Source organism: Theropithecus gelada, chromosome 16 (genome assembly GCF_003255815.1).
Source record: "Theropithecus gelada isolate Dixy chromosome 16, Tgel_1.0, whole genome shotgun sequence".
NCBI lineage: Eukaryota > Metazoa > Chordata > Mammalia > Primates > Cercopithecidae > Theropithecus > Theropithecus gelada.
This window is the reverse complement of record NC_037684.1, coordinates 27,138,741-27,200,285: the sequence shown is the minus strand read 5'-3', so window position 1 is coordinate 27,200,285 and position 61,545 is coordinate 27,138,741. Positions and strand designations below refer to the sequence as shown.

General features: G+C 54.1%; 3 protein-coding genes across 8 annotated transcripts; 2 read left to right on the top strand and 1 right to left on the bottom strand.

Annotated features, from left to right (window-relative positions):
• Positions 1 to 1,081: 1,081 nt before the first annotated feature.
• STAC2 (SH3 and cysteine rich domain 2) lies at positions 1,082 to 16,595 on the top strand. Its single transcript, XM_025363661.1, has 11 exons — positions 1,082 to 1,636; positions 8,472 to 8,778; positions 9,470 to 9,567; positions 9,743 to 9,833; positions 11,915 to 12,027; positions 12,121 to 12,193; positions 12,283 to 12,353; positions 12,813 to 12,910; positions 13,579 to 13,630; positions 14,005 to 14,142; positions 14,732 to 16,595. The coding sequence occupies exons 1-11, from the start codon at positions 1,547 to 1,549 to the stop codon at positions 14,834 to 14,836; spliced, it is 1,236 nt and encodes a 411-aa protein (XP_025219446.1). The 5' UTR covers positions 1,082 to 1,546; the 3' UTR covers positions 14,837 to 16,595.
• A 5,741-nt stretch (positions 16,596 to 22,336) lies between these two features.
• Positions 22,337 to 26,823, bottom strand: RPL19 (ribosomal protein L19). Of its 6 annotated transcripts, none has more exons than XM_025363670.1 (6): positions 26,758 to 26,823; positions 25,791 to 25,897; positions 24,672 to 24,800; positions 23,980 to 24,100; positions 22,877 to 22,987; positions 22,337 to 22,540 (listed from the first exon to the last, which is right to left on the bottom strand). In XM_025363670.1, the coding sequence occupies exons 1-6, from the start codon at positions 26,760 to 26,762 to the stop codon at positions 22,417 to 22,419; spliced, it is 597 nt and encodes a 198-aa protein (XP_025219455.1). In that variant the 5' UTR covers positions 26,763 to 26,823; the 3' UTR covers positions 22,337 to 22,416. The 6 variants fall into 6 exon arrangements, with proteins under 6 accessions (XP_025219455.1, XP_025219456.1, XP_025219453.1 ...); XM_025363671.1 differs by having other exon boundaries at positions 24,678 to 24,800; XM_025363668.1 differs by adding an exon at positions 22,755 to 22,756 and having other exon boundaries at positions 24,678 to 24,800; positions 25,791 to 26,817.
• Positions 26,824 to 29,604: 2,781 nt separating this feature from the next.
• Positions 29,605 to 54,811, top strand: CACNB1 (calcium voltage-gated channel auxiliary subunit beta 1). Its single transcript, XM_025363653.1, is given in 15 exon segments — positions 29,605 to 30,151; positions 32,614 to 32,700; positions 35,930 to 36,049; positions 40,175 to 40,297; positions 40,850 to 40,986; positions 41,194 to 41,270; positions 42,589 to 42,608; positions 42,872 to 42,952; positions 43,355 to 43,413; positions 43,592 to 43,701; positions 43,860 to 44,011; positions 50,574 to 50,669; positions 51,120 to 51,305; positions 52,964 to 53,251; positions 53,253 to 54,811. Coding segments are annotated over 15 exon segments (1,797 nt in total). The 5' UTR covers positions 29,605 to 30,067; the 3' UTR covers positions 53,430 to 54,811.
• The last annotated feature ends 6,734 nt before the right edge of the window (positions 54,812 to 61,545 follow it).

The following is a 61,545-nucleotide window of genomic DNA, read 5'->3' as shown; positions in this document are numbered from 1 at the left end:
AAAAAAAAAAAAAAAAAAAAAAAAAAAAAAAAAAAGAAGGAGAAAAGGAGAAGGAGGAGAAGAAGAAATATTGAAATATCTTGAATGGGTGCAGTGGCTCATGCCTGTAATCCCAACACGTTGGGAGGTCAAAGTGGGAAGATCACTTGAGCCCAGGAGTTGGAGATCATCCTGTGTAACTCTGTCTCTACCAAAAAAATTTAAAAATTAGCCAGACATGGTGGCTTATGCCTATGGTCCCAGCAACTAAAGAGGCTGAGGTGGGAGGATTTCTTGAGCCCAGGAGTTTGAGACTGCAGTGAGTTATGATTACACCACTGCACTCCAGCCTGGGTAAAAGAGTGAGACCTTGTCTCTAAATAAAAGATTAAAAAAAAAAAGAGAGAGAAGGTTATTGTCAGACCAGGTGAAGAGAGGGGCATCTTGGAGGGTGAGGACCTCTTCCCCCACCTCTCCGTATTATCCCCTGATCTAACTCCAGTTGTGGTAGGATCTTTAGGAGGGGAACGTGTCTTAGAGAAGTTTGGGGACTTTGGGTGTGAGGACTGAGGCCCCATCTCTGCTGAAGTTCAGACACCAAGACTGGAAGGAGATAGAGCCATCCTGCTTTCCATCACAAGGAGGAATTGTCCGGCCTGGCCTTTGACACATACACCATAGTTCAGGTGTGTATATTTGGAGAGAGCCTTTTCAGGGTATAGAGGCATCTAATTAATGGCACAGATGGGTCCCCATTCTTTCTTCACCAACCTCTGGCATCTATCAATCTTCGCTCTCAGGAAGTCCTAACTTCGATCTCACGCTCAGCTATCTTGCTGCGGCCCCAACCTATTTCTAATCCCTGCAACCCATCCAGACTCTACTATGATCTCCCCAAGCTTCCCTCAATCTGGTCACGCCCCTCCATACCGGGTTTTTCAGTGTGAAACTCCCTCCTCCGCTTCTTTCCCCACCAAGCCCCGCCCCTTCGTGTCGAGCCCCCCAAGACTCCGCCTAGCTCGCCCTCCTGGCCACCGCGGCAGCCAATAGCTGAGAGCCTGATTTGCAGGGCGGCGCGGGGGAGCGGCGGAGGGCAGGGGGCGGGACCAGGCGACCTCCTAAATCAAAGTTGGGCGGCGAGGACTGGGCGGAGGGGCCGCCGGGTGCCGGGCTGGGTCCGGCGGGGGAGGGGAGGGGATGGGGGGCGGGCGCAGAGGACGGCGGAACCGGCCGGACACGGACAGCTCCTTGGCTCCCTCCCTCGGCTCATCCCCGCCACCCCACTTCCCTCCTCCCCGCGCTGCGAGCAGCATCCTCTGCAGACCCTCGGTCCTCGCGCCCGGGGTCGTCCCGCTCCTGCGGCTCGGCGTGGTCGCCTCGCCTCGCCCGCCACCCCGGCAACTTTCTCCGCCTGAGCCCGCGGGTTGGGGGCTGCGGTGCCCGAGGCTAACTGGGGGCAGCCTCTGGAGAAGGGCTTCGGAGTCCCGGAAACGCCCGCCACCCGCAGCCTGCCCGCGGCGGGCCTGCCGTCGGATCTCGGCACCCTCTCCTCCCCTCTCCCCGAACCATGACCGAGATGAGCGAGAAGGAGAACGAACCGGATGACGCGGCCACTCACAGTCCCCCAGGGACCGTCTCCGCCCTCCAGGAAACCAAGGTAACTTGGGGGGCGCGAGGCCTGTCCCCGCCCCGTGCGCCCCGGACCCGGGCGCCCTCTTCCTGGCGGGGTCCTCCTGTGGGCCCGGGCGTCCGAGGGTCGCGGTCGCGAGGCCGGCATGACCACTGAGACTCTGCGCCGCTCCCGGGGGGAGGAGTGGGTTGGCGACGAAGGGCCACGAAGACCCCCCAATCACACCAGCACCGCACGCCCGCGCGCGCCATCGCGACCTTCCGGGGAGGCGGCCACTGGTCTTCGTTGGAGAGATGGGCGCAGCGAGGCCGGAGGGCGCGCGTGGAGCGGTGCGGGCGGGGTACGCGCCCGGCTGTGCGTGCGAGGCGCACCCTCCAGCAGCCGCCGGGTCCCAGTCCCGGGCTCAGTCTGCGCCTCTGTCCTCGCTGGTGTCTCTGAATTTGTCTCTACAACCTGCGTGTCTGTGTCTTGGTGTCTCTGTGTGCGTCTCTCCCCGTTCTCCCGGCGCCTCCTGGTGTTTATCTCCGCGTCTCAGCGTGTCCCTCCCTGCCCCTCCGCAGTCCTGCATTCCCCGCTCCTAGCCCAGTTGGGCTCGGGGAAGCGAGGCCGCGGCCGGGGGTGCGCAGCTGCGGAGTCCGCGCGGGGGCCTGCGGCAGCGCCAGCGCCAGCCGTCGGTCACCGGCGGGGACGGGGGCCTGCGGTTGTGGCTCCGGACCAGAAAGACAGGCAGCCCCACTCCCCACCACGGGAGCGGGACCAGGGGAGGGGGAGCGGGTAGAAGCAGAAAGAGAAGTAATTGTAATTAATGAATGTCATCATTAACCCTAATTATGGATGATTGTTACTCCTGCGGGAGTCACCGTGAATAAATTACTCCCCGCGAAGGCGGGCGGAGCCCAGACTCCTGGCGCTGAAAGTAGGGGGGGGGGGAGGCCGCCGCTCACACTCAGCACTCCCCCCACCTCTAATCCGTCTGCTCCCTTCCCAAGTTCTAGGTGCTGGCGACTGGCCCGCGAGAAGTTCTGTTTCTGCGGGAGTAACCTGAGCGGGTCTGGGGATGGGGCAGAAAGGGCTGTGCCAAGGGCGCGCCCTGTCCCCTCCCAGACTTCAGGCCAAGACCTCTTCCCTCCCCCTTTCCCCGGTATTTTGTTCCCATCCTGCTCCTGTTCTCCAGAGGCGAAAGGGGACAGTGAGGACCAGAAATGATGGGAGCCTGGGCTCTGGAGGCATGGCTCGCTCTCTGGGCTTCTTCCCACTGTCCCCCTTCCTCCTTCTTCCATCTTGACCATCCCGCAGGAGCTGAGGTTAATTCAAGGTCAAGGTCATCAAGGGAGTGATCGGGAGGAGGAGGCCGTAGGGTCAGGGTGGACTCTGGCAGAGGCACCCCAGGGAGCCCCCATCCTACACCAGGGGACCCAGCGGGTCTCCATGTTCAAGTCTTCACATGCACACCTGACCCTCTCTTGCCACCTTCTAAAAATGAGACTTTGGTCTGTCAGGCCACAGCTGTCTCCCCTTTAGAGAGCCGAGTCTCAGTCTCTCCTGGGAAAGGACTAAGATGTTTGGGTGGGAGGATATTGCTTGGAATATTTGTGACAACTTCTGTCAAGCAGAGGGTCTGGGAGCTGAACCTCACCTAAGTCCAATGCCCCGACCTCGGTTGCCCTCTAGTCACCCTGGGAAGACATACACAGTCCCCCTGCTTGCCTCCAGGGCACCGAGGGCCTTCCCAGGCCCTGCCCTGTTCCCCACACGGAGGCCTGTCCTCTCCAGCCCCCTCTGTGGGAACTCTGGAAGGTGGGCAGGAGTGCGGGGTGGTGCTGCCTCAGTACTCCAGGAAGCCGCCTGCTCAGCTGTGTGGGGAGGGGCGGTCAAGGCCTGCAGATCGGCACCTCTCTGTCTTCCCAGGTCAGGACCCTCCAATGTTGTCACCTCTGGGTCTGAGCTTGGAGATCCAAGGACAAGGGGAGGGAAGAGGTTACACCTCTGATCGGGCCCCTCTGTGCCAGGCCAGCTGGAGCCCTGGCCCTCCGCCCCTCCCGTATACATCACCCTTGTGAAGGATTCTGCACTAACACAGACTGGGCTGTGGGTCAGGTTGGGGGTATTCAGCAGGGCAGAGGTGGGCAGAGAGAGAACTCAGGACCCCTGCTAGCCTTCTTCCATCCCACACCTCAGCCTGGCCCAAAGAAGCTCCTGTCTCCAGACTGTGTGGGTGGAGGAGATGGAAGACAGTGCGGTTGGGTGCTGCCCAGCCAGCTCAGTGTGAGGCAGGTACAACAGAGGGGGCCAGTGCCCATTAGGCAGTGATGCCAACATTCCAGCCGCATTCATCAATGTTGTTGCCCCCTGGGAATCACTGGCCAGCCTCCTGCTTGCCCCCAGGCTGAATCAGCCCTGCACCCAAGCCACTCAACAACCCTCCTAGTGAGTCCTCCTCTCTTGGTCTCCATCCCTTCTTACCACATAGGGCCTGCCCATCACCCTTTGTTGCCACCCCTGGGAGGACCACCCCATGCCATCTCTGCTCTGAGTCAGCTTGCACCACGTCCGCCACCACCCACTGCCAGATGCCTCATGCCCTTTCAGGAGATGCTGTGGGGAATTGAGGAAATAAGGGGCCGTCCAGAGTATGGGGAGGTGGGGAGGAAACAGGCAGGCCCGCCCCTGTCTCTGGGAGGGGGTTCAGAAGAACAGACTCGGTGGTCCAGGCTCCAAGCTGGACAAACTCTGGGTGCATTGGGAGGGAAGAGTGACCAGGCAGGCCCACTTGCCAAGGTACATGTCAGCTTCTCCCCATGCCAGAGAATGGGTCCCAGGGAAGTGAGGGCACCAAAAATATAGTGGGGGGAAGAGGTGGGAAAAGGTCCTCTCCAGGAATGAGGAGGCCCAGGAACAGGAATACCTGGCCTGGCTAAGCCAAAATGTGGTTTGGGTAGCCAAGCCAGACGTCTCTGGAGTGGGCAGGCATCAAGTCATTTGGCAGAGATGCCCCAACCCAGACCTGGAGCCACAGTCTGCCATTTGCCAGCCACCCCAGGTGGCATGTCATTCCTTCCCGCTTCTCCACCGCCCCCCCGCCCCCGGGATCTGGGGCTCACAGCCAAGCCAGGGAATCGGCCGGCAGAGTCGGGGCTGCCCTGGTACCCTGGAACATTCTGTTCCAGAGGCCTCTGGTACCCAGCAGAGGTGGCTCTTGGCACTGAGACCAGGGGGCACCAGGAAAGGATACAGCCTCAAGGGTAGGGAGACTTGGAACCTCCTCCAATGATGATTACTATGGAAACAAGGGCCTGGGGATGGGGGGGAACATGATAGATGATGTCTTCAAATATTTGAAGGGCTGAAGTGTATGAGAGGGAGTAGCCCTTTCTGGAGCCAAGGGAGGAACAGGGCTGATAGGCGAAAATCCCCGGGAGGCAGGTTTCAGCTCTATATAGGGAAGCACTTTCCAGCGATTGGAGCTGCCCAAAGATGGAATGACTGTCCCAAGAGAATACTTGCTTCCCATCACAAGAGGTGACCAACTCTTGAGAGGGGACGTGGCCAGGGCATCTCAGGGTGATAAGTTGCGGTCTGCTCTAGGTGACCAGTCTTCCAGGTCCCTTCTCACCCTAAACTCTGATTGACCTGATGGACAAGCTCCTGGCACAGCTGAGAGGCGAGGGTGAGGGCCCAGGCAGGGCCCAGTGCAGCAGGATGCTCCTGGTGCTTTGGGCTCAGCAGCCGGAGCTGCCGGTTCAAGTCCTGGCTCTGCTGTTTACCAGCTGAGGACTCCTGGGTAGGTAATTTAACCCTTATGAGCCTCAGTTCCTCATCTGAAAAGTGGGACAGTAATTATCACTACCTCCAAGGGCAGCATCAGGATTAATGAGATGCTGCATATAAAGTGCTAGCTCAATTCCAGTGTTCTGACCACAACAGCCCCTCAGAGTTGTAAGTTTCTGGGGATATTTGGACCTAGAGCCTTGTATTGCTTAGAGAGTGTCTCATCTTGGCCGGCGCAGTGGCTCATGCCTGTAATCCCAGCACTTTGGGAGGCCGAGGTGGGTGGATCACGAGGTCAGGAGTTCGAGACCAGCCTGGCCAATATGGTGAAACCCCATCTCTACTAATAAAAATACAAAAAATTAGCCGGGTATGGTGACAGGTGCCTGTAATCCCAGTTACTTGGGAGGCTGAGGCAGGAGAATCGCTTGAACCTGGGAAGTGGAGGTTACAGTGAGCCGAAACTGCGCCACTGCACTCCAGTGTAGGCAACAGAGCGAGACTCCATCTCAAAAAAATAAAAAAAATAGAGTATCTAGTCTTCCCAGTCTGGCACAGTGGCTCACGCCTGTAATCCCAGCACTTTGGGAGGCCAAGGTGGGCAGATCACGTGAGGTCAGGAGTTTGAGACCAGCCTGGCCAACATGGTGAAACCCCATCTCTACTAAAAATAAAAAATTAGTTGGGTGTGGCAGCACGCGCCTGTAGTCCCAACTACTGGGGAGGCTGAGGCAAGAGAATGGCTTGAACCCGGGAGGCGGAGTTTGCAGTGAGCGGAGATCATACCATTGCACTGCAGCCTGGGTGACAGAGTGAGACTCCATCCAAAAAAAAAAAGAGTATCTAGTCTTCCCTCTTGGAGGTGGGGAAACTGAGGCTCAGAGAGAAGAAGTGAGGTGATTTTCCTTCAGGTAGCAGGTTTAGTTTTGCCCCCAGCCCCAGCACATCCTCCAGTGACCCGGTGTGCTCCGTGCCTGAGGTCCCTGGACAGAACAGTGGATGGTTCACCTGCCTCTGGGGGCCCATCTGAGCCCCCAGAGCCACACTCAGTCCTGGCTGGCCCAGAGCCTGACCTGGGCTGGGTTTTGTGTTCTCATTAATTGTCTCTCCAGCCTTCCACCTCTGCTCCAAGGCCCAGGCATCTGGGGCCTGGAGCCTTGCTTCTCATAGATACACAAAGAAGCCCACAGTGCTATCCAGGAAGCTGGGTTTGGAAGGCATTGAGCACTTCAGTGTGCCAGACACCCCAGGGCTTTGGCCTCCCAGCTGGCACACCAGAGCCTGCCTTGTGCCCAAACATCCCCTCTGCTTCCCCCTCTGTCTTGCTGCCTGCTGGCCTCCCGGAGGCTGGAGGGGCCACCACTTCCATCCCCTTGGCAGGGTGGCCAGGCAGGCAGCCATGGCACACAGGCTGCCCAGCGTGCCAGCTGGGAACCCTGGCCAAGTCCCTCTGCCTGGAGCCAGGCTGCTGGCCCCTGTTTCTGTCTCTGGTAGAAAGGAGTGGGCAGGCGTAAGGCGGCCCTCAACGGGAAGGGAGACAGACGGCCAAGGCTCTGGGTCAAGAGGTTTCCAGACCTCTCTCTGGGAAGACTCAGTAGGGTGTGTTTGAGTGAGAGGTGGAGATAGCTCTGGCCTCACTGCAGAATCGACCCTGCCCTCCAGAACGTAGGGTCCATGGAGAGTCCAGCGGCTGCCTTATGTATTCACCAAAGGCCGCTGACTGAGCACCTACTATGTGCTGAGAGCCTGCGTGGGGATTTGAAGCCAGCAACTGTGCCCATCCTCAAGGGGCTCACAATCTCCTGGGGGAGTGAGAAAAATAACAAGCATCACCTGAGCGGAGGCTGTGGTGGACGTTGGGCCGGATGCAGCGGACAACAGCGGAGGGAGTGGGTCATGAGACAGAATTCCTGCAGAAGACAGTTTCCCGGAGGAGGAAGGGCCAGTGGAAGCACATTGGCAGGATAAAGAGGGTATGGACTGAGTGAGGCAGAGAAGAGGACAAACATGTCAAAAGCTCAGAGGCATAAAAGCATGGATGAGTTCGAGAATCCTCATTTCTGAGCTGTAAAGGCACAGGTTGGAAGGATAGGTTTGGCTAAGTTGCAAGGAGAGCCTCACGGCTGGGGTGAGAGCCTTGGACGCTGTCCTGAGGAGCCAGGAAGGCATCACCCCGCAACAGCTGTATGGAGGGCAGGTGGAAGCAGGGGGCGGGAGGGGAGGCTGTGGCCTTGAAGCAGGCTGGGGCATAAGGGCCTGAACTAAGGGCTGTGAGGTGATGAATCAATGGGAGGGGAGGGCTAGAGAGACGTTCTGGGGGGAGAATCAGTCCCAAGGATGAGGGTCTGGGACGACCACTCCTCACCCCCCACCAGCCTGTTCGAGAACACAGGTGGATACTACGTTGCCCAGGCTGGTCTCCAACTCCTTGGCTCAAGTGATTCCCTCCGGCCTCAGCCTCCCAGAGTGCTGAGATTATAGGCAGGAGCCACCACACCACGCCTATTTTTTTTTTTAACTTGAGTAAATGGTACACCCATGCAACAAAATATTTTGTAGCTATAAAAAAGAATGATGAATCTATTTATGTATGGGTATGGAATGATTTCCAAGATTTACTGTTTATGAAAAAAAACAAGGCACAGGAAATATAGTATACTACCATTTCTTCAAGGAAAAATGGAACTAAACCTCTTAAACTTGTTTCTATCCAATTTCACATAAAAGTCTTTATTTCTTTTGAAAAATTAGAAAACCTGGCAACACTGGGCTGGCCTTATAGACAAGCCTTAATTGGCTTGAGGAGGTCTGCAGTTACTCCCTGGCCATCCAGTCTGCCACAGTCCCCACCACTCTTGATTGCCCGGCCAGAACTCCTTTCTCCGCGGAGGTCACCCACCGGGCTCTTGTGGCACATGAGATTGTGAAGCATTGTCAGGACCTGGGGAGCCTCTCTCTTCCTGTTTCATTTCGCTCGGCCCTTAGCCCCCATGCTGCTGCTGCTGCCGCCCCTACCTCCAGAGACACCCTGAGGGGAAGCCCACCGTGGCCAGCCCCCTCTAGGCTCCCACTCACAGCTCCCTCTTCTTCTTAGCTCCAGCGATTCAAGCGTTCCCTCTCCCTCAAGACCATCCTACGAAGTAAGAGCGTGGAGAACTTCTTCCTTCGCTCGGGCTCTGAGCTCAAGTGCCCCACCGAGGTGCTGCTGACGCCCCCAACCCCACTGCCCCCTCCCTCCCCACCACCCACAGCCTCGGACAGGGGCCTGCCCACCCCATCCCCCTCCCCATGCCCAGTCCCACGCCCCCTGGCAGCGCTCAAACCAGTGAGGCTGCACAGCTTCCAGGAACATGTCTTCAAGCGAGCCAGCCCTTGTGAGCTGTGCCATCAGCTCATTGTCGGTAGGTGCCTGGGCACTGAGGCGGCCGAGGGGAAGGGACGGCGTGGGTGCTGGGGAGTGGGCCCATGTTGCTGCCCAATATATTATTGGGTTCTTGCTGTTCAGGGGCCCCAATACTAACTGTGCCTCTTTTATTTTTATTTTTATTTTTTTTTTTTGAGACAGAGTCTTGCTCTGTCTCCCAGGCTGGAGTGCAGTGACGCGATCTTGGTTCACTGCAACCTCCACCTCCCTGGTTCAAGGGATCCTCCTGCCTCAGCCTCTGGAGTAGCTGGGACTACAGGCACATACTACCATGCCCAGCTAATTTTAAATTTTATTTGTAGAGATAGGGTTGTGCCATGTTGCTCAGGCTGGTCAAACCCTGGGCTCGAGCAATCCATCCGCCTCAGCCTCCCAAAGTGCTGGGATTACAGGCGTGAGCCATTGCACCCACCCCTAACTGTGCCTCTTACCCCAGGCAGAGAAAGGAGCACCACCAGGCGTGGCGGTATACTCAGTGTCACTGCTGCATTTACTAATGACTCTGGCTTCCGTGCTCCCTCATACTCTAACTGTGTGAGGGGTAGGTGCTGAGCCTCAGTGCTGGCACGAGAATGCCCAACCCTTGCTCTCCTCATGCCATAACGTGCCCCTCCTTTGCCCTTTGCCCATGGGGGTGTCCTCAATTGTTGAACCCAAATTTTTCCTAGGAAACTCCAAGCAGGGCTTGCGATGTAAGACGTGCAAAGTCAGCGTCCACCTCTGGTGCTCTGAGGAGATCTCCCACCAGCAATGCCCAGGGAAGACGGTGAGCGGGGACCCAAGCAGAGATGGCCAACTGAGTGCTGCCAGTACTGTCACATGGGGGAATGAGTCTCCCTCGGGGCTGCTCCTTCCTGTGGGGTGGGCCCTGGGCTTGGGAAGGACCAAGTTCTCCATGGGCCATGACCTCCTCAAACCCTCTGTGACCTCTCTTGCCATAGTCCACCTCCTTCCGCCGCAACTTCAGCTCCCCTCTCCTGGTACATGAGCCGCCACCAGCCTGTGCCACAAGCAAAGAGTCCCCACCCACTGGTGAGTGCCGCTGTCACTGCCCTGGCCGCTGTCCCTGCTCCCACTGTGGTGTGATGAGAAATCAACATCCCTGATCATCCTGGCCAACACGGTGAAAACCCATCTCTACTAAAAATACAAAAAATTAGCTGGGCGGGGTGGTGGGCATCTGTGGCCCCAGCTACTCGGGAGGCTGAGGCAGGAGAATTGCTTGAACCCAGGAGGTGGAGGTTGCAGTGAGCCAAGATTACACCACTGCACTCCAGCCTGGGCTACAGAGTGAGACTCCATCTTAAAAAAAAAAAAAAGAAATAAACATTTCTGAGATGGGTACGTGAGTCACGTTGGCACAGACAGTTCTTGGCTCTCCTACCATTTCCCTTCTCTGGATGCTCCTGTCCTGAATTTGGGGTTCATTCATTCATTTAGTCATCATTCCTTCAACAAGCACTTCATTAAGCACGTACTAAATGCCAGGCACAGTGCTGGACTCTGAGACACAGTAGTGAAGAAGTTGGAATTTATTGTCTAGTAAAGGAGATAGGACTGAAACGGACAGTCATGCAAATCATCAATCAATCACCATCAGTATGAGTGCCTTAAGTGGGGAAGATAGAGAATAGAGCATAGAATGTGTGCTGACAGCTGGGTGTGGTGGCTCGTTCCTGTAATCCCAGCTACTTGGGAGGCTGAGGCAGGAGGATTGCTTGAGCCCAGGAGTTGCAGTCCAGCCTAGGCAACATGGTGAGACCCTGTCTCTAAATTAAGAGAAAAGAAAAAGCTCGCTGTCTTCATCTGCAAAATCAGGGAACACTTCCCAGAAATGTGAAGGATGAGGCACAAGGGGTTCATCCATTTAGGATCTGGAAAGACTGGTGTGGGGTAGAAGGAAGCCTGAGAAAGGAAGGACAGGGAGTTAAAGAAAGGGCAAAGTGCAGAGCATGGTGGCTCACACCTGTAATCCCAGCACTTTGGGAGGCCGAGGTGGGTGGATCACAATGTCAGGAGTTTGAGACCAGCCTGACCAACATGGTGAAACCCCGTCTCTACTAAAAATACAAAAATTAGCTGGGCATGGTGGCATGCACCTGTAATCCCAGCTACTCAGGAGACTGAGGCAGGAGAATCACTTGAACTCGGGAGACAGAGGCTGCAGTGAGTGGAGATCGCGCCACTGCACTCCAGCCTGGGCAATAGAGTAACACTGTGTCTCAAAAAAAAAAAAAAAAAAAAAAAAAAAAGGAAAGAAAGAAAAAGAAAAAGAAAAAAAAAAAGAAAGGGCAAAGTGGCTGGGGCTGAGGGAGGACGATGGAGCAGGGCTGTAAAGAGACCATGGGTACAACTGGGCGCGGTGGCTCAGGCCTGTAATCTCAGCACTTTGGGAGGCTAAGGAGGACGGATCACTTGAGGTCAGGAGTTCAAGGCTAGCCTGGCAAACATGGTGAACCCCATCTCTACTAAAAATGCAAAAAAAAAAAATTAGCCGGGGAGTGGTGGCAGGCGCCTGTAATCCCAGCCGAGGCAGGAGAATTGCTTGAACCTGGGAGGCGGAGGTTGCAGTGAGCCGAGATAGTCCCATTGCACTCCAGCCTGGGCAGCAGAGCGAGACTCCATCTCAAAAAAAATAAAAGAGACCATGGGTACGAGGCTTCGGGGTCCATTTTAGGGTAGTCTTTTGGACTTTCTTCTAAAGGCAATTTGTGTGTTTCTACAAAACTGTTCTGGCTGCTGTGTGGATTGGCAGGGCTGGAGTGGAAGCAGGGAGACCAGTTGAAAGGCCACAACAGTTGCCGAGAGAGTGTGGTAATGTAAATGAGACTGCTAGCAGTGGCGATGGAGACATGTGGACAGGTTGTAGGGATGCTGGGAGGGAGGACTAGGTAGTGGAGTGGCTGTAGGCAGTGAGGACAGCGAGGAGTCAAGGATGCTCCAGGTTTCTGCATGGGCACCATGGGAGGACCCGGAGCCATCTCTGGGAAGAGGAAGACCTGGGAGGGACAGGTGAGGGGCAGCTGGGGAGCTCAGCGTGGGGCATGCTGAGCTGGGACTAGAGATGCAGGGCTTCAGGGCAGAGCCAGGCCTTGAGGGTGGATGTTCCGCAGGGGCCAGTGGGAAGGTGGACCCTGTCTATGAGACCCTGCGCTATGGCACCTCCCTGGCACTGATGAACCGCTCCAGTTTCAGCAGCACCTCTGAGTCCCCGACAAGGAGCCTGGTATGGTGGGCAAAAAGGGGGGTCTTTTGTGGAGGGGTGTCTGAGCATGACAGTGGGCTTGGGGGCTGAGCCCTCTCCTCTCTCTGTCCCTAGAGTGAGCGGGATGAGCTGACCGAGGATGGGGAAGGCAGCATCCGCAGCTCTGAGGAGGGGCCTGGTGACAGTGGTGAGTGGCAGTGGGCACCAGGGGCAGGAATGGGGTACAATGGAGGGTGCTCCCTGCTGCCTCTCACCCTCTCCGTCTCCCGCCCCTAGCATCTCCAGTATTCACAGCCCCAGCAGAGAGTGAAGGGCCAGGACCAGAGGAGAAGAGTCCTGGACAGCAGGTGAGCCTGTACGGGCACTGGCCTGGAAGGCCAGGGTGGGAAGTGAGTATAATTTCTCCTTGTCATTGATTCATAGGAGGGCAAGAGCATGGTGCGTGGGGATTCACTGCTTCCTTACTTATCCTCAGGGATGGGCAATGCCAGGATGAGAGGGCATAGGGGGCAGGAGGAGTTACCCTCCCACCCCAGCCCACTGCCCATTGCACCCATTTCTGCTGTCCCAAAGGCAGGCAGCCTCAGGGTACAGCAGGCAGAAGGGGGCTCCCCTCTCCATGCCCGGCCCAGTGCCCTTTGGGGTGGGTGAGCATAGCATGTACAAAGGCCTCACTTCTCCCTGCCGTTGACCCAGGACTCACTGTGTCCTCTCGCAGCCCCCAGGGTAGCACACTCAGAGTGAGTGGAGAGTGGGGGGAGTGAGGGTGGTGCTTTCCAGTCACCGACCCTGAGATTCTCCTGCAGCCCCCCAAAGCCGCCCTGCGGAAGGATGTGGGGCCCATGTACTCCTATGTCGCACTCTACAAGTTTCTGCCCCAGGAGAACAATGATCTGGCTCTGCAGTAAGTCCCCTTTGTGACCTGGCCCTGCTGGGCAGCTCTGCGCTCCTAGACCTTGGAGCACAGTGTGAGGGGGGCTTTCAGGAACCTTCTCCTTGCATGCTTGAGGCTGCTGAGCCCAAACAGGAGCTGGAGCTGCCCAGGGTCTAAGAGTGACTCATGCTAATCTCGTGTCTCCTGCCCTCTGCCTGGGCTGCCCAGAGAGTGCCTGCTGTACCTGTAGTCACACAATGTCCTCTGAGGGCATCAATAATCCTCTCCCAGTGGGGCACGGTAGCTCACGCCTGTAATCCCAGCACTTTGGGAGGCTGAGGCTGGCGGATCACTTGAGGTCAGGAGATCAAGACCAACCTGGCCAACATGGTAAAGCCCCATCTCTACTAAAAATACAAAAATTAGCCGGGCATGGTGGCAGGTGCCTGTAATCCAGTTACTTGGGAGACTGAGGCAGGAGAATGGCTTGAACCCGGGAGGCGGAGGTTGCAGTGAGCCAAGACCATGCCAGTGCACTCCAGCCTGGGCGACAGAGTGAGACTCTATCTTAAAAAAAAAAAAAAAATCCTGTCTCCCAGCTGAGGACTGCAGGTCCCCAGGAGGTGCCCAGGGGCTGCTAGGACAGGGAGGGGCACGACTCCCTGCTCCAAATGAGACCCTAGCTCTGTCCTCCCCAGGCCTGGAGATCGGATCATGCTGGTGGATGACTCTAACGAGGACTGGTGGAAGGTGACTTGGCAGGGTGGGGAGTGGAGGGACCCTGGTAGGCACCCCAGCAGCCCCCACCCCCAATAGGCACTGCCCCCACCTTCTCTCCAGGCCCCAAAGACAACCTCTCCTCCAACCACTGGTCCCAGTCAAAACTAGGACCAACCCTTGGGACGTCCTCTCAGTTTTGACTCTCCTTGCCTCAGCCTTGTCCCTCTGCTCACCTCATGCCATTCCTGGCCCAGAAGGCACGTGGGTGGGGGCTGGAATACAGAGAGCCCCAGATCTGGAGGATGATGGCATTGGCGCTGAGTGGGAACTGGGTCTTGAGAAAGCAGTGGTGGGCAGCAGGGGTGGGGTGTGGTGCGGGTGCTCATTGCCAACCTCATCCCCAGGGCAAGATCGGCGACCGGGTTGGCTTCTTCCCAGCTAATTTTGTGCAGCGGGTGAGGCCAGGCGAGAATGTTTGGCGCTGCTGCCAACCCTTCTCCGGGAACAAGGAACAGGGTTACATGAGCCTCAAGGAGAACCAGGTGAGTGCCTGAGGCCCAGCCCAGGCCCTATGGCGGAGGGAGGGAGTGGGTGGGGGAGACAGGCTGCGGTGTGGGGGCAAATGTTCTCTAGGAGGAGGCTGATCCTGGCAGCTGGGGGGAAAGTGGGTTACAAAGAAAGTGTTGCAGGGCCCTCCTGCCAGCCCCTGTTGGGGAATTTGGGCTGGTGACCAACAGAGACAGGAGACTGAACGACATTGGAGGGAGCTTGGGTTAGAGCAGGAGCACTGGATTCAGAGTCTAAAGCTCAGGTTTGAATGCTAGCTCTGGCTTTTTGTGTAATTTGAGGCAAGTCCTTTTCCCTCCACCCGCTCTGTGATGGGGGTGAGGCAGGGCAGTACTCTCCAAGGTCAGCCCTGAAGCACTGCTTGGCATCTGCTGATGTCCTGGTCTTGCTGCTGAGGCCTCTACACTTGTGGGATCTGGTCCCATCACTCCAGCAAAGGGCTCTATCCACATCTGACACTGGTCCCATCATCCCCCAGGGGGGGTCCCCTGGGGGCCATGGGCAGGACTCAGGGCCAGGGCTGCAGGCCATGCCAGGCCTCAGCTCCATGTCTCTTTGGCTCAGATCTGTGTGGGCGTGGGCAGAAGCAAGGATGCTGACGGCTTCATCCGCGTCAGCAGTGGCAAGAAGCGGGGCCTGGTGCCAGTCGACGCCCTGACAGAGATCTGAGAGGAGCCAAGGGAACCCAGATGCCACCCTCGCCCATGCCTGGACCTTGCTTCTGGCCAGGAAGGGGATCAGGCCCCCTTGTCCACTCCATACCCTTCCTCCCTCTTTCTCTCTCCTAAGTGCCACTTACTGTGGCTTAGGAGCCTTCTGTACTGAGGAAGATTTTATTTCTTGGGTGGGGTGCCCTGAGTGGGCTGATCCTCTGGGACTTGGCAGGGATGGGGTGGGGTAGGAGGGAATGAGGAAGCTACAGGTAGGTCCACCCAGCGCCCAGGCACCCCAGTCCACTTGCCGGGCTGAGTCCAGCCCTGAGGAAGGTTCCTGGGGAATTTCTTTGCTGCTTCTCCCAGCCTTCCCCTGCCAACACACCCTGCGCATGCCTGGCACACCCCTCTCCCCACAGAGCCTCTGCTTGGGTCTATGTGTGTGTGACCATGCATCTGCTCCTTTGCAAGTGGGGTCTTGGGAGCAGGCCTTTTTGTGTCCTCGGCCCTCCACCTTAGGTGGGGAGGGGACCCAGGGCCATAGGAAGGTCCTGAGTCTACCTCCTGGTCTCCACCTCTGTCATTCCGTCAATTCTCAGGAAAGTTTTGCAGGAATCGCTCCCATTACTTGAAACCTGGGCCGACAGAGGAGGGGAAGGCTGAGGTCCCTGGAAGGTGTGACAAATCAGAGACTGTCCCTTCAAGTAGAAAACCCAAGAGCTGGCCGGGTGTGGAGGCTCATGTCTGTAATCCCAACACTTTGGGAGGCTGAGGTGGGTGGATCACCTGAGGTCAGGAGTTCAAGACCAGTCTGGTCAACATGGTGAAACCCCGTCTCTACTAAAGGTACAAAAATTAGCCAGGCATGATGCGGATCTGCCTGTAATCCCAGCTACTCCAGAGGCTGAGGCAAGAGAGAATCACTTGAACCCAGGAGGCGGAGGTTTCAGTGAGCCGAGATTGTGCCATTGCCCTCCAGCCTGGGCAACAGAGCAAGACTCTGGCTCAAAAAAAAAAAAAAAGAAAGAGAAAAAGAAAAGAAAACCCAAGAGCTACCTGGACACACGGAAACCCAACTGAGAACAAAACCCTGGCCCATGCTTGGTCAAAGCAAACCCATTTCACTGTCAGGACCCCTGGTCACACAGGAACCACCCGCCAGGGAAGCCTGTGACTGTCAGTTCCTGTCCCAGGCTTTGCCCGGCCGCCCCAGGAGTCCAACCCTCTGGGCTGACCTTTCTCCCACTTCTCTCCAGGCTCTGCAGGGGACAGGGCAGGTGCTGCAGGAGCCCTTTTGCTGGCTTTATCTGCTCCCTTGTTCTGGACACAGAGCCCTGGGAAAAAGACGGGTGGAAGACAGACAAGGAAGGTGGAATGTTCTATTTGGCCACCAGGAAATGGGGTGGGTGGGCATACACAGAGAGGACCCCTCTCTTAATACAGGCTGCTTTTCTCGGTGCCAACCTCCCTCCCCCAAGCTCAGATCCTCCTCTTATGCCCTTGATTGTGCCAGCCCATGCCACCCCCATCCTGGGCACAGTTACACCCTCCCATGCAGTGGGAGAGACACAGACTCTCCTACCCAAAGGCCCCTGCCCCACTTCTCCCCCGCAAAGCGGGGTCTCAAGCCACACTGCCCTGTTTGCTGCCATGAGGCCCCCCCCAGCAATATCCCAGGGGCGGGCCCAATGCCCACTGTACATGAGGCTGCATGATGGGTCTGGGGCCTTGCTGAGCCCCCAGACACCTAATTAAATGTTTCTTGTCCCAGCCCATCTTCTCTGTGTCTCTCACTGGGGCAGAGGAAGGAAAGGGGCAGGGAGGCGGGGAGTGGGGTCTGGGGATACTGAGAGGGACAAGGCTGAGGGTGGAAGGATTCCTCCATCTCTGAAAGGAGGGGTGCTGGGCAGGCGGCAACATAGCAGGGGTCCCAGGCCTCATCCCCTTCCTCCAGCAGCCCGAGGAGGGTGGGGTCTGGGGAGAGCCAAAAGGGGACCTGAGGAAAGTGGGAGGAGGTCTGGGGACGCTGGAGGGAAACGGCTTGGGTCTGCGGTCACTTTCTGCCTCCACCTGCACCTGAGTCGCGCGAGGGCGGACACACTCCTGCGCGCCAGGGCCGTCGAGACCGATCTTGCTCACCCAGAGGTGCCCTCCGAGGCCGGGCGTGCCAGGGGTCTGGGAGGGCTCAGTACCCACCCGAAGTCAGCCTCGCCCCCGCAGTCCCCCAAGCCGGAGACAGAAACGCTGGCGGCGGGGACAGTCGTGGCCCGTGGGGCCACGGGATGAGTCAGTCGCGCCTGTCATCGGAGCCCAGCACGGAGGGGCCGCACCCCTCCCGCCGCCGCGCCCGCCGCCCACCGCTCTGGCAGAGCTGCCTCCTTCCCCTCCGCCTGCCCAGCCGCGTCATCGCCACGGCGAGCACGTCCCGTGCTATTTATAGGCGGAGGGGAGCGGGGCGCGAAGGAGAGGCGGGCTGCGGGGGTGCTGGGGCACTGCTGGCGCTGCCGGGTTGCAGAGTGGGGGCTGTCTTTCCTGATGAGCGCCCCCTCCTCCACCGGTTCTGGTTCACAGCCCCCGCCCCCTGAGTAAGGTAGGCCAGGTGGGCCCAGACCTTGGGTCCTCTCCTTGAGCTTTCTTTGGGCCCCTTGACCCAGGGAAGGCCCTGGAGGTTGGGGTTGGAGAGAGCCAGGAAAGGAGGGTGGCCCTCCCTCCTAGGATCCCCAGCCCTGGGAGTGGAAGAAGGGGTCATAAGCCCAGTGTGAACGCTTAAAGAGAGGAACTCATAAATAGGCACCTACTGTGCCCAGGGAACCGTGCCAGGAACTTGATGTTCCTTAATCCTCTCCAGGACCCCGGGAGGCGAGTGGGGGTGTCCTCCTCTCACAGGGCAGAACTGAGGTACAGCCAGGTTAGGTGGCTTATCCAAGGTCACACAGATTATCCAGCTCAATCCTGCCCTCTTTATACATGGGGAAACTGAGACCTGTAGTGGGCTAATGACTTGTCCAGGATCACCCAGCAAATTCGTGATCAAGCCAGTCTTGGAAACTGTGGCTTTTTCTTCTCAGTTCAGCTCTTTCCCTCCCCTGCCCTGGCTTCCTCAATGCCTTAAACCAACAAAATGGAGACAGAGACACCCTGAGACGCTGGGCCAGAGGCTCCAGGGATCAAGAGCCTGAGAGCCTTGCAGCCACACTTTCTGCACACCCAGCTGTGTGTCTGCCACCAGCCGGCAGCTGGCCTGGACGCCTACCCCACTCCAGCCTATTTGCCGCACTGCTGAGCACAGCAGCTTTTTCGGGTGGCTGAACCCCCTGCAGCATGCTCACAGCCTAGGGCCTGGGAACAGCTGGTGCCCCATTGTAGCCTTTGCCCTCCTCTGTGCCCACTCTGGGGGTGGACGGACCAGCAACACCACTGGCCTGGGGCAAAGGATGCCTAGGAAGCTACTGGTGATGCCATCCCACCATTTGGCTCTGTTGTCTCTGACCCACATGTGCCCTTCATGCCCCCCCACCCACAGGCTGAGCTTCACCTGGCTTGTACTGACTGTGTGGGATGAAGGTTCCCTGGACTTCGGGGAGATGCAGAAAGAGGAGGGAGTCTGGAGAGATGAATGCTGGAGGTGGAGGGAAGAGAGAATCAGCCCCTCTGTGCAACCCCACCCATTTTGCCAGCACTGCTTCCTTTGGCCCCTTCAACCTTCTTCATCCCCATTCTTACCCCCTGCCCACCCAATGCCTAGGCAGATGGGGGCACCTGCCGAGGAGTGCAAGGAAGGCAGCCTAAGCCTCCCTGTGCTTTGCAGGAAGCCAGCCTAGGTTAGCCCTGCCGTAGCCTCAGAGGCAGCACTGGAAGGAGGCCAGGCCCCTCTGTATTCTCTTCTTCAGCTCACAGCCCTGCAGTAGCAGCTGTGCTCAGTGCCTCTGCTGCACCCCAATCTGAATCACACCCTCCCACGTCGGGAGACTGCAGCCCGGGAATCAGAGTCAGGCGCCAGTGTTCGTGCAGCACTGAGGTTCTGCACACCCCACTTGTGTCTGCCACCAGCCAGTAGCCAGCCTAGTCCCCCCACCCCCCAGCCTGTTTGCCGCACTGCTGAGCACAACAGAAGAGTCACTGGCTCCTCTGGGTCTCTGTTCCCTCCTCTAGAAAATCAAGCGTTGGGTTTGCTCAGGAATTCTTTACGTGGTGAGGGTGTGGGTCACGAGCTCCTTGAAAGAGTGTGGAATATTATGATAGGAACACTTGTATGATCTTGAAAGAAAAAACGTATTTTTTTTTTTTTACTTTTTTTTTCTTTTTTTTCTCTGAGATAGAGTCTCACTCTGTCTCCCAGGCTGGAGTGCAGTGGCTCAATCTCGGCTCACTGCAACCTTTGTCTCTTGGGTTCAAGTGATTCTCCTGCCTTAGCCTCCCAAGTAGCTGGAATTACAGGTGCACCACGCCTGGCTAATTTTTGTATTTTTAGTAGAGCCAGGGTTTCACCACGTTGGCCAGGCTGGTCTCGAACTCTTTTTTTTTTTTTTTTTTTTGAGACGGAGTCTCATCCTGTCACCAGGCTGGAGTGCAGTGGCGCAATCTCGGCTCACTGCAACCTTTGCCTCCTGGGTTCAAGTGATTCTCCTGCCTCAGCCTCCTGAGTAGCTGGGATTACAGGCGCGTGCCACCACACCTGGCTAATTTTTGTATTTTTAGTAGAGACGGGGTTTCACCATATTGGTCAGGATGGTCTCGATCTTTTGACCTCGTGATCCGCCCACCTTGGCCTCCCAAAGTGCTGGGATTACAGGCATGAGCCACCGCGCCCGGCCACTGGTCTCGAACTCTTGACCTCAAGTTATACACCCGCCTCTGCCTCCCAAAGTGCTGGGATTACGAGCCTGAGCCACCGTGCCCAGCCTACAAATTATTGTTGATATTTTTGTTTTAGAGACAGGGTCTTACTATGTTGCTCAGGCTGGGATGCAGTGTCTATTCACAGGCACTGTCATAGCTCACTGTAGCCCCAAACTCCTGGGCTCAAGTAGCCATTCCCTGTCAGCCTCCAGAATAACTGGGACTACAGGCTCACACCAATGTGCCTGACACGACACATCTTTTTTCTTTTTCCATAAGTAAGGAAACAAGAGGACACATCTTTTAATCAGATTTTCCCAAGGCTAAGCAGTTACTTTAGGGGTTCTTTCTGCTTGGGACTCCTGTGGGAGTGGATCCCTCCTAGGCACTGGCCTGGGAAGGGGTTGGAGGCCCACGACGGGAAGAGGCCAACTTCAGGCCTGGGGTGAGGTGAAGAAGTGGGGGAAACCCAAGGCCTTCCAAGAGGTAGGTTCCTACAACTTCATAACCCATCTCTTTCTCCCACCCCCCGAAATAAACAAAAACAGAACCAGAAAAACAACGCCAGTGAGGCAGCAGCTGACACCTGCATCGACCTGTGAGCGAGTAGCACCATCTCCTGGCCCAGGGTGGAAACCAGCTTCTGCGCTGCAGGCTCTGGAATACCGGGAGGGTCTTATATTGGGTTACCTCATTCTCCTTCCTTTTTTTTTTTTTGGTTGGGGGTTGGGGGACAGGGTCTGGCTCTGTCACCAAGGCTGGAGTGCAGTGGTACAATTTTAGCTCACTGTAGCTTCCACCTGTTGGGTTCAGGTGATCCTCCCACCTCAGCCTCCCGAGTAGCTGGGACTACAGGGGCGCACCACCATGCCCGGCTAAATTTTGTATTTTTTGTAGATGGGTTTTCGCCATGTTGCCCAGGCAAGTCTCAAACTCCTGGGCTCAAGCAGTTCTCCCATTTGGCCTCTGAAAGTGCTGGGATTACAGGCGTGAGCCACCACACCAAGCTTCTCCTGTCATCTCTCTACTGCATGGAGGGGTTGGGGGTGGGCACTCTCCAACAATACCCCGCCTCCTCTGTGCCAGGCCTGGGAAGTAGGTGTCCCACACACCAAGCTGGGAGCTTGGCCAAGACACTTCCTTTTCTAGGCCTGGGCTTCCCCACTTCAAAGGGCAAGAGCTAATAATGGGTAACACACACACGGGCTACTCCAGTGACAACGGTGATCCACAAGTCAGTGTCCTCTCATCCCAGGCTCTGATGCATATGATGGGGGGTCCTCAGGACATTTTTTTCTTTTTTGAGATGGAGTTTCACTCTTATTGCCCAGGCTGGAGTGCAATGGTACACTCAACTCACTACAACCTCTGCCTCCCAAGTAGCTGGGATTACAGGTATGTGCCACATCTGTCTACAAAGAAAAATACAATTTTGTATTTTTAGTAAAGATGGGTTTCCCCACATTGGTTAGGCTAGTCTCGAACTCCCAACCTCAGATTATCTGCCCACCTCAGCCTACCAAAGTGCTGGGATTACAGGCCTCAGCCACTGTGCCCAGCCTCCTTGGGACATTTCTTAAGTGTGCACTTCCCTGCCTTCTGCTACCCACGTGCCCATACTGCACAGAACGGGATGAGGACACCTGAGGTAGAGCTAAGAGGGGTCTGCTGGCCCTGACACCAGCCAACCTGCCATTCCCACTCAGGTCTTCCCCATTCTCATCAGCCCATTACATCCCCTGAAAGAGGTAGGGGGTTGGGCACAGTGGCTCACACCTGTAATCCCAGCACTTTGGGAGGCGGGTGATCACCTGAGGTCAGGAGTTCAAGACCAGCCTGACCAACATGGCAAAATCCCATCTCTACTAAGAAACACAAAAATTAGCCAGGCATGGTGGTCGGTGCCTGTCATCCTAACTACTCAGGAGGCTGGGGCAGGAAGAATTGCTTGAACCCAGGAGGCGGGGATAGCTGACTGCACTCCAGCCTGGGCGACAGGGCAACTCTGTCTCAAGAGTTTCAACTGTATCTCAAGAAAGCTGTTTAGTGACAGCTTAGGTAGTCACCAGTAGTCCAAGCTCAAGTCCCATTTGCAACCCCAACTTGTCAGCTGAGAAGCATAAACACATTAAGTATTTCCTTTGGCTTCTATAAAGACTGATTCCTTAACTGACATCACAACTGACTACTGGTCCCAACCAACATTCTGAGACCAATTCTTAAGTGTCACTCGTGCCCTGAAGCACAGTATTTGGGAGGCTTGGATAGAAGCCATTCCTTCTCTCCCTATATCCCACTAAAACAAGGTAAAAGACTCAGTGAGCAGGCCAGGTGCCATGGCTTACACCTGCAATCCCAGCACTTTGGGAGGCTGAGGCAGATGGATCACTTGAGGTCAAGAGTTCAAGATCAACCTGGCCAACAGTGAAACCCAGTCTCTACTAAAAATACAAAAATTAGCCGGGCGTGGTGGCGCATGCCTGTAATCCCAGCTACTCGGGAGGCTGAGGCAGAACTGCTTGAACCTGGGAGGTGGAGTTTGCAGTGAGCCAAGGCCACACGATTGGGCCCCCGAGACTCATCTCAAAAACAAAAACCAAAACAAAAAACAACAACAAAAAAACACAAACAAACCCTCACTGAGCAGCTGTAAACCTTGCAAACAGCAGAGAGGAAAGCAGATAAAGGCTTGTTTTATTTTAATGGCTGATCTATGTAGTCACGGAGGCCAGTATGTACAGACAAAGAGGGGAGCTTTTATTTCTTGGTCTCTTCCTCCTTGGACAAAGTCTTGATGATCTCCTCCTTCTTGGCCTGGAGGCGCTCTTCACGGCGCTTGCGTGCTTCCTTGGTCTTAGACCTGCGGGCCTCAGCCTGGTCACTGGCCAGGGAAGAGAAAAGATGGGTCAGTTTGGGAAGGGATGAGATGCTGGGGAAACAGAAACACATTCCTAGACCTCTCCCTTTGAGCCTAGTCAGCTTCAGGAATGAGTTGGGGGGCCCACCAAGGGCTCCTGCTTCAACTAACCTCTACAGTCCCTATGAGACAGGAGTGGGTGTGCACAGGACAGAGGAGTGGGTGCCTCTAAGGGAACAGCTATATTCCTATGACAGACTGCGTGCAAGTCAAGACTTAAGCATTGGCACATTTTAAGTATCTAAGAACAACTCCCAAAGGTCAAAGAACTTTCCCCTAAGACTCTAAAAAGAAACTTACGCCAGGAGCTTCTTGCGGGCCTTGTCTGCCTTCAGCTTGTGGATGTGTTCCATGAGAATACGCTTGTTTTTGAACACATTCCCCTTCACCTTCAGGTACAGGCTGTGATACCTGCAGGGTACACGGAGTGAAGAGATGCTGGTCGGTAATGGATCAGAAGCTGCCTTGTGAGCTGTTCCTCCACCTAAGGTCACTAAGCTTGTAGGTTCCTTCCTTTTCTCCTGTTGCTGCATGAATTACTTCCTAAACCATTACTTTTTGTGTGTGCAGTTCCTAGACAGAACTTGCCTGGCAAATAAACTGTTGGGCTATCCTGATGGCATATGGGAAAAAAAAGAAAGACCAGAATAGAAAAACTTTCTTAGAAAGGCTCCCTACCCATGGCTGGGCGTAGTAGCTCAGGCCTGTAATCTGAGCACTTTCAGAGGCTGAGATGTGGGTGCGTCACTTGAGGCCAGGAGTTCGAGACCAGTCTGGCCAATGGTGAAACTCCATCTCTACTAAAAATACAAAAATTAGCCAGGTGTGGTGGTGCATGCCTGTAATTCCAGGTACTCGAGAGGGTGAGGCAGGCGAAGTGCTTGAACCTGGAAAGCAGAGGTTGCAGTGAGCCAAGATCATGCCACTGCATTCCATCCTGGGTGACAGAGCGGGAGACTCTGTCTCCAAAAAAAGCTCCCTACCCAAGGCCATTAAGACAGATCTCTGTAGGCTGGGCGTGGTGGCTAACGCCCGTAATCCCAGCACTTTGGGAGGCCGAGGCAGATGGATCACAAGGTCAGGAGATCGAGACCATCCTGGCTAACACAGTGAAACCCCGTCTCTACTAAAAATGAAAAAAAAAAAAAGAATTAGCCACATGTGGTGGCACATGCCTGTAGTCCTAGCTACTCAGGAGGCTGAGGCAGGAGAATAACTTGAACCCAGGAAGCGGAGGTTGCAGTGTGCTGAGATCGCGCCACTGCACTCCAACCTGGGTGACAGAGCAAGACTCCATCTCAAAACAAAACAAAACAAACAACACACACCAAAAAAACCACTCTGGAAAATGAACTAGCCATCAAAGCAGCAAATGGGTACTGGGCCCAAGAGGGTGTGCTTACATGTGGCGATCAATCTTCTTAGACTCACGGTATCTTCTAAGCAGCCGGCGCAGAATCCTCATTCTCCTCATCCACGTGACCTTCTCTGGCATTCGGGCATTGGCTGTACCCTTCCGCTTACCTGTGGAGAAGATGAGTTAGGAATGGGCTATTACCCAGGTCCACTGTGTATAGTACACCAAGTTTCAAGTCAGGGTCTTAACTCATCTAATCCTCACAACCTCATTTTAAGTAGCATTACTTCAATCTTCCAGATGATGATTCCCAACTACGTAAGTTCTTCGTTTACTCAATTTTAAAGGAAGCACAAATACGGCAATAATTCCCCATTTACTTCATACAGAATGTGGGTTTAACAGGCAGTGCACCAAGGTAGCACAGCACGTTTTAAGGAGCTTCCTTCAATCATTCTGACACTAGAAAGCAATTTTAGAGTTAAGATGGACCACATTCTCAAGGACCCAGCAGAATCCTTGGCATAGTGTAGGTAAGGACTTAGTAAATGGGACCTCCTACCAGGGATACTCTCAATTCCAATACCAGCACCAACTTTCTGATTTGCACACAGGCAGAAAACACATCAAATACCAAGGAGTAAGAAACGGGCTCGAGATGAGACAGAGTGCTTAGATCCTGAATATATTTCAGCACAGACGACAGCACCTATCATTTCTTAAGGAGAAGACGACCACACTTACCTATGCCCATGTGCCTGCCCTTCCGGCGGGCCAAGGTATTTTTCCGGCATCGCGCCCGGGAATGGACCGTCACAGGCTTGCGGATGATCAGCCCATCTTTGATCAGCTTTCGGATCTGCTGACCTGGGAAAGCATAATGCACCTGGTCAGTCAACCGGGGCCCAAGCACATCCCAGAATCCAAATAGGCCAGGCCACAGACACTGCTCACATTCTCGGCCCCATGCTCTCAAAAAGGATGGAAACACTGTAACTTGTTTATTTCTTGCCTTCGAAAATCCAAAAAACCTCTATCTTTTCTTTTTCCTTCACAAACAGAAGTTGTGAGAGATACTCTTTGTCTGAGACAGTCTCCCTATGTTGCCCAGGTCGGTCTTGAACTCCTGGGCTCACAATCCTCCTGCCTTAGCTTCCCAAGTAGCTGGGATTACAGATGCCTGCCACTATGGCTGGCCATTTCTACCTTTTAAATGTATTACAGCACACTCAAAACAGCAAGCCTGATACAATGACTCCTCCATTTTATAGATACTCTGAATGTACCTTCCTAGGTTTGTAAAGAGTCAACACAAGCTAGGTATGCTGGCTTATGTTTGTAATCCCAGTACTCTGGGAGGCTGAAGTAGGCGGATCACCTGAGGTCAGGAGTTTGAGATCAGCCTGACCAATATGATGAAACCCCATCTCTACTAAAGATACAAAAATTAGCCGGGTGTGGTGGCACGTGCCTTAGTCCCAGCTACTTGGGAGATTGAGGCAGGAGAATCGCTTGAACCTGGGAGGCAGAGGTTGCAGTGAGCTGAGATCCTACCACTGCACTCCAGTCCGGTGACAAAGGGAGACTCCATCTCATAAAAAATAAAATAAAAAATAAAGAGTAAATTAGCCAGGCGTGGTAGTGCACACCTCTAATCCCAGCTACTCAGGAAGCTGAGGCGGGAGAATCACTTGAGCCTGGGAGGAGGGGTTGCAACGATGAGATGGCACTACACTCCAGCCTGGGGAACAGAACCAGACTGTCTCAAAAAAAAAAAAAAAAGTCAACACAACTGTGTTCATATGAAGCAGGACAAAAGAAGGAAGTAGGGTGAAGAGACAGATCCCAGGTACTCACGGGAGTTGGCATTGGCGATTTCATTGGTCTCATTGGGGTCTAACCAGACCTTCTTCTTGCCACAGCGGAGGACACTAGAGGCGAGCCTCTTCTGAAGCCTGAGCATACTAGACACACAGAAAACATGATTAGACTCTGAAAGCCACTCCTGGGCAAGAACGAACGTCCCCATCAAGACCTGCCCTCTGCGACCCACGCGACAGCCGCGAAGTAAGACTCTTCCCTAAATCATCTTTAAGGCTCTGGGCTGTGCAGCTGGTCCCCTTGGGTTTAGACTTCAAAGCCCACGCTATGCCTTCACCTCTTGGAGCCTCATGTTCGCATTTCTTCTCTGGAAAGTCAAGTTAAGGATTTACTGGAATGAATAGGGGGCTTATGCCATTTCTGGTATTCAGCGTTTGAAAAATATTCGAGGCGAGTAGACCTGATTTCTAGTCTAGCAATGCAGGCAAGTTAATGTTTTCTGGGCTCATTTTCCCGTTTTATCACGGTAACAAGCCTCGTTCGGCCATTTGTAGAGATTTCCTTTATGAATGGCCAAAGGAGTGGAAGGCGTCAAGAGTTAGAGATCACGTCTCTCGGCAGTCGGACGCCTGGGGCCTACACTAGGCTTGCCCTAGGTCACGTGAAAGCACAGATCTGCTCCGCTCCGGGCGTGCCAAGCAAGAAAGGGTCCAAGGCTCGGTCCCGTTCGCTACGTTTGCTTTGCTCGCGTGGGTCGACCGGACACATGTGCGGCGCGCCGCCACCCGAGGCAGCCTTTTCCGGGTCTCAGTTGCTGCGACGCTCCCCGCCCCCCCCCACCCCGGAGGCCCGGGACGAGAGTGCTCCGGCCTACCCCAAACCCCGGGACCGGCCGCTTTAGGGCGGCCTCCATTTCATCTCCCCCAACCCCGGCTGCAGTCCCAAGCCCAACAGTCCCCCGCCGAAAAGCGTCAGCGCCTGCGGGAGATCAGCGCGCCCTCACCTCATGGCTGCGGCCGCAGCAGCAAAAGGAGAGAGCTCGCTCGGGACCGGCTCCTCCCATTATCTGAGAAGGGGAGAGCCCAACCCCCTCTCCAATTTCGTCCGTATTCCCGTCCGGTTCTTTCATCTTCCGCCACACCAAACTCACTCATAGCCTCCGTATAGGCCTGAAATGATAAAAGCCTAATATCAGAAATCGGTTTTAAACTTAAAAACATAGAAAATGTACCCCTTCCGTAGGGAAAGTGGTATAGTCCGACTTCCTACTAGACATGCGCAGCAAGGGTACGCGATCACGTGGTTATTTTAACCGGAAGTCAGCTGGATTGCGCAGGCGGAGTGAGAGAGGTTTTGCTAGAATAGCTTGGTGTTTGCGGGCGTTCGGCCGGTTATGGGTGGATGCTTTATTAGCTGAGAAAAAAAGTCAGTTGAAGAAGCGAGAGAGAATGACAACAGGTATCAGACAAAGGCGACCTCTTATTCACTCTCTTAGTAGATTGAAAACCCCTAGAGTTCAGAATAGATCACTAAAAGATGTTAGTGTTTTTACGCTGCTGCGGGTCTTTAATTTCTTGGTGCCTCAATTTCCTCCTCTGTAAAGTGGACCTAATCCCAATGTTTCTATCATCAGTTGTGGAAATTACGTGAGGTAACATTTGCAATTAGCAAAGGAAGGCATTAAGACAGCAAGCTTTTGGAGGGCGAGAATTAGTCTCGTAGTCTCGTTTGGCTCACAGCTGTACTGCGGTACGCATGGATCCGCGATCGAACACACCTGAGAAATACTGCACTGGCTGAATGGATGAATGATTGCAGAAAGTAAAATTAAAAAAAAAAAAAAAAAAAAAAAAAAAAAAAAAAGGCCGGGCGCGGGGGCTCAAGCCTGTAATCCTAGCACTTTGGGAGGCCGAGACGGGCGGATCACGAGGTCAGGAGATCGAGACCATCCTGGCTAACACGGTGAAACCCCGTCTCTACTAAAAAATACAAAAAACTAGCCGGGCGAGGTGGCTGGCGCCTGTAGTCCCAGCTACTCGGGAGGCTGAGGCAGGAGAATAGCGTAAAACCCGGGAGGCGGAGCTTGCAGTGAGCTGAGATCCGGCCACTGCACTCCAGTCTGGGCGACAGAGCGAGACTCCGTCTCAAAAAAAAAAAAAAAAAATTGCGCCGGGCTCGCTGGCTCACGCCTGTAATCCCAGCACTTTGGGAGGCCAAGGCGGGTGGATCACTTGAGATCAGGAGTTCGAGACCAGCCTGGCCAACATGGCGAAACCCTGTCTCCACTAAAAATACAAAAATTAGCTGGGCGTAGCGGCGCGTGCTTGTAATTCCAGCTACTGGGGAGGCTGAGGCAGGAGAATCGCTTGAACCCAGGAGGCGGAGGTTGCAGTGAGCCGAGATTGTGCGACTGCACTCCAGCCTGGGCAACAGAGTGAGACTGCGTCTCAAAAAAAAAAAAAAAAAAAAAAATGGCGGGACCACTCAGGTCTTTTCTTCTGATCTGGAACACCCAATGCAAAAATCCAAGGAGAGCATTCTGGAGTTTAAGAAGTCTACATCTGAATTGAGGCTCCAACTCATCATTGGTTCCCGCTGATCACCCTATCCGTTTCATCTCAACTTTCCTGGCTGAGAAAGTAGAAGAAAGAGAAAGGGAAGCAACATTTATGCTACTTCCTCACAACAACACAATTAGCGTTACCCTCATTTTACAGCTGAGGTAACAGATTGAGAACGCAGGTATTTCTGATTGCAAAGCCCATGCTTTTGCGGTTATGCCAGGCTTTCTTCTCTCCAAGGGGCAGGTGGAAGCCCTGCTCAGGATTGGAGCTCTCCTGGAACGTTTCTAATGGGCTTTATCTTCACTCACTGCTCCTCCTTCCCGAAGGTGTTGTGATCAGAGGAATGACAGACCGGCCATTCATTTGTTATCAGAGGTGAGGGGGAGGAGTCCCATAGTCTCCTCTCCTGCAGAACACAGCAAGCTGGTGGCCTTATTTTAAGGTCACTTGACCTGGAGAGGGTCTTCTCCACCTCTCCTTTTTGTGGAGCAGGGGCGGAGTAGGGAGGGAATGGCTGACTCCTTCATTGAAACTTACAGCTTCTCCAAACACCCTAGCAATTCATTTAATTCCCTCATCCTCCCAATAATCCCAGGTGACACAGACTCCACAGTGCCAGCAACCACATTTTATAGGAGAGGAGAAAACTGGTGCTTAGAGAGGTGGTTTGTCCAGGGCTATACAACCAGAAACAGCCTGAGCCAAATTGGCACCAGGGTCTATTGCCCAGAATCTCCTATTCCTCCTCTCTCCACCTGTCATGGTGGGTGGAGTCCAGACCTTGGATGTTTGTCCCTAAATCAGGGGTAAAGGTGGAGCAATTCTAGGTCAAAGGTCATGAGATCTGATTTTACCAGCCTCTTCTTTCTCGGCTCCATATTGCTTCCTCTTTTCTCATCCAACAGCAGGGACTTCGCCCAGCCCCATTCATGGCCTTTTGGAAGAGCGGGTCAGGGGTAGGGGCGTGTATCCTAGTGACCGATTAGGGCAGAACTCCTGGACCCCTGGGATTTCTTTTGCTGTCGCTGTTGGACACCCTCCCCATCTCAGCCTCAGCCTCCCACCGGCAGCCCCAGAGCCATGTTGGAGGGGTAGAGGCTTTTCTGTTTGGTTTAAGGCAGCCTGGGCCCCGCACTGGGGAGAAAGGAGTTAAAGCCAGGTCCCAGGATCACCGGGACCGGGAAGTTCTGGTGGCCCAAACAGGAGTGGGTTGGAGGGACCCGCAGGAAGATAGGTTTGAGACAAAAGGGGGCGGTGCTAGCCATGCCAGTCCGCGCTTCATCCCCATCAGCGCTCGGCATCCACTGGTAGACCGCCCCCCCGACCCCTTCCCCAAGTATCCACGCCTAGTTTCTCCCTTCCCGCCCTAGCGGGCCGCCTGCACCCCACGGCCAGTCAGAGGCCCACCTGCGGCCCTCTAGAGCCGAGAGGCGCTTGCCTCCCAGCTTGCCGCACGCCCATTGTGTGCGCCGAGCCGGAGGAGGGGCTGCGAGGGGCGGGGCCGGGGCGGGCGGAGGGAGGGAGCGAGGGAGGGGCGCGGGGAGATGCTGAGCCTGCTGGGGAGGCGGCGGCGGCAGTGGAGAGAGCGGGAGGAGCGAGGGAAGGCAGGAAGGAGGTAGCCGAAGGCCGAGCTGGGTGGCTGGACCGGGTGCTGGCTGTGCCGCGCTGCTTTCGGCTCCCACGGCCTCTCCCATGCGCTGAGGGCGCCCGGCTGGGCCGGGCCGGCGGCGGGAGGGGAGGCTCCTCTCCATGGTCCAGAAGACCGGCATGTCCCGGGGCCCTTACCCACCCTCCCAGGAGATCCCCATGGAGGTCTTCGACCCCAGCCCGCAGGTGAGGCGTGGTGGCCCGGCCCGAGAGGAGGGGGCCGCTCCCACGGACAGTGTTGAGGTCGGCTCGAAAGGCGCGGGAGAGGAAGGGGTTATATGCCGGGCGCGAAGGGGAGAGGGATGCCTGCGCGTCCCCGATCCTTGCAGGTTGTGATTGATGGGTTCTGGGCCTGGGGCTGGGTGGCGATGCTGCGGAGCGAGGAGGGGGCGGGTGGGCTGCTTGTCACCCTCGCCTCCTTGTCTCCCCCGCGTCAGGGTTCCTGCCGCTTGGGCACCAGCTTCAGTGGGCTGAGCGTAGGGGTGCTGGTGGTGGTGGGATCTGGGCCTTGAGAAGGGGAGGTTGAAGGAGGCTAGAAAGCGAGCCAGGCAAGGGGGGCGACGCAGAGCACGCTCGGGGGCGCCAGGCGGGTGTGGGTGGGGCGGGGGTGGCACGAGGAGGTGGCCGAGGCGATGGTCAGAGGGCGGTGCCAAATGCAAACAGGCCTTCAGAGCCGCAGACACTGGATCTTGAGGGTGGGGAAAGGGCCAACTCCGGGCGAGGTCCCCTCCCAGCCACCTGGGCTCCATCTCCATGTCGGACCTGCTCCCCTCCCCCCACACCCACGTTGACTTACCCCACCCCCCACCCCCGCCCTGAAAACGCCTCCAAAGTTTGGAAAGTTGGATGGATGCCAACTCACTGCCCGGGAGGGGGAAGAGCTGTTTTACCTGGGGGAGGGGTCTACTTCTCCATCCCCACCCGCACACTTTTCTTACGCCCCTGGTAACCCCTAGGAAGTGGCATTCTTGGGCGCGGTGGGTTCCCATGGGGTGACCAGCAGGCTCTGGATGGTCGCGCCAGGGGATTTCTTTGGGACTGTCCTCCAAGGATAGCATTAACTCTTCTGTTACTGTGGCCACCAGCTGTAACCACCATGATAATGTGATTGATGGGTATGTAGAGGGGTCAAGTCAGACCTAAAAATACCTTCCTCCACCCCAGGCCCCTTTGAGCCTGGGAGGCAGCTGACTGGGGCCTTCCTTTCAGCTGTCCCCTGTCCCTCTGAGTGCCACTCCCTTTGCCCAGCCTGGCAGTGCAGGGGGAGGGTGGTGTCTGGGATTCACTGGGGAATCCTCTTAGGTTTGTAGGGAGCGCCAGAACTAGAGTTGGGGTATATGTCTGGTTTGAGAGACGAGTGGGGAGAGGAGGATCTTGGAAAGGTCCCCAGGTGCCCTCCTCTCCCATTTTCCATCCTCTTTCTTGTACCCTGATCCCAGCAGCCAAAGCCCCCAGTCTGGTCATGGCCTCTCCAGGTTCTTTGGCCAAAGAAGGTCTAGGATGGAGACCGAGAGCAGGGACTTGGAAGTCTGAGCCCTCACTCACTCTCCCCATTCTGGACTGGGCTGAGGCCAAGTGTGTGTGCGCCTGCGAGATGGGGAGGGCCAGAAGCAGCTCTTCTTACAGGAGGCCTGGAAATACCTGACGCCCTTAACCTGAACGTGTTGCTTCCTCAATGGTCAGGCTGAGCCAGGAGCTGGGTCTGTGAGACTGAGCCAGCCAGTCTACCTGCTAGGGATCTGTGGGGCTGTGTCCTAGGCTCATGTGGGGTGGGGCCGAGGGACATTTAGATTGATATAGCCTGATGGGTACCATGCATATGGGGCGTTGGCAGTGGCAGCTGGGGGCCACAGGGTAGAAGCTTCATCCCTCTTGCCTCCTTGGGGAGGGTTGTAGCTACTGTGATTGTGAGAGAGGGAGCTGAGAAAAAGTCCTGTCTGGGCAAGGGATGAGAGTGGGAAGCAAAATCTGCCCCTATGGTGCCAGGGATCGGGCTGGATGTTTACTCTCCAAATACAGTTCCATGCCCCTACTCCCTCCCCAGAAATCTGGCTCTGAGTCTCCAAGAGAGCTGTCATCCCCTCCCTACTCTGTGAATAGCAAAGGAAGAGTTGGGCACAGGGGAGAAGCCAGGCTGGGCCCTGGGTTGGCAGTTCCTCCTCTCTGGGGGCCACCAACACAAACAGCCCTGCTCTGCTCCTGCGGAGGGGGAGTGGGGGGGACTTTCCCGCTCTCTCCCCCCGCCCCGCACACCCAGCACTGCCGGCTGCCTCTCCCTTCCTCGGAGGCCTCTGCAGCCTGCCCAGCATCTTAATTAGCTCTGCTGCCTAATGAGCCTCCAGCTTCTCCGTGCCTCCCCATTCCCAGCCTCTCTAGCTTGGTTTGGGGGTTTCCATGTGGGCCTCCCAGGGCTCTCTTGCATTGGTCCCCACTCCTGGCTGTGCTCTGGGTCCTCTCTATGAGGATGGGAGACCCTCCCTCCCCTTGGGCCGCATCACCTCAGGAGGAAGGTGCAGGGGCTTGGGGGTAGGGCTCTTCGGATCTGGGAATGCTGTTCCCGAGCTTGGCTGTAGCTCTGGGGCTGGCAAGATGAGGGTTAGGAAAGGGCCCTTCTGATTCTACTCTTGTTCCTTTCCTGGCCTCTCCAGGGCAAATACAGCAAGAGGAAAGGGCGATTCAAACGGTCGGATGGGAGCACGTCCTCAGATACCACATCCAACAGCTTTGTCCGCCAGGTAATGGGGAGGCTGGGCAGAGAGGAGGGAGGTGGCCGGTTGGTAGAGACCAGCATTGGTGAGCCAGGTCTGCGGTATTCTCCAGGCACCCTTCCCTGTGCCATTTGTCACCTTCCTGGAGCCACCCCATCACCCTGACACCCCATGACCTCTCCTGGATGTGCTGTCAGCTGCACCCACTCGCTCAGCCCCCGCCCCTGCCCGGCCCCTCCCCCAACACCAGGCACCCTCCCCTGCTGCCTGCTGGCCTGCGTCATCTCATTCAGGGACAGCCTGGCCTGCCTCCCTCTAGCTTGCTTCGGGCTGTCACCCACTCCCCCTGCCGGCTGTCTGCTTCCATGTCCTCCCCCAGAATCTGTGACAGGGTGGGGTGGAGGCAGGTCCTAGGAAAAGCAGAGCGAGGATGTTTGGGTCCCTGTAGTCCTGGTGAGGTCCTGGTCAGGGAAACACGCTCCTCACCTCAAGACTTGACTATCTAAGAAGCACAGAGAAAGGGTGATGGTGACGGGGATGGGGGTGGTTGAGGCATGAGGCTGTTAATTTTATAATAGAGAAGACGGTAGCCCAGCACCACTGCCTGAAAGGGTGTAACTGAGAGTAGCTTTCTGGGGTCTCCTGTGCTCGGTCAGTAAGTGGCTGCTCTCATCTGTCAATCCTGAGCCATCTTAGGCTCAGGGGGAGGCACGGAGAGAGGCATGTGGTTGCTATGACTACTTAGCATCTCACCAAAGCCTGGTACCCAAAAAAGGCGAGAGGGGCTTGGAATTAGACAAGGAAAAGGCGTGCATTGAAGAGGAAATGGGCAGGGCATTCGAGGGCAGAAGACAGCACAGAGGAGGGGTCCTCTGGAGATGAGCCCCTCCCTTCCACCTTGGGCCAGGAGCGAGAGTGATGCCAGGCAGATCCACCACTAATTAGAGTGAGGCCCTTCTTTCTGATTCTTCTGTCTCTACAGCACTTGGCACATGTGAGCCTCAGTCTGACTTGGGAGCTTCGGGAAGGGGAGGCTTCATTCTAGTCTTTTCTAAGTATAGGAACAGACAGGAAGTCCTTTCTTCAATCACTCCCTCATCCCTCCTGTTGCAGGACTTGGCCAGGGCTAGGAAGAATGACGCTGTGCTTTTATTGCCCCTCTTGGCAGAAAAGGACCTTGGCTCCTTCAGTGTTTGCCAACCCAGGGAGTCAGACCCCAGCCTCCAATTCTTCCTCCTTTTAGCTCCCCAGCTCTGATCCCCGGTAGGTGGTGGGGAGTGGTGGGGGAGCAGTCCTTGCCACATCTCTGAGCTAAATATACCCTAGCAGTTTGCACATGTAGCAACTCTGCTTGTAACCTGAGCCCCCGAGGGAACGGGCAGTTTGGGCCACCCCCTAGGCCAGCAGGGCCAGGCACTGAGGGCGCCGGGATGGAGGCGCCCAGCCGGACCCTGGTGGTGGTGAGCTGGGGATGGAGTGGGGTGGCAGCGGGTAAAACAGCCTCTCAGGAAAGCTGGCGGAGGGCGGCCTTTCCTCCAGCCTGTCTCCATGCCTCCTCACTGTTTCCTGTCTTCTGCCATTTCTGATGTGTACGTGTGTATGCGCATGCGTGTGTCTGCATATGTGTATGTGTGCATGTGCCTACGTGTGCATCCGCGTGCACTGTGTGTCTGCATATGTGTGTGTGTGTCTGCCCGCACATGTGTGTCTGCATATGTGTGTGTCTGCGTGTGTGCATGTAACTGTGTGTGTGTTGGGGTCGGTGAGTGTGCGTGTGCATGGGCCTGCGTCTGTGTTGGAGTTGGTGAGTGTGTGTGTGTGAATGCGCGTGCCCGCATGTGTGTTGGGGTCGATGAGTGCCTCTCTGCTAGTCTGTCTCCCTGTTTCCCTGGCTCTTTGACTCTGTATGCTCCCATCAGGGTGGAGAGTGGGAGCTACGCTGGTTTTCTCTCCCTCCTTCATGCCTCTCGCCCCACCTCAACCCTTCCCCTGTGGGTCTCCCATTTTCATGATTTGGCTGGGAAAGAGATGGGGAGCTGCACCAGCTAATGACCTGGGGCCCCTGGGGAGAGGTGGGACTTTGTCTTCTGTCTTTCCCAGGTCCCCTCCATGCCAAACTCATGGACATTCCTGGCCAAGTGACCCTTTTATACCCTCAGGAAAGAACCCCTATATCTCTGCAGTCCTCCTCTTTTGCCACATAACCTCCTATGCCTTGTCCAACACCACTCCCACATAGTCACACGAATCCACACTTCCTTACTCCTGCCCTCGTATGTCCCCCACCCTCAGGGTCATAGATATCTGGGAGCCCCCCGCCAATACACTCGCATGTGGCTCTACACATGTGGCCGTATGTAGCCAACTATAGAGCACGCCCTCCTCCACACACTTGTACTTGCACATCCACGCACACACGTGAATAAGCACATGCATTCCCACTACCAGGTCTGTATGGGCGACATGTGTCTTACACATATGTGTGCATCCCTAAAGGAGTCCCTTGTGCTCTGGGTTGGTCACTGTGGTCAAAGCCAGCTGCCTGGCACCCAGCAGCCCTCATCTCAGGGAAAGCCCTGTCCCATATCCTGCTCTTAACTTGCCTCTTCAGTCTGCACCAGCCTGGAAATCTTGGGTTCTCCTGTGTCCTAGGAGAGCCTGAGGATTGGGGCTCTAAGTAGTGAAGTTTGATTCTGGCAGTACCAGCTAAAGGAGCAGGGGAGGTAGGAGTCTATCTCCCTCTACCCTTGAACAGAAGTTGGCAAAATCTGTGGTGGCCCCATCCTGTGGAGCAGGCCATCCGCGGCTGATAGTGCAGAAAGCTCAGGCTGAAGCTGGTGGCTGCAGTCCCTGGAATGGATGCCACTGGACCTCGGCTGAGTCTATCTCAGCGGGTGCTGGGGGCAGGGGAGGGAAGGAGCAGTGGGAGTAGAGACTCGTCCCTGGCATTCCTCCCTTGCCTTGTGCCCCTATCAGGTTCCCACCCCTCCCTGGGCCCCAAGCAGCTGTCCTTGGGCCTGCCTTCATCTCCTGCTTGCTGCTGTCACCCTCACTAGGGCCACACTTTCCCCAGGGGCCTGAGAAATCTCAGCTCCTGGTCCCTTCCACCTAATACCACCTTCTCTTAGCCCTTGTGGCGTCATGCTGGGCTGGCTGGGGCTTGAGGCATCCATGATGGGTGACACCTCCATGCCTTCCCAGGCCCAGGAGCTGGGAGAGGCAGCAATGGCCCTGATCTGGCTCTCTGTATTTTCAGGGCTCAGCGGAGTCCTACACCAGCCGTCCATCGGACTCTGATGTATCTCTGGAGGAGGACCGGGAAGCCTTAAGGAAGGAAGCAGAGCGCCAGGCATTAGCGCAGCTCGAGAAGGCCAAGGTGAGAAAGATGTGGGAAGGGGCGTGCTGGCATGATTTCCCTGGGCCGTAGAGAGAGCCCGGGCAGACCCAGGGCCAAGTCTTGACTCAGCCACTTCCTAGTACCCCTGAACCTTGCGCCTCTGTCTTCACCTGCACAACGTGGGCTATAATACCTGCCTGGTTATACAATACAATAGGTATAATAAGTGCCTGTTATTATACTGTTTCCACACACAATAAGCGCTTGAGAAGTGCTAAAAATTTATTTTTCTTTTTTTTTTTTTTTTTGAGATGCAGTCTTGCTCTGTCACCCAGGCTGGCATGCAGTGGCGTGATCTCAGCTCACTGCGACCTCCACCTCCCAAGTTCAAGTGATTCTCCTGCCTCAGCCTCCCAAATAACTGGGATTACAGGCGTGCACCACCACGCCTGGCTAATTTTTGTATTTTTAGTAGAAATGCGGTTTTACCATGTTGGCCAGGCTAGTCTCAAACTCCTGACCTCAAGTGATCTGCCCACCTCAGCCTCCCAAAGTGCTGGGATTACAGGCGTGAGCCACTGTGCCGGGACAGTGCTAAAATCTCCACGTCTTCCTGGAATCAAACTTCCTCTGGGCTGGAATCCTGGTCCTGACTTTTTTTTTTTCTTTTTTTTTGAGACGGAGTTTCGCTTTTGTTGCCTGGGCTAGAGTGCAATGGCGCGATCTCGACACACTGCAACCTTCCCTTCCCGGGTTCAAGCGATTCTCCTGCCTCAGCCTCCTGAGTAGCTGGGATTACAGGCATGCTCCACCATGCCCGGCTAATTTTGTATTTTTGGTAGAGATGGGGTTTCTCCATGTTGGTCAGGCTGGTCTTGAACTCCTGATCTCAGGTGATCAGCCAGCCTCAGTTTTCCAAAGTGCTGCGATTACAGGCTCTAGTCCTGACTCTTAATAGCTGTGTGATCTTAGGAAATTCACATTAAAAGGAAGATAATAATACCACTTAACTTCAGAGGATTTTTTATTTTTGTGATGAATATAAATGAGAGAATATGTGTGAAGCATGTAACATGGTACCTGGGACACTAAATGGTCATTACTGTCATTATTGTTTTTTTTTTTTTTTTTTTTTTTTTTTTTTTTTTTTTTTTTTTTTTTTGAGACGGAGTCTCACTGTGTCTCCCAGGCTGGAGTGCAGTGGCGCGATCTCGGCTCACTGCAAGCTCCGCCCCCCGGGTTCACGCCATTCTCCCGCCTCAGCCTCCCAAGAAGCTGGGACTACAGGCGCCCGCTACCGCGCCCGGCTAGTTTTTTGTATTTTTAGTAGAGACGGGGTTTCACCATGTTAGCCAGGATAGTCTCGATCTCCTGACCTTGTGATCCACCCGCCTCGGCCTCCCAAAGTGCTGGGATTACAGGCTTGAGCCACCGCGCCCGGCCTGTTTTTTTTTTAAATTTAATTTTAGGCCAGGTTCAGTGGCTCACGCCTGTAATCCCAGCACTTTGGGAGGCCGGGTTGGGCGGATCACTTGAGGTCAGAAGTTCGAGACCAGCTTGGGCAACATGGTGAAACCCCGTCTCTACTAAAAATACAAAACTTAGCTGGGTGTGGTGGCGTACGCTCTAATCCCAGTTACTGAGGAGGCTGAGGCATCAGAATCGCTTGAACTCAGGAGGCGGAGACTGGAGTGAGCTGAGATTGCGCCACTGCACTCCAGCCTGGGCAACAGAGCGAGACCCTGTCTCAAAAAACATAATAATAAATTTAAATATTTATTATTTTTTATGAGACAGGGTCTCGCTCTGTCACTCAGGCTGAGTGTAGTGGTGTGATCACGGATCACTGGAGGCTTGACCTCCCAGGCTCAAGTGATCCTCCCATCTCAGCCTCCCGAGTAGCTGGAACTATAGAGGCGTACCACCACACCTGGCTGAGTTTTTATTTTTCGTAGAGATGGGATCTTGCTATGTTGCCCAGGCTAGTCTTGAACTCCTGGGTGCAAGTGATCCTCCTGCCTCGGCCTCCCAAAGTGCTAGGATTACAGGCATGAGCCACTGTGCCCAGCCCTTTTTATTTATTTATTTATTTTTGAGATAGAGTCTCGCACTGCTGCCCAGGCTGGGGTGCAGCGGTGCGATCTCAGCTCACTGCAGCCTCCGTCTCCCAGGTTCAATTGATTCTCCTTGCCTCAGCTTCCCAAATAGTTGGGATTATAGGTGCCCGCCACCATGCCCGGCTAATTTTTTTGTATTTTTAGTAGAGACGGGGTTTCACCATGTTGGCCAGGCTGGTCTCAAACTCCTGACCTTGTGATCCGCCCGCCTTGGCCTCCCAAAGTGCTAGGATTACAGGCGTGAGCCACCGTTCCCAGCTGCCCCTTTTATTTTTTAAAAACAGACAGGGTTGGCTGGGTGCGGTGGTTCACGCCTGTAATCCTAGCACTTTGGGAGGCTGAGGTAGGCGATCACCTGAGGTCGGGCATTTGAGACCAGCCTGACCAACATGGAGAAACCCCGTCTCTACTAAAAATACAAAAATTAGCCGGGCATGGTGGTACATGCCTGTAATCCCAGCTACTTGGGAGGCTGAGACAGGAGAATGGCTTGAACCAAGGAGGCAGAGTTTGTGGTGAGCCGAGATTGCGCCATTGCACTCCACCCTGGGCAACAAGAGCAAAACTCCGTTTCAAAACAAACAAACAAAAAACAGACAGGATGTCACTATATTGCTCAGGCTGGTCTTAGACTCCTGGCCTCAAGCCAGTATTGGGATTACAGGTGTGAGCCACTGTGCCTGGCTGCTACTATTATTATTATTATTATTATTTATTACATGCATGTGCCACCATGGCATGCTAATTTTGTATTTTTAGTAGAGACGGAGTTTCACCATGTTAGTCATGGCTAGTCTCGAACTTTTGACCTCAAGTGATCCATCCGCCTTGCCCTCCCAAAGTGCTGGGATTACAGGAGTGAGCCACCGCGCCCGGCCTGCTATTATTATTGTTTTTTCTGGGTATCATTGTGGGCCTCCCCAACCCCAACCCTTTTCATTCCTCAGTGCCCCGCCTCTACCCTGAGAGGGCTGAATTCCACATTTTGCTTTCTTGTTTTTTATTGTAAAAGTTAATATAAATGGAGAAAACCACACAAGCCAATTCAGTATACCTTTTTTTTTTTTTGACGGAGTCTCACTCTGTCATCCAGTCTGAAGTGTAGTGGCATGATCTTGGCTCACTGCAACCTCTGCTGCCTGAGTTCAAGTAATTCTCCTGCCTCAGCCTCTCGAGTAGCTGGAATTACAGTCATCTGCCACTGCACCCAGCTAATTTTTGTATTTTTAGTAGCAACGGGGTTTCACCATGTTGGCCAGGCTGCTCTTGAACTCCTGACCTCATGATCCACCTGCCTCTGCCTCTCAGAATGCTAGGATTACAGGCGTGAGCCACTGTGCCCAGCCTTTTTTTTTTTTTTTGAGACAGAGTCTTGCTCTGTTGCCCAGGCTGGAGTGCAGTGGTGCCATCTCGGCTCACTGCAACTTCTGCCTCCTGAGTTCAAATGATTCTCATGCCTCAGCCTCCTGAGTAACTGGGATTACAGGTGTGTGCCACCATGCCCAGCTAATTTTTTTGTATTTTTAGTAGAGACAGAGTTTCACCATGTGACTAGGCTGGTCTCAAACTCCTGGTCTCGAGTGATCCACCTGCTTTGGCCTCCCAAAGTGTCAGTATACATTTTGTTTTTGTTTTGAAATGGAGTCTTGCCCTGTCGTCCAGGCTGGAGTGCAGTGACACGACCTCGGCTCACTGCAACCTCTGCCTTCCAGGTTCAAGCAATTCTCCTGCCTCAGCCTCCTAAGTGGCTGGGATTATAGGCACCCACCACCACGCCTGGCTAATTTTGTATTTTTAGTAGAGATGGGGTTTCACCATGTTGTTCAGGCTGGTCTTGGACTCCTAACATCAGATGATCCACCTACCTTGGCCTCCCAATGTGCTGTGAGAATACAGGTGTGAGCCACCACACCCTGCCCGTGTCCATACACATTTCAATGAACAATTACAATGCAAACATCCAAGTAACCACCACCCCTGTCAGGAAGTTGTACGTTACATTGTGGTTTACCCTCTAGTTGCCATTTTCCCCGTGTGCCTCCTCTAGACCAAGCCAGTGGCATTTGCCGTGCGGACAAATGTGGGTTACAATCCGTCTCCAGGGGATGAGGTGCCTGTGCAGGGAGTGGCCATTACCTTTGAGCCCAAAGACTTCCTGCACATCAAGGAGGTGGGTATCTGGAGGGAGAACAAGGGAGTGGGTGCCAGGAGACAGGCAGCCAGAGTGCTAGTGGACAAAAGACTTCTGAGCCAAGCAGAGCCGGGCTGAATCTGCTGTGTGACCTTAGACAAATCTCTCCACCTCTCTGAGCCTCTTAATTTTCTACTGGAAAAATGGGGTGGTAATGCTTAGGTCAGAAGATTGTTGGGAGGGTTTGTCAGGGGGCCCGAACCGGCTTGGCGGTGTGCCAGGGACATGCAGGTACCTGCATTTACTCGAGTGGCCTTTCTAGAGTAGGGTGGGCACATGGGGAGAAGAAGGACTCTCAGAATTGCACTGGGCCGGTGGCAGGGTGGTCCATGGCCAGAAAGCATGCTGGTCCTGGAGTTGTCCTGAGAATTGGCAGCTCCACTCAGAGGCTGGAGCCGGGGCTGGGGATCTTTGAGGGTGCCACCCCTGGGCAGGGAGGCGAGTCTGGGCGTTTCCCCTGGAGAGTGACTGTTAGCTTGCCCCTGCAGTTTCCCTCTTGGACTTTCCATCCACCTGCCATGTTCTTTGCAGAAATACAATAATGACTGGTGGATCGGGCGGCTGGTGAAGGAGGGCTGTGAGGTTGGCTTCATTCCCAGCCCCGTCAAACTGGACAGCCTTCGCCTGCTGCAGGAACAGAAGCTGCGCCAGAACCGCCTCAGCTCCAGGTGTCTGGGTGGGGCAGGGGAAGGGGTTGGAGAGGCCATACAGCCTGGACTAGGCCTCAGTGGTTGCCCCTGGCCCTGAGGGCACAGAGCTGCCTGTAGCATCACCAGTGGGGCCGGAGCACCCCCAGGGGTGCCCCATGTGAGAGGATGAGATCCCCCCATGCCCACCTCTTTGCTCACAACCTCGGTTTGCCTTTGCCCACACAGCAAATCAGGCGATAACTCCAGTTCCAGTCTGGGAGATGTGGTGACTGGCACCCGCCGCCCCACACCCCCTGCCAGTGGTAAGAACCATCGCCATGCAGGGGGTTGGGGAGGAGCTCCTGGGTGGGGTGGTCTCCCAACTCCCTGACTCCTCCTTTCCCTGCAGTAGGAAACACCCCAATCCTGAGTCCCCCAAGCACATGCAATGGTTCCCCCTCCATGAAGAGTAGGATACCCCTCAAGCTGGGCCTGTCATGTCTCTCCTCTCCCCTTTCTTTGGTAGCTCCATCTCTCTGCCTGATTCCCCTGCCCCGTCCCCATTCATTTCTCCCAGCCCTGTTCCATTCACCTCTTCTTCTTTCTTTTTTCCCCATCCCCATCCCTGCGTTCTGTACTTGTGTCTCCACGTTCATCTCACTCCTTCTCCCCACCTCGCCTCCCTCCTCCCTCTCTCCTGACTCTCCGGTCCAGGTAATGAAATGACTAACTTAGCCTTTGAACTAGACCCCCTAGAGTTAGAGGAGGAAGAGGCCGAGCTTGGTGAGCAGAGTGGCTCTGCCAAGACTAGTGTTAGCAGTGTCACCACCCCGCCACCCCATGGCAAACGCATCCCCTTCTTTAAGAAGGTAATTCTCGCTGTGTTCTTGCAAAAGGTGGGGGAGTCAGGGCCAGCACTTTGGTGGAGGAAAGGGGGCTGTAATGGATTCAGATGTGGTCTGTTCTGTGGGCATCAGGGCTTCCTGCTGAGGTGGAGGGAAGGGTAGCATGGGTACATCCCTCTCCACACACAACTCCGCCCTGGCCCCATCTCCAGGAAGGAGATCTTGCCCCTGGAAGGTTGCCCCCACACCTGGGGCAGCAGGGTTTGGTGGTCATGAACCCTGACCTCTCCCCTCACTCCCAGGGGCCTGCTCCGGTGTTGGCATCTATCCTGGCATGTGAAGCAGGGCATGGGATGGCATTCTTTGCCCTTTTTTGATTGGGTGGGCACATAGTGGATGGGGGGGACTGCTGACTGCAAAGCAAGACAGTTAAGGGAACCCTTAAAATGGGCAGGTTGGCATGCACTGGGGGCAGGAGGTGGGCACCAAGGTAGGGGCTGTCAACCTCACCAGCTCTTTTCCAAGACTCAGAAGAGGGTAGGATATGTCTGAATATTCCCACATCCACTGGACTGTCAGTCCTGATCCAGGGCCACCTCTGGCTCCCCCTTGGCGTGGGGTCCCGTTCCCCATCTCTGGCTCTGTCTGTCACTAACACGCATGCCCTGTTATCTCTCCTCGTCTGCCCGGCTCTCCCTCCCTCTCTTGTCCTGGCTCTTGCCTTGCCCTCTGCCCCTGCCTGGGTCCCCTTCCCTCTCTCCTCCCCCTTCCCTCTCTTGGCAATCTCTGGACCCAGCCAAACAGAAGCAGAAGTCGGTGAGTATCACAGCTTTCTGTGTCCTCCTCCCCACTCCCTGGGATGAGCTAGGGGGACCTTCTAACACCCATTCCCACATCTTCCCCCATTTCCCCCACCTTTCCTGGTTCTCCCTGGCCATCCCTCCCCATCCCCACCCTGATCCCCACATCTGGGCTCTGGGACAGGGTGGGGGAAGGTTGCATGGGGGAGCCTGGCGTGTGGGGGAGAGGATCTAATATCATCTCCACTCTGGGGTTTCCCCTCCCTGCTTGCCCCCCAGACAGAGCATGTGCCCCCCTATGACGTGGTGCCTTCCATGAGGCCCATCATCCTGGTGGGACCGTCGCTCAAGGGCTACGAGGTAGGACTCCCTAGAGGGGAGTGGACGCAGAGGGGCCTTAGAAAGATCTTCAGACCCCAGAGAGATCCCCTAGAAGGGCCTAGATCCCAAGGCATCCTCCCCGGAGGGCTACAGACCTTCAGAGAGAACCCCCAGGGGGCCTAACCCACAGGAAGACCCACACAGAGGAACCCCGTCCCCCAAAGAAACCCCCAGAAAAGTCCTCCCAGAGATGCCACTTACAGAGACCTTTGGAACCAGAGACCCCAGTGGAGACCCCTCAGACCCAGACCCCCACCCACCATAAAGTCCTGTTCGGAAGAAAGTGGAACGTGAGGGTACAAATACCCAGCTGCTCAGAGTCTGAGTGGCTTTAAATGCCTACCTTCTCCTCCTTCCCTCCCCACAAACCCCCACCCCCAGGTTACAGACATGATGCAGAAAGCTTTATTTGACTTCTTGAAGCATCGGTTTGATGGCAGGTAAGACCCTGGGAGCTGCTCCTCGCACCTGCCATTGCTCTCTGCTGCTGGGGATGGGCCGGATGCCTCGAATCACAGTCCTGGGACTGAGGAACAGAAGGCGGCCCTGGAACTGGGGAGTGGGCAGGGCATTCCAGCCCACTCTGATCTCTGACTCCCCTCTTGCCCCATTCCCCAGGATCTCCATCACTCGTGTGACGGCAGACATTTCTCTGGCTAAGCGCTCAGTTCTCAACAACCCCAGCAAACACATCATCATTGAGCGCTCCAACACACGCTCCAGCTTGGGTGAGCCCACCCCTGCTGTCTTCACTCACCCTTTCTGGGCTGGACATGGGAGGGGTGGGAGTTAGTGGGCAGGGCCATCTCCAGAATCGTTCCCTCCACCTACTACCTCCTGGGAGGCCACCTGACATTCCCCCATCCACATGACTCCGTGCCCCCAGCTGAGGTGCAGAGTGAAATCGAGCGAATCTTCGAGCTGGCCCGGACCCTTCAGTTGGTTGCTCTGGATGCTGACACCATCAATCACCCAGCCCAGCTGTCCAAGACTTCGCTGGCCCCCATCATTGTTTACATCAAGATCACCTCTCCCAAGGTGGGTGCAGGAGCCTGACCCTGGCCGGGACAGCATGGTTTAAAAGGAGTGCTCTGGAGTCGGGCTGCTTGGGTTTAAATCCCAGCTCCATGGCTTACTGATTGTGTGACTTAATCTACCCGAGTCTTAGTTTCTTTCTCTGTAAAGCTCCATGGTATTGTCAAGTGTTTCAACATCATATAAATGTATAGCACTTAGCAAATGGTCTGATACAACACGTTAGCTATTATTTACTATTATTAGGGTCATGCAGACCAGTCCCCTGTCTCCACCCTGATTGACCTCCCACCCTTGGACTGAAAGAATTCTGTGCTTTTTTTTTGGCCGGGCGCGGTGGCTCAAGCCTGTAATCCCAGCACTTTGGGAGGCCGAGACGGGCGGATCACGAGGTCAGGAGATCGAGACCATCCTGGCTAACCCGGTGAAACCCCGTCTCTACTAGAAATACAAAAAACTAGCCGGGCGAGGTGGCGGGCGCCTGTAGTCCCAGCTACTCGGGAGGCTGAGGCAGGAGAATGGCGGGAACCCGGGAGGCGGAGCTTGCAGTGAGCTGAGATCCGGCCACTGCACTCCAGCCTGGGCGACAGAGCGAGACTCCGTCTCAAAAAAAAAAAAAAAAAAAGAAAGAATTCTGTGCTTTTTGTTCCAATGCCACCCAGCTACTTGGCAGTTGGGAGGTCTTTCCTTTCTTCTTCTTCTTTTTTTTTAAAGTCAGGGTCTTGCTCTGTCACCCAGGCTGGAATGCAGTGGTGCAATCATGGTTCACTGCAGCCTCTACCTCCTGGGCTAAAGCGATCCTCCCACCTCGGCCTCCCAAGTAGCTGGGACTAGTGGGTAGGTGTCCACTACCATGCCTAGCTAATATTTGTATTTTTTAGAGACAGGATCTAGCTGTGTTGCCCAGTTGCTTTACTCTCTTGATATCAACCCTTTTTGCTGCAGTGTCCTCATTTGGACTTTGATAGAGGGGGAATCTGCAAGAAGGCCGTGTTACTTTTTCTTGTATTGCAGCACCATTGACTTTCCCTTCTAGATGCCAGTGGGGATCTGAGAAACATGGAGGAAGAGTTGAGGTGAAGGATTTGAAGTTAGAAGACAGCATGGGCTTGAAATTCTAGCTCTGATTGATTTACATATTGATTTATTATCACTGTTGGTTTTTCTTATTGAACTTGGAAACTCGGGGGAATTATTTAGCCTCTGATTCTCTATTTCTTCACCTATAAAGTGGGGTTATAATCCCTCTCATGTTATTGTTGAGAGGAATGGTGTAAGCAGCTCAGTATACTCTCTGATTTATTTATTTGTTTGTTTGTTTTTTTGAGACCGAGTCTCGCTTGTCGCCCAGACTGGAGTGCAGTGGCACGATCTCGGCTCACTGCAAGCTCCACCTCCCGGGTTCACTGAGCCATTCTCCTGCCTCAGCCTCCTGAGTAGGTGGGACTACAGGCGCCCGCCACCACACCCGGCTAACTTTTTGTATTTTTATAGAGACGGGGTTTCACCGTGTTAACCAGGATGGTCTCAATCTCCTGACCTTGTGATCCGCCCGCCTCAGCCTCCCAAAGTGCTGAGATTACAGGCGTGAGCCACTGCGCCCGGCCTATTTTATTTATTTATTTATTTATTTATTTATTTATTTTGAGATGGAGTCTCGCTCTGTCGCCCAGGCTGGAGTGCAGTGGCACAATCTCGGCTCACTGCAAGCTCCGCTTCCTAGGTTCAGGCCATTCTCCTGCCTCAGCCTCCCAAGTAGCTAGGACTACAGGCACCCGCCACCATGCCTGGCTAATTTTTTGTATTTTTAGTAGAGACAGGGTTTCACCGTGTTAGCCAGGATGGTCTCGATCTCCTGACCTCGTGATCTGCCCACCTCGGCCTCCCAAAGTGCTGGGATTACAGGCATGCGCCACCGCGACCGGCCTACTCTCTGATTTATGAGGGCAGCCAGTAGTGGTAACCATTATCATCCCATGAGCTGAGCTCCCTGGACCAGTTACTTAACTCTTTTTTTTTTTTTTTTTTTTTTTTTGAGACGGAGCCTTGCTCTGTCGCTCGGGCTGGAGTGCAGTGGCCAGATCTCAGCTCACTGCAAGCTCCGCCTCCCGGGTTCACGCCATTCTCCTGCCTCAGCCTCCCGTGTAGCTGGGACTACAGGCACCCGCCACCACGCCCAGCTAGTTTTTTGTATTTTTTAGTAGAGACGGGGTTTCACCGTGTTAGCCAGGATGGTCTCGATCTCCTGACCTCGCGATCCGCCCATCTCGGCCTCCCAAAGTGCTGGGATTACAGGCTTGAGCCACCGCACCCGGCCTTTAACTTTTTTTTTTTTCCTTTTTTTGAGACAGAGTCTTGCTCTGTCACCCAGGCTGGAGTGCAGTGGTGTGATCTCACTCACTACAGCCTCTGCCTCCCAGGTTCAAGCAATTCTTGGGCCTCAGTCTCCTGAGTAGCTAGGGTTAGGATTACGGGCGCACACCACCACATCTGGCTTTTTTTTTTTTTTTTTTTTTTTTTTAGACAGAGTCTCACTCTGTGACTCAGGCTGGAGTGCAGTGGTGCAATCTTGCTCACTGCAACCTCCACCTCAAGTAATTCGCCTGCCTCAGCCTCCTGAGTAGCTGGGACTACAGGCGCACGCCACCACACCCGGCTAATTTTTGTATTTTTAGTAGAGATGGGGTTTCACCATGTTGGTCAGGTTGGTCTTGAACTCCTGACCTCGTGATCCGCTGTCCTCGGCCTCCCAAAGTGCTAGGATTACAGGTGTGAGCCACCAGTCCCGGCCACACTTGGCTAATTTTTGTATTTTTAGTAGAGACAGGTTTTCACCATGTTGGCCAGGCTGGTCTCAAACTCCTGACCTCAAGTGATTCTCCTGCCTCAGCCTCTCTAAGTGCTGGGATTACAGGTATAAGCCACTGCACCCAGCCAACTTAACCTTTCTGAATCCTATGTTTCTAATGAGATAAAGGGGATGATGGGATTTAAGTACTTCCTGAGGGGAGTTGAAAGGACCAAATGAGATAATGGATGCAAAAACACTGAACTAGAAAGTAACCAATGCTTCCATTTACTTCATTGAGGTTAAGAGGAGGGACTCTGGAACCAGGCAGCCTGGACTTCTACTCTAGGGCTGTCACTTACTGGCTCTGTGTTCCTTTGGCAAGTGGCCAAACATCTCTATGCCTTGGTTTCCTCATCTGCAGCATAGGCATACTGGGTTTGTGAAGATTAAATAAATGGGTTAATCGGCCGGGCGCGGTGGCTCAAGCCTGTAATCCCAGCACTTTGGTAGGCTGAGACGGGTGGATCACGAGGTCAGGAGATCGAGACCATCCTGGCTAACACGGTGAAACCCTGTCTCTACTAAAAAATACAAAAAATTAGCCGGGCGAGGTGGCGGGCGCCTGTAGTCCCAGCTACTCGGGAGGCTGAGGCAGGAGAATGGCCTAAACCCGGGAGGCGGAGTTTGCAGTGAGCTGAGATCCGGCCACTGCACTCCAGCCTGGGAGACAGAGGGAGACTCCGTCTCAAAAAAAAAAAAAAAAAAAAAAAAAAGGGTTAATCATGAAAAATACTTGGTATTGGGCCAGGCACGATGGCTCACGCCTGTAATCTCAGCACCTTGGGAGACCGAAGCCGGTGGATTGCCTGAGCTAAAGAGTTCAAGACCAGCCTGGGCAACATGGTGAAACCCTGCCTCTATTAAAACTCAAAAAATTAGCTGGGCATGGTGGTGGGCACCTGTAATTCCAGCTACTCAGGAGGCTGAGGCACAAGAATTGCTTGAACCCAGGAGGCAGAGGTTGCAGTGAGCTGAGATCGCACCCGTACAGTCCAGCCTGGGTGACAGAGCAAGACTCTGTCTCATAAATAAATAAATAAATAAATAAATATTATTGGTATCCCAGAACTATATCTGTTCCATTTTGTAAAAAGATTTTTATTTTCAAATAATTTCAGATTTACAGAAGTGTGGCAAGAATAGTATCAAAAAAAATCTTATGTTTTGAATATTCTTCACCAAGATTCACTAATTTTTTAACAGTTTTATTGAAGTAGAATTCCCATACCATGAAATTCAGCCATTTAAAGTCTATAAGCCAGGATTGGTGGCTCACACCTGTAATCCCAGCACTTTAGGAGGCTGAGGCAGGTGGATCACTTGAGCTCGGGAGTTGGAGACCAGCCTGGGCAACATGGCAAGACCCTGTCTCTATTAAAAAATAAAAAATAAATTAAGTGTACAGTCTAATTTTTTTCAGATTCACTAATTTTGAAAAATTTACTTTCATCTTTCTCTCTCTTTTTTTTTTTTTGGAACAAAGTCTTGCTCTGCCACCCAGACTGGAGAGCAGTGGTGTGATCTTGGCTTACTACAATCTCTGCCTCCCGGTTCAAGTGATTCTCCTGCCTCAGCCTCTCAAGTAGCTGGGATTACAGGCACCCACCACCACGCCTGGCTAATTTTTGTATTTTCAATTGAGACAGAGTTTCACCATGTTGGCCAGGCTGGTCTCGAACTCCTGACATCAAGTGATCCACCCGCCTCGGCCTCCCAAAGTGCTGGGATTACAGGTGTGAGCCTGGCCTATATTGTGTTTCTTGAGAACAACATCAGTATCTTACACAACCATGATGCAATTGTAAAATTCAAGAATTGTTTCTAAAATATAGTCCGTATTAGTTTTTTTTTTGTTTTTTTTTTGTTTTTTTTTTTGAGATAGGGTCTCACTCTGGCTGCCCAGGCCGGAGTGCAGTGATGCGATCTTGGCTCACTGCAACCTCTGCCTCCCTAGTTCAAGCAATTCTGCTTCAGCCTCCTGAGTAGCTGGAATTACAGGCACCTGCCACCATACCCAACTAATTTTTGTATTTTTAGTAGAGACGGGGTTTTGCCATGTTGGCCTGGCTGGTCTCGAACTCCTGACCTCAGGTGATCCATCTGCTTCTGCCTCCCAAAGTGCTGGGATTACAGGCGTGAGCCACTATGCCCGGCATAGAATGCCCTTCATGGCAACATTTCCCCCAATCCAGGAACCAACCCAGGATCACGTGTTGCCTGTTTTTTTTAGACAGAGTCTTGCTCTGTCGCCCAGGCTGGAGTGCAGTGGCACGATCTCGGCTTATCTCAACCTCTGCCTCCTGAGTTCAAGTGATTTTCATGCCTCAGCCTCCAGAGTAGCTGGGACTACAGGCATATGCCACCACGCCAAGCTAATTTTTGTATTATTGTTTTTTAATAAAGACAGAGTTTCACCATGTTGGCCAGGCTGATCTTGAACTCCTGGCCTCAGGTGATCCACCCGCCTCAGCCTCCCAAAGTGCTGGGATTACAGGTGTAAGCCACCGTGCCTGGCCTCGTTTTCTTTCTTTTTCTTTTTTTGAGATGGAGTCTCACTCTATCGCCCAGGCTGGAGTACAGTGGTGTGATCTAGGCTCACTGCAAGCTCTGCCTCCCAGGTTCATGCCATTCTCCTGCCTCAGCCTCCTGAGTAGCTGGAACTACAGGCGCCCGCCACCACGCCCAGCTAATGTTTTGTATTTTTAGTAGAGATGGGGTTTCACCATGTTAGCCAGTATGGTCTCGATCTCCTGACCTCGTGATCCACCCACCTCCGCCACCCAAAGTGCTGGTATTACAGGTGTGAGCCACCGTGTCCGGCCGGCCTAGTTTTCTTTAATCTGGAAGGGTTCTTCAGCCTTTCTTGAATTTTCCAGAGACTGACATTTAGGCAGAGTACAGGACAGCTATTTTGTAGATTGTCTGTCCCTCAGTGTGGGTTTGTGTGATTGTTCCTCATGATTAGTTTCAGGTTTTACATTATTATAATTATGGTTGTTGTTGTTGAGATGAGAATGATAATAGTAGCTGTCTAACAGGAATGTTATCAGGACTAAATTGATCATGTGAAAAGCACAGAACAATGCTGGTATGTAGCAAGTGCCTCATAAAGGAAGACTATTGTTGGTGTTGTTAATATAGAGGGTGTGACTGGGCTCAGTGGCTCATGCCTATAATCCCAGCACTTTGAGAGGCTGAGGCAAGTGGATCACTTGAGGCCAGGAGTTTGAGACCAGCCTGGGCAACATATACAAAAAAATTTTAAAAAATTAGCGGGATATGGTGGCACGTGCCTGTAGCCCTAGTTCCTCAGGAGGCTAGGCTGGGGGCTTGCTTGAGTCCAGGGTATAGTGAACTATGATCACACCACTGCACTTCAGCCTGGGCGACAGAGCAAGAACCAGTCTCTAAAACAAAAATAAAAAAAGGAGGGTGGGCAGGCCTACAAACAAGGTTAGAGAAGTTGGGAAGAAGAATCACTACCCTTCATATAGCCTCTAAGGAAGCCTGGCATGAGACCAGGAGAGAGCCTGAGCCCTAGACATAGGGCTGCTGAGGTCATTTCTGCAGAGGTGCCCAGGGCTGAGAGTTATGGAGCATTCAAGGGCCCTGACGCTGGCTCTCCATGCTGATCCAACCAGGACCCGCCTCTCTGACTGGGTGCATTGCCTGAGTCCCTCTAGCTCCTCTTCCTTTTCTCCCTCCCCAAACCAGGTACTTCAGAGGCTCATCAAGTCCCGAGGAAAGTCTCAGTCCAAACACCTCAACGTCCAAATAGCGGCCTCGGAAAAGCTGGCACAGTGCCCGCCTGTGAGTGCCTAGATCCCGGGGAAGGGAATGGAGGGACGACATTTGGGTTGCCCTGGTTTCCTCTGGCCTACATGAGAGACAGAGTGACCAGGAACACCTGGGTCAGGCCTGTAGGTGCAAACTGGTCTTCCGAGAAGAGTGCAGGTCCGTCAGTCAAAGACTGGGTTCAAGCCCCAGAAGCACCCTTCACCGTGGAGAGTCAAGCCCTGTCTCCCAGCCTTGGTTGCCTTATCTCTATAATGAGGGAGTTGGACTGAGTGCCAAAACTTCTTGCAGTTCTGCCAATCTGTAGATCTGAGAGCCCTCCTTCCCTTCTTCCACAACCAGAGGCCTCTTTTTAACCTTGTCCTTCAATCCCTTGACTCTACCCACTGCACCCAGGCCACACCCTCAACCCCCTTGGCCACGCCCCACTCATCCCAGCCCTGCCCCCTAACCCCACCTTCACAGGAAATGTTTGACATCATCCTGGACGAGAACCAATTGGAGGATGCCTGCGAGCACCTGGCAGAGTACTTGGAAGCCTATTGGAAGGCCACACATCCGCCCAGCAGCACGCCACCCAATCCGCTGCTGAACCGCACCATGGCTACCGCAGCCCTGGCTGCCAGCCCTGCCCCTGTCTCCAACCTCCAGGTACAGGTGCTCACCTCGCTCAGGAGAAACCTCAGCTTCTGGGGCGGGCTGGAGTCCTCGCAGCGGGACAGTGCGGTGCCCCAGGAGCAGGAACATGCCATGTAGTGGGCACCCTGCCCGTCTTCCCTCCCGCTCTGGGGTCGGAACTGGAGTGCAGGGAACATGGAGGAGGAAGGGAAGAGCTTTATTTTGTAAAAAAACGTGATGAGCGGCAGTTTCTGGTGTCTGTGGTTTTTGATGGGTCTGGGGCTTCTGGTGCTGTCTTCCTGGGCCTGGTGCCATAGGACCGCATCTGCTGCCCGCTGGATATGAGGCCTGATGGGAGCACTTTTAAGACAAGGGACTAGGAAGGACATGCAAGGAAGACTGATAAACTAATTCGCTGGACTCCACACCCTTTTTAGACCCAACAGAGCGGAGGCCCTCAGAGCCAGGGAAACTATGTTAAACCTGGACTCTCCCTCCCTGGAGCCCTGACTCCACACGGCCCCTCAAGAAGGACCCAGAATGTGGCATCTTCTATGACTTGATGCTGAATTTTCCACCATTCTCCCAGTTAAAGTCCAGGAAAGGCCCTCCCATGGGAGACCCATCCTGCCTTGCCCTCCTCCCATGGGAGCCACAGCCCACCTCTTGATTCCACACCATTAAGTATAAGGTTCTAAGAGCCAGAAGAAACCCATGAAATCATTCTAGACTAGCTTTCAAATTTGTTTTCAGCAACAGAGCCCATTTGTTCAATGAATCTTATGTGGAAGCTGAGGATGTAGATAATACATCCTTGCTTTGCCCTGAAGGAGCCAGGGGAATGGCCTCCCCTCCGTCTCCATGGGGACCCCTGAAGCACTTCTGTGCCCTCCCCACCCAACCCCACCCCAGATCTCTAGGTAACAGTTTGGAAACTGCTGCTCAGGTCTAACTCCCGTCACATTACAACCAAGACATGAAGCCACAGAGAGGGGAGCTGTTTGCTCAGGGTCACACAGCTTGACATGGCAGGGGAGGGACTGGAACCTCTCTTGTGCCCCACCTCCATGTGACATTTGGTGATGAGGACACTGGGTCACCTCTTCATCTTCAGTAGGAGGGGGAGACCCAGCAGCCTTCCCCAGCTTGCTGCTTTGAGTCCTTGTTGGGGGCAGGGGAGGAATCCCATCAGTCTTGGAGACAGTGTCATAGTGTCATCTGACTAGGGAATGGTGGGAGAAGCATGGGGTTCTGGAAGCCTAAGGTTGGGGTCTGGTGTGGGTCGAAGAAGCCAGGGTCAGCAGGTTTTAGCTGAAATCCCGTTAATATATTTGGAAAACCAAAGGCAATGACTAACCCAATTAACCACTAATGAGTGGCAATACTGAGCTGTTAATGATGATTAACCCCAAGATAGCATTAATGACCTGCACCGGGGAAGCGGTGACTCATGGCTCACAGCTGACGGCCATGAAGGTCGGGTGCCCCCTGTCTGGAGAGGAGCAAATGCCCTGAGGTCTGTCCTCTGGCTGGGCTCCAGAGCCATTTGTCCCCGGGGCCCCTCCCCTAGAGCCAGCACCCTCTTCATCCAGGCCGGACCTCTTAATGCTGTCACTAACTTGCCTTGCTTTGTTGTGTTTTTCTCACCCCTGCCTGATCTGCATGGTGTGTGCTGTCCGTCTGCTAACCAGGGACCCTACCTTGCTTCCGGGGACCAGCCGCTGGAACGGGCCACCGGGGAGCACGCCAGCGTGCACGAGTACCCAGGGGAGCTGGGCCAGCCCCCAGGCCTTTACCCCAGCAGCCACCCACCAGGCCGGGCAGGCACGCTACGGGCACTGTCCCGCCAAGACACTTTTGATGCCGACACCCCCGGCAGCCGAAACTCTGCCTACACGGAGCTGGGAGACTCATGTGTGGACATGGAGACTGACCCCTCAGAGGGGCCAGGGCTTGGAGACCCTGCAGGGGGCGGCACCCCCCCCAGCCCGACAGGGATCCTGGGAGGACGAGGAAGAAGACTATGAGGAAGAGCTGACCGACAACCGGAACCGGGGCCGGAATAAGGCCCGCTACTGCGCTGAGGGTGGGGGTCCAGTTTTGGGGCGCAACAAGAACGAGCTGGAGGGCTGGGGACGAGGCGTCTACATCCGCTGAGAGGCAGGGGCCACACGGCGGGAGGAAGGGCTCTGAGCCCAGGGGAGGGGAGGGGAGGGAGCGAGGGGCTCACACCCAACATGTATTCGCCTCCAGGGGGCGCTGTCTCCCGCCTTTCAGATGCCTTTGCTCAAAGCTTGGGGTTTATTCGGCGTTATCATCCCAGCTCCCGGGAGGCCCTTAAGCCCCAGCTGTCGGTTTTTACCTGCCTGTTGCGGATGGATGGGGGATACCCACTTTTCTGAAGTGTCCCCTTTCTCCCATCTTAAGGGGCTCTCCTCCCTCGCCCTCCTAGAGAAAAGGTGCACTTCCTTCACTCTTTCTACTCGGGGCCCTAAGTGACGGTCCTAAGTGGGATGGCTCTCCTTCTCCCAAGCTGCAGTACTGGGGAAGGGCTGGGCGCTTTTCCTGGAAAGGGAGGCCACAGATTCTTTCCCATGGGGGCTCTCTTCCCCAGACCCCAGATCCGGGGTCCCTCACCCTGCCTGCCCCTTCCTCCCAGCTTCCTGGCAGCATCGTCTGGTCGGTGAAAGCTACAGCATGGACACCCCATGGGGAGCTTGTCTCGGGGAGGGTTCTGGGTGGAAGCCGGCAGGCATACAAAACCCTCTACCCTCCGTGGCCATGGCAACGTCCAGGGCCCAGAACCCTGAAGAGTGAGCAGCTGAGGCGCTGCTCCCCACCCCCCACCTCCATACCTCAGCCTTTGCCTACCCCAGGAATGAGCTTGGCCTCCAACATCCCTTGCCTGCTGCCATTAGAAGAGGGGGCCCCTCTGCATCTGAGCCCCCCATCCCTGTGCCACCTGGGTGTGGAGCCCATGGAACACTGGTCCGCCTCATTTTAAACCAAAAAACTGCTCCTTCACCCTCACCCTGAGGCCCCAGGGGAGAGGACCCATGGGTTGGTGCCCAGGGGTTGCCTTGGGACCTCGGATCTCCTCTGGGGGGCTTGGCTGCTGCTGTTGCTGCTCTGTACTTGCCTCTCGTGATTCTGTTTGTTACCCATGTTCACTTCCCCCAGGAGACCCCCTCTCCCCTGGGGCATCCCTCTGCCTTGGAATCCCTGTAGCCCAGCAGCCCTGCCCCTCCCCAGCATCCCAGCTGGGCCAGAGAGAGCCGACTGTGCCAACAAGGACTGGGCTCTGCCCGGCTGCCCGCCTCAGGGATGGGCACCTCATGCCTGTCTCGCCACCTCCTGTGCCAATGTCCTACCCTCCACCTGGGGGTGGGGTGCAGCTTCCACTTACTGATTAGAAGACACCACTGCCCACCCTTTCCCCCTCCCTGTCTGGTGTCCTGTGCCCCCATCTGTCTGTCTATATTTGTCTGTACTCCCCTAGAAGTATTTTGCCATATATAAAACCACTGTCCTGTCCTTTGTGGCTGCCTCCCAAGCCTGCTTCTTTGTCCTCGCCACATAGTCATCAGCCTAGGCACCTGGGAGCTGCTGATATGCAGGGGGAATTGAAGGGGTGGGTGCAGGAAGAAGCTGTGCGCTGAGTCGTTGACTCAAAAGGGAAGATGATCCTTCGATTTTGGCCCTCTGATGTATTATGCCCAAGCCAGGAGCTGCTTGGGCAGTCCTGGCTCCGCACTGGCCCTGAGCCCCTTCACTTACCTCTCTCTCCACAAGTACAGCCAGAGGCAATGGGAAGCTGGTGTTGCTTGGTGGGTGAGATCCAGACCCATTGGTGCAATGTCTTAAATACACATGATTGTTTTTCTGCTCTTGTGGCCTGGCTGTGTCCCAACACCTCAGGAGAGGGAGGGGCTGAGCTTCTGGCTCCACTAATGCCCCCCTTGTTCCTGCTAACCAGCTTTGGGGGCAGGGAGGCAGACCACTTGTGGGGGCAGGTCAGAGATAATCAGGGATTCTGTCAGTCCTCGACTGAAAGTCAGCAGATGAGTGTACCCATTCCTGCCATCCCTAGCTGGCAGGATGTGGACTTCTGACAGTTACTGCAACCACCTGTGTCCTGCCTCACACAGTACCCTCAAACTATTTCCCCTCCCTGCTGGTTCTTTTTCTTTTTCTTCTTTTTTTTTTTTGAGACGGAGTTTTGCTCGTTGCTGAGGCTGGAGTGCAGTGCCGCGACCTCGGTTCACTGCAACCTCCGCCTCCCAGGTTCAAGCAATTCTCCTGCCTCAGCCTCCCGAGTAGCTGGGATTACAGGTGTGTGCCACCATGCCCAGCAAATTTTTGTATTTTTAGTGGAGACAGGGTTTCACCATGTTGGCCAGGCTGGTCTTGAACTCCTGACCTCAGGTGATCCACCTGCCTTAGCCTCCCAAAGTGCTGGGATTACAGGCATGAGCCACCACGCCCACCCTGGTTCTTGTTTTTGCGCAGGTGGCCATGGAGGATTAAAATTCCTGAGTCCACTACCGGAGTGCTAAGGCCCAACATGAATGTGTGTGTGTGTGCACGTGTGTGTAGGGCAAAAGACATCCCCCAAGACCCTACAGATGAGGAGTTAGTGGATCAAAGGAAAGGGGAACTGGGCAGGCCCAGAGGTCAAGTGGCTGACCCCAGTTCCCTGGGGAGCCAATGGCAAAGTTGATGAGAGCCTAGTCCCTGCCTCCTAGCATAGTGCATTTCCCACTGCCTTCCTACAGAATCATTCATTCCTGTGTTTATTCCTTGAACAAACGTTTATTGAGCACCTCCAATGTACCAGGCACAAGTCTACGTAGGGGCCATAGATGATTTCAGCACAGCATAATGTACTCTCTGCTGTGGGAGCACTGGGTACTGTGGGAGCACTGGGTACTGTGGGAGCCTGAAAGAGGGGTTAGTCCCATAACCTGGGGAGGTCAGCTGAGGCTTCCTGGTGGAGGTGAGGCTTGAGTAGAATCTAGAAGCATGGTTGGCAGACAAATGGGGGAAATGTTCAAAGCAGAGAAAGTAGGGGACATGCATGACATATTCTTGGCACCTCACCAGCAAAGTGTGCTCTCAAGGTGGTGGCCAGAGAGGGATTGGCAGGAGCAGGTCACAGTGGGCCTTGAGTCATGTCAAGGAGTTTAGACTTTGTCCTGAAGCTTGTGCGCAGAAATGGAAGGATTGTAAGCAACTAGCAAGATTGCTTTGTTTGCAGTTTGGCGCATAGATTGGAAGGCCTAGCTTGGAAACAGCTGTGATAATCCAGGTGCGAAAGGAGGGTTTGCCTTAGGCCACAGCAGTGGGACGGGAAGGGAGGCAAAGAGGCCAGGGACATCTAGCAGTTAGATGGCCAGGTTTGGTGGCTCACGCTTGTAACCCCAGCACTTTGGGAGGCCGAGGTGGCAGGATTGCTTGAGTCCAGCAGTTCTGAGACTAGTTTATGCAACATAGTGAGACCAACGTTTTCACAAAAATTTTAAAAAATTAGCTGGATGTGTAGTCCCAGCTACTCAGGAGGCTGTGATAGGGAAGCTGAGGTGGGGAGGATCTCTTGAGCCCAGGAAGTCAAGGCTGCAGTGAACTATGATCACACTACTGCACTCCAGCCTGGGCAACAGAGCAAGACCCTGTCTCAATAAATTAAATAAATAAATAAATAAATGTTAGAATCTTGAGCTCTTGGAGAGCAAGTGGAGGCAGCTGATAAGAGAAAGGGAGGTGAGGCCGGGTGCAGTGGCTCACACCTGTAATCCCAGCACTTTGGGAGGTCGAGGTGGGTGGATCACGAGGTCAGGAGTTCAAGACCAGCCTAGCCAACATAGTGAAACCCCATCTCTACTTAAAATACAAAAATTAGCCAGGCGTGGTGGCAGTGCCTGTAGTCCCAGCTACTCGGGAGGCTGAAGCAGGAGAATTACTTGAACCCGGGAGGCGGAGGTTGTGATGAGCTGAGGTCGTACCACTTCACTCCAGCCTGGGTAACAGAGGGAGACTCCGTCTCAAAAAAAAAAAAAAAAAAAGAGAGAGAGAAAGAGAGGTGGCCAGTCTGGCCAACATGGCAAAACCCTGTCTCTACTAAAGTACAAAAATTAGCCAGGTGCAGTGGCACACGCCTCCAGCTACTCTGGAGACTGAGCAGGAGAGTCGCTTGAACCCAGGAGGCGGAGGCTGTGGTGAGCCGAGATCACACCATTGCACTCCAGCCTGGGTGACAGAGCAAGACTCTGTCTCCCCCCCCAAAAAAAAAGAAAAAAGAAAGAAAGAAAAGGAGGTGACTGCTGATGGTGGTCTTCCCAGTAAAAGCAGGTAAAAAAACCAAATAAGCTAGGGGCAGAAGTGATCAGTCCATCTTTGGTCAAAGTGGGTTTGAGGTGCCTGTGGGACATTCAAGAAGAGAAGCAGAGGCTGGGAGAAGTGGCTCATGCTTGTAATCCCAGCACTTTTGGGATTTTGGGATTTTGGGAGGACCAGGTGGGCAGATCAATTGAGGTCAGGAATTCGAGAACAGACTGGGCAACATAGTGAAACCTCATCTCTACTGAAAACACAAAAATTACCTGGGTGTGGTGGTGGGTGCCTGTAATCCCAGCTATTCTAGAGGCTGAGGCAGGAGAACTGCTTGTACTCAGGAGGTGGAAATTGCAGTGAACCAACCTGCCACTGCACTTCAGCCTGGGTGACAGAGCGAGACTCTATCACACACACACACACACACACAAAAAAAAAAAAAAAAAAAAAAAAGAGAGAGAAGAGGAAAAGACAGCTGGGTATATGGTCTGGAGCTCCACAGAGAGGTCTGAAGTGGAGTCTGATGTTTTGAATCAAGGTCAGGTATTATTAACTCCAGTTTACAAAGTTCATAGAGGTTAAAAACTATTTGACCACAGTTACACAACCATGGGGCAAGGATTTGAACTCAGATATATGGATGTCAAGTTCAGTGGTGCCTTTGACCCCCCCAAGTTCAGTGCTAATTCCTTTGCCCCAGGATGCATCAGCTTCTGCAAGGGTGGGGGCTGGGGGTTTGGGAAGGAGGAAGCAGGTGTCTGAGTGTGTTTGTGCCCCATGTGCCTTCTGCCTGAAATTGCATTTGCAGGTTGGGCGCGGTGGCTCACACCTGTAATCCCAGCACTTTGGGAGGTCGAGGTGGGTGGATCACTTGAGGTCAGGAGTTCAAGACCAGCCTGGCCAACATGGTGAAACCCCATCTCTACTAAAAATACAAAAATTAGCCGGGTGTGGTGGTGGGCGCCTGTAATACCAGCTACTTGGGAGGCAGAGGCAGGAGAATCACTTGAACCCAGGAGGGAGAGGTTGCAGTGAGCTGAGATTGAGCCACTGCACTACAGCCTGGGCGATGGAGGGAGACTCTGTCTCAAAAAAAAAAAAAAAAAAAAAATGCATTTGCCTGGAACTTGCAGGAAGGGCATTTCTAGCTGGCTTGGAGATAGTGAGATTCTTGTTTGTTGGTAATCAGATGTTCTCAACTAACGCTGGCTACACCATCAGCAAGTCAGTGGTTGTCCATGTGTGAGGATTTGGACAACCATGAAGTCAGCTGAGACCCTGCAGGAACCGAGGGACTGAGGACTCCTGCTACCTGGGACCCTTCGTTTCCTTCCCTGACTAGCTACTCCTGTTTTTGCAGTGGATTCTCTCCCAGAATAAGATGATGTGGGAGAGGCCCAGGTCCTAGGTGTGGCTTAAGGTTTCCACTTTTCTACACCAAAGAGAACTAAGCTGAGGCCACCATGGTCCAGGGACAAGGGGCTGTCCCTTGTATCTTGGAGAAAAATTTTGTCTTAGCTCCAGTAACCTTTTTGTGTCCAGAGTTGGTTTCTGCTGGTGGGGTTCCTGGTCTCGCTGACTTCAAGAATGGAGCCTCGGACCTTCCCGGTGCGTGTTAACAGCTCTTAAAGATGGCACAGACCCAAAGATTGAGCAGCAGCAAGATTTATTGTGAAGAGCCAAGGAATGCAATAGAACTAAAGCTTCCATAGCGTGGAACCGCACCCTAGTGCGTTGCCACTGCTGGCGGGGAGGTGGCCAGAGTTTATTCCCTTATTGGCCCTGCCCATGTTCCGTTTCTGTCCTATCAGAGTGTGCTTTTTTCAGTCCTCCCTTCGATTGGCTACTTTTAGGATCCTGCTGATTGGTGCGTTTTACAGAGTGCTGATTGGTGCATTTTCCAGAGCGCTGATTGGTGCATTTTACAGAGCACTGAATGGTGCATTTTACAATCCTCTTGCTAGCCATAGAGCACTGATTGGTGCGTTTTTACAGAGTGCTGATTGGTGCATTTTGCAATCCTCTTGCTAGCTACAGAGGGCTGATCAGTGCATTTTACAATCCTCTTGTAAGACAGAAAAGTTCTCCAAGTCCCCACTCGACCCAGGAAGTCCAGCTGGCTTCACCTCTCATTTTATTCGAAGAAGGGTGCCTTGCTTTCCTTCTAAATCAGGCCTTCCTACTGTCTTTCAGAGGGGTGTGTGTGTGTGTGTGTGTGTGTGTGTGTGTGTGTATCTGTTTCTCCCTGTACATCACAAGCTCCATAAAGACACAGACTGGGAATGGGAGCAGTGGCTCATGCGTGTAATCCCAGCACTTTGGGAGGCTGAGGAGGGAGACTGAGTCCAGGAGTTGGAGACCAATGGTGAAGCCCGTCTCTACAAAAAAAAAAAAAAAAATTAGCTGGGAGTGGTGGCTTTCACCTCTAGTCCCAGCTACTCCGGAAGGTGAGGTGGGAGGATCACTTGAGCCTGGGAGGTTGAGGCTGCAGTGAGCCGTGATCCCGCCACTGGACTCCAGCCTGGGTGACAGAGCAAGATTCTGTCTCAAAAAAACAAATCAAAACAAAAACATGAAGACCCGGACTGGGTCTGTTTTGTCTACTTCATGTGTTTCCTGGCTCATATTTGTCAAATGAATGAATAAATGAATGAATGCTTCTTTTTTTTTTTTTTTTTTTTTTTGTTTGTTTGTTTGTTTTGAGACGGAGTCTTGCTCTGTCGCCCAGGCTGGAGTGCAGTGGCGCAATCTCGGCTCACTGCAAGCTCCGCCTCCCGGATTCACGCCATTCTCTTGCCTCAGCCTCCCGAGTAGCTGGGACTACAGGCGCCCGCCACTGTGCCCGGCTAATTTTTTCTATTTTTAGTAGAGACGGGGTTTCACCATGGTCTCGATCTCCTGACCTTGTGATCCGCCTGCCTCGGCCTCCCAAAGTGCTGGGATTACAGGCGTGAGCCACCGCGCTCGGCCAAATGAATGCTTCTTAAGATCCGGGTCCTGGGCCTCAAAGTGGAGGCAGATCTTCTTGTCTGTTTTTTTCTTTTCTTTTCTTTTTCTTCTTTTCTCTTTTAACTATATATTTTTTTAATCAGGCAACTTCCCGAGCCAGAGTATACTCAGAGAGATCTCCTGTCTTTGTCTGTTTACTGAAGTGTTTCCAGCTTGCAGAGTATTACTTTCAATTCTGCAAAGAGGAGGTGGGGAGGACAGCATGCACTAAGAGGTTCCTCCCCCCATCCCCCTGTCCCCAGGAAACAGATGGTAAAATGCTTAAGACACTGCTGCTTCCCTCAGCACCCTCGGTGCCCCAGCCCCCAGCCCCAGACTTGGCTCCTTCTCTGCTAAGGCTGAAATGCAATCAGCCCAGATGGGCTCTGGCAGTCAACTCTATCCTTCTAACTCTGGGCACTAAGTTGGGTGGGATGAAAGTCTGTATTTAGTAAGCTATTTTCCTTCTTCCCGCAAACTTCCCAGCCTTCCTCAATCCTCTTAAACTTGTGTTCCCATTCCTTTTTCAATATTTCAAGTGCCATTTCTCAGGCTGTAGCTTAACTCATTCTACATCAGTCTGACAGCAACACATTCCTCCTGTGTGCCGGGCTCCGGACCAGGCAGGGAGTGCGGGTGTCAAAAGCTGTTTAACAAGATATGAACCCCACCCTCGGACTCACAGTTGATGGGAGGAAACAGACTTGCCGGTCTATAATCCCAGTGTAGGGAAAAGCCCCATGTAGCTGGAGAACCAAGCGAGGGCTGGGGAAGCAGGTGGCTTTTATGGCAGGGGAGCTAAAAGGTCTCAGGCATTCTCTTTTCTGAAAAGGTGAAAGGCACTCAAGGAGGAAATGCAGAAGCAAAGGTACAGTCAGAAAGAGCTGGGCATGTGTAGGCAGGAACCAGTAGATGCAGAGCCTGGGAGATAAACCTGCCAAGGCAGGTGCGGTCT

What these genes read in the sequence shown, in the direction of transcription:
- RPL19 (XM_025363668.1), bottom strand. Translation starts at nt 25,962, where the DNA reads ATGGGGACGTTCGTTCTTGCCCAGGAGTGGCTTTCAGAGTCTAATCAT. An exon ending in GGGCAGGCACATGGGCATAG is followed by an intron (nt 24,101 to 24,677) that starts GTAAGTGTGGTC and finishes TCTTCTCCACAG; the next exon opens with GTAAGCGGAAGGGTACAGCC. An exon ending in AAGAAGATTGATCGCCACAT is followed by an intron (nt 22,988 to 23,979) that starts GTAAGCACACCC and finishes TGTACCCTGCAG; the next exon opens with GTATCACAGCCTGTACCTGA.
- STAC2 (XM_025363661.1), top strand. Translation starts at nt 1,547, where the DNA reads ATGACCGAGATGAGCGAGAAGGAGAACGAACCGGATGACGCGGCCACT. An exon ending in GTGCCATCAGCTCATTGTCG is followed by an intron (nt 8,779 to 9,469) that starts GTAGGTGCCTGG and finishes AATTTTTCCTAG; the next exon opens with GAAACTCCAAGCAGGGCTTG. An exon ending in AGAAGAGTCCTGGACAGCAG is followed by an intron (nt 12,354 to 12,812) that starts GTGAGCCTGTAC and finishes ATTCTCCTGCAG; the next exon opens with CCCCCCAAAGCCGCCCTGCG.